The 72,089-nt window shown below is 41.6% G+C and overlaps 1 protein-coding gene across 2 annotated transcripts; it reads right to left on the bottom strand.

Moving 5' to 3' along the window:
• Nucleotides 1–24,990: 24,990 nt before the first annotated feature.
• Nucleotides 24,991–71,364, bottom strand: SH3BGRL2 (SH3 domain binding glutamate rich protein like 2). Of its 2 annotated transcripts, none has more exons than XM_062608257.1 (4): nucleotides 71,055–71,364; nucleotides 49,091–49,276; nucleotides 31,132–31,212; nucleotides 24,991–30,035 (listed from the first exon to the last, which is right to left on the bottom strand). In XM_062608257.1, the coding sequence occupies exons 1-4, from the start codon at nucleotides 71,097–71,099 to the stop codon at nucleotides 30,024–30,026; spliced, it is 324 nt and encodes a 107-aa protein (XP_062464241.1). In that variant the 5' UTR covers nucleotides 71,100–71,364; the 3' UTR covers nucleotides 24,991–30,023. The 2 variants fall into 2 exon arrangements, with proteins under 2 accessions (XP_062464241.1, XP_062464240.1); XM_062608256.1 differs by having other exon boundaries at nucleotides 24,991–30,038; nucleotides 71,055–71,360.
• Nucleotides 71,365–72,089: the final 725 nt, after the last annotated feature.

Below are 72,089 nucleotides of genomic sequence, written 5' to 3'. Positions count from 1 at the left end.
TCCTAAATAATCAAGGATAGGTTTTTCTTTATTAACTGTTAGCCTCAGAGTGGTCTATTTAGATGCAGTTCATTCTGCATGCTCATATATTTTATGCCACTTCTAGGAATATATAGATTAATCCTGTGTTTAAGAGTGCAGCTGGTATCAAAAACAATGAGCACATGAAAAGACCATTGACTTTGACAGAGATTATGTGATTCACATATGATAATCCTGCCCTATTATCATGCTTATCACATGCAAATGGTGAGGTTAACAGATTTCATACCAAGACCCCTAAATCCTCACCCTGGGACTTCTCATTTTCCATTTGATTCACAGACCTTTGAACCATTTTGACATTACTTTTTCATTGTTGATGTAAATCCAGTTGCAACAGATACTTCTTTAATTTACATGGTGTAATAGTTTTGCTGCTTATTTCATCGCTTGTTTCATAATATTTGGTCCAATCTTACACCTATCTGCTACACATTAAAGCTTATCCCCTTCACTGGAGAAGAGCATTCCTGACTTAGCAGCAGAATTCTGATTTATTGAGACTTCCTCTCCCTCTTTTATCAAGATGAGCAAGAGTCAGCTACTACAGAAAAGAGCACTTCTAGTACCTAGTAGATGGTCTGAATTTGTCCAGTATTTCTTTAAATATTTCTGTAAGACAAGTAGGAGGGGGAAGCTTGGTCTCATTAATTGGTACACTGAAATGTTCATGGATAAGCTCCTGAGGGAAGAATTGCAGGATGTGGGTTATTTATAGCAGCATTCACCTGTCTATGCCGAACGGAAAGCGCTTGTGATCAACAACAGTTGACAAATAGAAATTTGAGCAATTACGTGGAGCCAAGGAAACCTGTTCTGTGCCGAATTACAAATCACACCACGGGGACAGGTCTGAGGGAGCAGTTGCACTGGCTAACAGAAGGCCAAAGAACTCTAATTACATAACAATCACATCAAATCCAGGTTTTTATCTCCCCTCAGACCCACATCAATATGAGAAAGGGAAGTTCTTGGAATATTTAACTCAGCATCAAGCATTTAATATGTATTACACGTCCAGGGAGTCTTAAGAACTTAAAACCAGTGCTAATTTGGACAAACTAAACTTGTTTCTGAATCAATGTTATATTCCCTTTCACATGCTGCCTCTTAACTCAGTAACATGTCATCCCAAATCCTTTCCTAGTACAGTGTGTCTGGGCAGGGTTGATTGCTTCAGTCAGATATTGATGTGGGTTATGGTTAAATTGCTTGAGCCTCAGCTACATAGATGATAAGATTTACTGAAAGCACATTTTAGGTCAATGATTATCCATAACTTAGCAGCTGCTTACCGAAGACACCAGCTATACTGCCTTCAGGCTGTCATTCGACAAAGGTTCCCTTTGATGGCTCCCATCTGCTCTGTCTCTCAGCACTCACATCACCTCCTCAGTTTTGCCTTTGCAGACCATAAGGTGACCCTGGTCTGGGTCTTAAATAAATCTTCTTTAATGGATTACACAACAGAGCCTCCTATTGCTGCAGTACCTCTGCTCATTTATGTTTCACCCAGACAAGACCACCACAGGATAAGGAAGTATCTTCTCAGAAAGATGCACTGATTTTTAGAGTTAAGAGGTTGACTTATAAAAAGTCATCAGCTTCAAGGTTAATTGAGGGAGACCAGGAGACCCTTTTGCAATGGTGGGGCACCATACTTTGCCTGTTTCTTTCTTTTGAGTGCCCATGCACCTCAAGTGAAGACTGCAGCCATCAAAACGTGCCGCTGCAGAAACTAACTCCTCCAGGAGCTCTCTTGAAACAGTGTCAAGGAATGGAACTATTTCAAAACAGTTCCTTAGGTCTTATGACAGGAGACAGTGTTACCTATTTCTAGTCCCAAAAGCCTTTGGGTATCTTATTTTTTAAGCTCCTAAAGCTTGCTATGCTTGCTGGGTGGTGATAAAATGGGCAAGGAAAACACAAGTGAAATATTTGGACAGAAGCTTCTGTGAAGCACAGTTGTAATGACAGATGATGGAGGCTGGCAATAAGGTTAAAAATCATGGATTTCAACAAAGTACTGGATTTCTACTTAAACCCAAAGGATTTGTTATAAGAAGTACTTGCAACCTCCAATAGCTTCTTCAAAAACCTCTCTCATAGCCTGACTGCATGCATGGGTATTTTATTAATGATGATGCATGGTCCCTTAGTGTTTAGGGTTACCAGACTCATGAGAAACACTGTAGACAACCCAGAGAAGGTCCTTGCCCCAAAGATTTTGGATGAGCTGTGCGCGGTGGGACAGAAGGTGGCTGCAAGGCTGTGTAAAGTGACACAAAAGCAGAAGACAGGTTCTGCAGCTGCAAAAAAAAGCCACTCCAAACCCTTGCCTTGGAGACATCTTGGTACTGCAGCTGTGACCATGAAAGCAAGCTGAGGCTTTGGGGGAGAATAACGTGGTAGAAGGATGAGAGGATTTTGTGGGCTGAGATTTATTTATTTGAACTTTTCTTTGTTCAGAACTTACCCCAAAGCAATCTAATATCCTGTGGAATAATGGCCCACTCACCTCAGCTCCTTCCGATACATGAGAACATTGAGAACAAAGACAGCATCTTAAAGGATATTTGTTACTGTTGCTGTAATGGAGCTAAAAAATTAACAGGAAAGACATTAGAGATGCTGCTTGATAACATAATTCTTCAAGTTTGCTTTAGTAGCTGTACAAACCAGGGTAGTGAGGTAATTGCAACAGCCAGCGAGTCGGATTCAGTGTCCAAAAAATGGCAATATTTGTTCAGAAAAAATAACTCTAAAACACATTTTGTCAAGTAATTGATTATGAAACGTGTTTTGGTTGTATATAAACTATATTAAAGGAAAAAATTTGAAACACCTGGAAGGGACAAAGCTGTGATTATCTCTAGTGGCAGCTAATGCATACCCTAAGAGAAGACAGGAAAAAATGAGACGGGACATTTTGTGCTATTTTATGTCTCTTTTTCTCAGCAAAACAAACCAATACATATAAATAAGCAGCTGGTCTCCTTCCCCCCCCAGTAAGTAAACAGATTTTTCCAACTATCAGGAAGATGATGTGAAATAATTATGATGTCTGTAATCTAGGAATGAGCAAAACCACCAATTACCATAGCAAGACACTTCAAACGCCATCTTTTGGGAAATCTTACATTTCTAAATAATGTTGTCTAATTAGAATCTGTCTGTCACCGAGCTCTATGCACAAAAAACTAAATATTAAAAGCAATGAAGTGTCTGGACTCCAAATGTGAGAGGACCCATAAAGTGAGGATGTGGATGTGTTTCTGGAAAGCAGAGCATTTTATAATAGTGGCATAGCACCGAGTTCCGCTGATTTCTGGGTTCCTGTTTTCAATTTGAAGTGTCTTTCCCATTATTCCTCATACATACTGTCTTCACAGAGAGATGGCAATTCACTCCATGTCTCTGACAATACCATGCCATAGTCAAACTGGCTGCTATGGGCCAAAGTTAAGTTTTAGCATCTTCCACATCAGAAAGCACCAAGTTTAGATTTCCAGAAATGTGGAGCAGTTGTGCCTCAGTCTCTGCAGTCCAGGGATAAAAGGGCCATATTCACACAGCTCATGCCTAGGTCTAACTCATGTCTAACTCAACTTTCTCAGCAGCCTCCATCAACAATAAGGGTGGAATACAGCAAGAGTGTCTACATCAGTCATTCCTATCGTTAACACCGGCTCTGTTGCAGGTGGTCTGAACATGTCCCTTTGTGACTGCCAGGTATTTCATAGTTACTTCTCTCCTAGTTAATAAAGCAAGATACTTGAAAACAAGAATTAGGATTTCAGCTCTCCATTGGTTTGCTTTTGCTCAGTTGTTTGGGGTCTTGCTCCAGATGACGGGGACGCCATCTCCTCCAACCAATAATCTAATTCGTTGCTGTAGTGCAAGCTGCTGGAGTTACAAGGAAGATGGAGATCTCCCCATTGGTTTCACTGCAGTGCTGATCCCCAGGTTCCAGAAGCTGCAGTCCTAGCCCAATGCCTTGACATGTCAGAAAAGACAAAGAATAATGCACAGCTAGAGCATCTTTTGCTGACTTTAGGTGGGGAAGGATTTTGCCAATCCCCCGCTACTTGAGGAGCTGGGGGGAGGTAGGGGAGGGGGGGTACATACACACTTGAGCAAACCTTACCGCAGTTTCCTTCTCGCCCCTCCTGCCCCACTGTGAGCTCGCCTCGGGCCAGCCCTGGGCAGGCAGCAGTTTGTGTTTGTCACAGTGTGCCTCAGAAGGGCTGGAAGCAAGGCCAGCAGTGCCTCTCCACTGCTGCAGGCATGTTGTGAAGATGTGTTAATTAATGTTTGTGAAGCAGCCGCAACATGGGGCGATGAATGCCACAGGAAAAAGAAGTATTAGGAAATCAGCATTTGAGAACAGGGTTTGGCTAGCGTGTGGTAAATGAGGCCTGGGGCCACACGTTTGACAAAGAGGAAAACACAGCACTGAGCAGCTTGCTCCCAAAGCAGGGCTAGCGCTTCCCCAGCTCCCAGCCACAAAGCAGCCCCGCGGGAAAAGCCAAGCAGGGGCTGGCGATGAACACACTCCAAGGGCCCGGCACGGGCTGCAGCGCCATCCCAGCGGGTGGGTGCTCTTCATGCAGTTCTGTGTGTGTGCGGCTCTGTGTGTGTGAGAGAGATGTTATTGTCCTAGGAGAAGTAAAACCAAGTGTGCTGAACTGAAGCTCTCAACCTCCTGATCCCCATGAGCCAGGGGATGGTGCCAGATGGCGCTGGAAGTCCACAGCAAGGTCTGGTGCTGGGATTTTCTGTATCCTCGCTCACATCAGGGCTTACACAGCCGTAAGCGCTATTGGAAACAAATACGAGAGAAGGTAATTTCAGTCCTTATCCTGTAACTAGTCTTTTGCTTGCTGAAGGGATTGAGTGTAGAAATGTATTTTAGCAGAAAAATGTATTTCTGTGATGAAGAGAGCTTGTGGTGAGTTAATCATGCTAGCAGCATACTTTGTACTATCGCCCAGCAGCGTTAGTCTAACTACCGTAGCATCTCATTAGACTTGGAGCTCTCCCTAGGAAATACTGTTTGCAAGAAGAAGGGGAGAAGGAGAAGTGCTGTGACTGCAGCGAGCCAGATGTCCTGATTTACCTTCCATGGACATTTGGATATATAAATGGTCAAGAAACTGCAATATGAATGCCTCCGAGCTTTATTCATAAGACTAATGTGAAAACCACATTTCAAATCAGCAAGGGGAGGAGGGGGAATGGTCTAATTTAAGTCATGAAAGAACACTGATTTGTTTCCACATGGAGCTAGCACTCGAGGGAATGTTCCTTCCCGCTGGCACCCTAGCACCGGTGAGGAGGGATGTTAATGGCACACAAATATACCTTCTCAGGCAAACAGATTTAAATCCCATGAAGCGGGCTTTCATGAGGAATGCTGAGAGAGCAATAACAAATGATTCTATTAGTATGAATGCAGTCAGCTTGTGTTATTTATAATGTAAATATCATCCGAGTATAAAAATTGCCTCATTGGCAGAACAGAGGTAAAATTTCCATTCATCATGGTTTAAAATAGCCTAATCATAGAATATGTAGTTGGTAACCATAAATGAAAGGTTTTCTTAATATAAAAATGATTAATAATGGGCAGGTATCTGTTACATATTTTCCTATTGATGGAAAACATAAATATTTTGTCTCAAACATAAAAACTCTGATTGTATAAAGAAGTGTTTACATTAATCTACCAAATATTTTCTTTTTATTCCTGCAGGGATTAGGGCCTTTAAAAGGACATAAAGGAAATACGATTACATCTTATCTGCCTGAAGAATAAAACACACTGCAAGAGCCATACATGCACTTAAGTTTTCATGCTGTAATGGACTACAGCCCCAGGGGCTTGAACTGCACCACTCCAAGGTGGGAGACCTGACCTGCAGCTCCAGTCCTCAAACACCAGCACCATTTTCACTGGGGATGCTCATTTTATTTTATCACACAGATGATACTCTTCCAACGTAGTCAGTGGAAGAGTAGCCAGGAAGCGAAAGGAAGAGCTTTTCCAGGTGCAATGCCTTGGAAATACCTGGAACTTTAAGTTTGAAACAATAAAAATATCTCCCTCCCGAAGGCTTGATGAGTGTTTGAATGTAGGGCTGAGCAGCTGACGTAACCCCCAAAGCACAGGTGCCCAACAGCCTGTCCCCAGCCCGTGCCCTTCCATTCCTCCTGCTTCCTACAACAGCCACTCTTCCGATGGGGAGCATGTGTGAGCCACAAGCAGCCTGACGCCACTAAGCTGCACAGGGCTTTATCTTCCCACCTCATCCATGAGAGGATTTTCAAATGAGGCATTGCCCCACCTGCCTTGTCTGCAAGGTCCTACCGACCCAAGGGCTTTTCTCAGAACCTCTTGGCTGAGCCAAACAGAAGATGCAGGTGCTCACCTGGCATTCAAAAGTGTGATTTTATAACCCATGTTTCCTCAGTTCAGTGCTGAAAATACCTGGTCCGCCAGTCACTGGCTAGGGTGGATATTCCCAACTGAGCACACACTGCCATGCATTAGGGACCACTGACACAGAACATGTCCAACTGGAATATAGTGCCAAGCCCAATGCAGTATGATTCGTGTGTCATGATTCAAATTATCCCATGAAAAGTAAATTCATAAGTCATTGCATGTAAAGCAGTTTATGTACTTACTTACCTCATCCTTTCTATATATTGTTTAAATTCTGCTTTGAAAGCAGATGGCTTTCTGCACTCAGCTGGAAGTTACTCCAGAATTTATATCCTATGCAGTTAGAGAGCTTTCACTTCCTACTGTAAGTTTACTCATGACCAGTTTACATCACTTGTTCTTGTGCCCATAGTGTCTATAGCTCAGGTAGCTCTGTCCTTTCTGCTTATCCCGTCCCACCCTTGCAGTGTCCGAATTCAGTAAACACATCCCCTCTCTACCTTATTTGTGTTACGTAAAGCAAGTCAAGCTGCTCCAATGACATGAAGTAAGCATGAGGGGAAAGAGAATCTCATAGCCCTTTTCTGACCCTGCTCCACTTTAACTTTGTCTTTCATGAACATGTGTGCTGGTTTTGGCATCTTAACTAATTATTCTCATAAATGGGCAACAAAGTTTGACAGAAACCATGAGTATCACCCAAACCCAGACTGCTCACATAAATCACTCTGAATTATTTAAATTCCAAATAATGCTCAGGAACAGCGAACTATTATCCCAAATTCATGTCAGAATAAAACAGCCCTTAACACTGCTGTAACAGCTGTAGCATCTGGATGTGAGCAGTGACACCATCCTTAGCCTACTCAACACTTAGGGGGCTTGCTCGTACAAACTGCCATGACTTGTAATTCTGCCTTCTGTGCCACCAGGTCTCCCACTAGTTCACAGGACTCAGCACAGCACAGCAGACAAGAAAGGGAGACTGGTACTGACATGAGTAAAAGTGAGAGAAAAATGCCTGCTCCTCTTTTGGAATACTTTCCTTCCCCTGATCGGTTCTCAGAAGATGTGGGAGGCTGTAACGAAACTCTCCTGACACCAGGCATTGCACCTGCATTTTAGAAACACATCTCACATTCCCCTTGCACCACCAGGATTATGCTGAGCCCCCAAGCCCAACACTCTTCTGTAGGCAGCACAAGGATGCACTTGGTGATGCCACTACATCCTTGAGGGGAAGACAGGACCCTGGAGACACCTGAACCTCCCTCTGCTGCATTAGCTCCCTGTGCTGGTGTGGAAGGACAAGAGGACCCTTGTCCTCCCACAAGAGGGACAGAAGTTGGGAGTTTGTCAGGGATCTGACCTGCAATTCCTAACTCAAAGTTTATCTAAATCTACTTTATTGAGGGGCTCATTATTACCGAAACAAAAAATAGTTCAACTAGTTGGGTTTTTTTCATACAACCATGTCATCCAACACTTCAGATTTTCTACAAGCAGAAGGATAGCTGGGTTTATCTTGGTTGCTAAGTTTACATAATATTTATCATATCAGAATGTACTTAATGAAGAGCTTTATATAAAATGTCCCTACGCAAAAGGCTCCACTTAACCAGGTGTGAAAAGGTTGCTGCCAGAAAGCAAAAAAAGAACATTATAGTGTTTTATAAGGTCAGAGCTGTGACTGCCAGCACCTCCTAGCAGTATGAGGATGTATAGCCAGGCCCTTACTCTTCCATAACCTCTCTGAGATCTAGAAACAGATTGTTCCTCTAACCTATTGGGTAGCCTAGAAAATAGTAAGTACATTGTTGATATGACTTCTGGAGACACTAGAAGGACCACCCTCCAATGCCCAGGGATGCCTCAGCACTTTATAGGTATCTGTGTTGTGCCAGCTACTGTAGGGAGGGGGAGCAGAAAAAAAGAAGGTTTTAAGTATTAGAAGGCTCAGATAAACATGTTCCTGGATATTTTTTCTTATGAGTATAGTCTGAGAGAATAATCTGTACACGTGGGAGTGAGAAAGGCAGCCTATAACCCCTATGCCCTACAACCCTGCAACTACAGATGTAAAGGATATAATTTTAAACACAGCATGAATGAGTATGGTACAAAAAATATTTTTCAGTTTGGCTAAACTTGTTCCGTACGAGGACTCACACAAACACTGCCTAATTTCCAGTAGATAGAGCTTCACGGCAAATATTTGCTCCCCAGATACATGTGCGCACACCTTTGACACCTGCTTTTGGGACACTGACATCTATAGCATCCTTTCTGCTAATAACTCTTATCAGCAGCTCAGGTGTGCTCCTGCCTGAGGCTGAAGAAGCTCCTGAACACCCACTGCCTCACCAGATGGGGAATTCTCTTGGCATTTCACCCCCAAGCCTGGCCCAGAGGCATTTCAGAGCACACCAGCTGCTTCGAGCCCCTGCAGAACCCCACTGGTGCCAGAGGAAACTGCCCTTCCCCATGCCTGGTTCCCCTGCTGAATAAAAAGGGCCTGAAACACCAGACACGTATTGGCTTTTTGATAAACGCTTAAACCAGGAAGAGCTTCCAGTGCTGGCCTGCCCCAGATTACATCCCTGGGTCAATACTGCATGGAGGCATAGATATTATCTCCAGTGATTGTTTAAAGGGGATGTGAAACACACACATTCTCAATGCATCAGCTGCTTGTCTAAGGTATCGTACCCTCTGTCTCCTCCTTACCTAGATGAGTAGCAAACAGTTCATTTGCTAGTCTTCACATAAGAAGCCAAGAAGCTAATGTTTATCAAGCAAACTTGTATATGCTATTTTCCTGCTTTCCAAAGGTGTTCCTGTATGTACTATGATTAATTCTGCTTCTCTGCAATTAGAAAATTAGAGTTTAGTTGTGGAATTTATCCAAATGAAGAGAAAAAAATGGGCTTTGAACTGAGGCTATTGTATTATTGCAACTGAAGTGGAAAAATACTTGGTTTCATTGTGTTGGTAAGGACAGCAAGGTTTGGCTACAAGTCTTCCAGGTAAAAGGAGCCCTACACTCTTCTAAAATTTTCTGATCTTTCTTTTGCTTCTCTCACTAGGGAAAAAAAACAAAAACAAAAAGAAACCTTGGAAATTCAAAAAGCACATCTAAATCACAGTGAAATGAGGCACAGATTTGCTGCACCTTATAGGGTTGGTCAGTGGAAAACAGCTGAAATAGTAGTATTTGGAATAAAAATTGGTGTTGAAATAAGCACTATGGAGTAAACTTTCCTCCTTTTTTAACTACCTCAGAAAAAAGAGACTTTACAAGAAGGGTGCTGTCTTTGAAGAAAATCCAGGCTCCAGCATTGCTATTTCTTTGTGACTTTGCAATGAGAAACCCTCAGAGGAGCACCCAGAGAAACAGTCTGACTGTTTTCCAGCAGTGATAACACATGCTAATAGAGCAGAACTCATGGTGAAATGCTGAGAGCAGGTTGTATCCCCTGTTTTCATGAAAGGTACCTCTCAATCATGCAGCTGACTTACTTTCATGCTGCTTTATCTGTGGCAGTCAACTAAAAATCATGCAAAATGGATTAGACAAAGAGAGAAGCATAGACCCAGCCTCAGAAGTAACTTCTCAAGTTGTTGGGTGAGAAATGGAAGATAGACAAAACTGTAAATGACAACTGGATTTAAAATTTCAAGTTTTAATTATAATTGATGAATTCACTTGGAAAATGGAGAAGACTTTGAGGGAATCATCCTCCAGAGAACAAAGAGAAGAGTGACCCAGCAAGACTACAGGTCTGAGAGGGCTACCAGAAGATAAAGACAAGTGCAGGAGGATGCAAATACTAAATGTCTAAAAGACTCTCACAAAGGGAGGACTAGTAACTCTTTAGAAGAAGAGGTTGAAGGGGAGTAGGGATGGTGGCAAGGACACAAGTTTGGAATGGCCAGAGGTTCATTTAAGCATCATAAATCATAGCAGATGGCTGTACCTGCCTACTGAGAAATGCTCAATCTCCCTATTAGATGCATGTACAGGGGACCTACAAGAAGCTGTGATTTTTAGTGGTGACTGGGCGAGTTGGCATGGAGGGAAGGGTTGAAGTTTGCTACTGGCACAAACAATTTATTCTCTCTCCAAAGGTGAACAGACTAAGAAAAAGCAATGAAGCAATGATTTTAAATTAGGAAGGAAGTTGGAACTCCACTAAAACACTGAATAAATCTTGCCCAAATCTTTACCAAATCCAGCTTAAAAACTCAAGCATTCCTGGGTCCTAACATACATAAATCTGTCCTTGTTTTCCACTTCCCACCATGCTGGTTTCTCATTTCTGTGTTAGATGATAAATAGAGTATGACTTCATTTCACAAAAGCATGATATTTTGTCCTTAGGATAAACTGAGACACTTGGTAGTGTAAAGACTTAACAAAAGTCCTTCAAAACATCATAGACTGTGGCTATTTTGTCACTCTCTGAAGAAGCAGTTGACCTCCAAAATCACCTGGGAATGGAGAAACCAAGAAGGGAAACAAGTGGCCTCAAGCAGGCAAAGACATTTGGGGTGGGAATTTCTCAAGGTAGCATCACAGTGAAAAGAAATGCATCTTGTAGGAAACACCAGGAGGTGGCAATAAACTCCAGAATACCCCAGTAGAGCCACAAAAGTGTGGTGGTCAACTCTGCATGGTCAGGGCAACACAGGGCAACAGACATAGCTGACGGATTCATTCCACCAAACTCCTGCAAGTGTGAAGTTCATACCTTTGTGATAATTTGTGGTCCCTGAAGAAGACTGTAACAAATGCAAATGTAAGAATGTTTAATTTTTTTTTTTTTACTTTATTTACAGGGACAAAACCACTTCAAAACCAGAAAAAAGAGTCCAAGTTGGAAAATGTTTCTGAGGAGAAATTCTAATCCATTTTGATCAACTTCACCAAAAAAGAAAGTACACATGAAGGAAAAAAATCCAACTATCCTGTAATTCCTTCCTTTCATCCTAGGAAGATAAAATGTATATTGAACATACATGATGATAACAGAGCATTGAACCTTTAACATGGTAACAGCTTGCTGCTACAGGAATGTCACAAGGAACGAGGAATTGTCTCAAATACTCACATACAAATATCTGTCCATAGTACGGTGCCAATTTAAAATAAATGCAATGTGGAGCATACTAATAACATTAAATGATTATAGCAAAAAAATCACGCTGAATGACTGAGAAAAAATGTGTAAGATTCTGTTAAGGTTAAATGCAGATGGTCCTTGTGGGAATCAGCACAGATGGAAAGAGGTGTGGTCAGTTAAATCCTGACAGAGCAGAATCCAGTGAGGGATATAAAGTGAATGGCTTCTTCAAGTGTACCCACAGCAAAAGAAAGGTGGGGTACATGTGAGGCTGCTGGTGAATCAGACAGGAGACCTGGTGAAAGAGGACATGGGAAAAGCTAAGGTCAATGAGTTCTTTCTTTAGGCTTTACTGATAAATCCAGCCTTCAGGAACCACAGGTCCCTAAGGCCAGTGGGAAAATCCAGAGCATCCTCCTGTGAGGGAGTTTGAGGTTAGAAAATGTTTAAAGACACTGGATGTGCACAAGTCCATGGGAGCTGATGTGGTGCACCCACAAGTGCTGAGGGCACTGGCCAATGTCTTTGCAAGGCCAGTCTTGACCATCTTTGGAAGGTGATGGCAACTGGGAGAGGTTCCTCATGACTGGAAGAAAACAAATGTTAGTCCTGTCTTCAAGAAGGATGAGAAGGAGGATCCAGAGAAATACAGGGCGGTCAGCTGCATCTCAGTCCCTGGGAAACTGATGCAAAAAGCCAAGGTACTTAATGCCTTCTTTGTCTTTCCCAGTAAAACCAAGCTTTAGAAATCTCTGTGGTTGGATGTGGCTTCCTCCTGGAAGGGAAAAGGAAGTATGGAAGACCTAATATTACACCAAGTAAATGGTCACTATACCATCCACATCTGGTATAAATAAATAGTTAAAGTAAGGGAACAAAAGGAGCATGTATGCAACAGCATCGTATCATACTGCATTTTCAAGATAGAGGCATAATTCTTTCTCCCTCTATCCAGCCACCCTCCTCGACTGGTTCACACACAGATTCATATAAATTTTTAAAATCTAAATATAATGTAATGTATAGAAATCTTTGTGCTTCGGGACATTCAGCGAGCGCCTTGGGAAAGAAATCCCTTCTCTTTATCTGAATTTAGTGTTATTAGTTCTGCTTGAAAATGCACATTGTTTCCTACAATGGTTATTTGCCTTTTTTATTTTGTCAGACTCTCCAAATTAAGTGTAGATCATCATCATCATCATCATCACATCTAAATGCTCATGCAGCCAGGACAGCAACACATCTCTGACTGATGCAGTAGCTATAAATTTGAGTGGGGCCGACACTCCGCCTCTGCACGGCCTGAGACCCTCTGAAATTTGTGTGGACTGAGATGACCCCTGGGCAAGGTCAGCAGGATCTCAGCCTCCTGCTTCCCAACCAGCTTAACCAATAAGCAGATTACAGATGCACTTGGAGAGTTTCTGATTGCTTAACCCAATGAGACCCTTTCTGCATTTTGCACTCCCAGGCCCACACTGATGTTCAAGACTACAGAGATGATTGCGTTCTTCAGAAGATGGTGCTCAGCACTGCACCATTATCTGCCAGAACTGATCATTAATGGGGAACAGTCCCGCATTATTATTTACCAGCCAGCTCATAAATGATGAACACTACTCTGGCACTTTCTAAATGCATGCATGTTTCATCATCATTCATTGTAAAGAGGAAAAGCCAAGTTAACCATGTATCTGTCAACAAATATTTCACCTTAAGTACCAATGTATTACGAAATGCCTGTTAAACACAAAGATGTTTTTTCAGCAACAAAAAGGATGTTCAAAGCCTCATGCAAAATTTCTTTATTTTTAGAATGCCTTTTATCATATTTGTGTTTTTATCATATCTATGTTTTAGAATTGGTGATATCACTATGATTTTTCCAAACTGCAGTTTTACCTATCTGTTTATGAGGATGGAAGCCCTAATGGGAAACTGCAACAGTGTGGCAGATCACACCTTAGTCGTTTCCAGCTCTGTGCCCTCCCACACCACGTCTTACGGCTGTGCAGTTCTGCCTGTTTGGTCTACCTCTTCCTATGGGCAGAGACCCCTCCCACTAGACCAGGTTGCTCAAAGCCCTGTCCAACCTGGCCTGGAACACTGCCAGGGATGGGGCAGCCACAGCTTCTCTGGGCAGTCTGTGCCAGTGCCTCACCACTCTCACAGCGAAGAACTTCCTAATATCTAATCTAAATCTACCCCCTTTCCGTTTAAAGCCCTTATCCTGTCACTACAGGCCCTTGTAAAAAGTCCTTCTCCAGATTTCTTGTAGGCCCCCTTCAGGCACTGGAAGCTGCTGTAAGGTCTCCCCTCAGCCTTTCTTTCTCCAGGCTGAACAACCCCAATTCTCTCAGCCTGTCTCCACCGGAGAGGTGCTCCAGCCATCTGTTTATCGCTTCGTCACATTACTTAACTGATGGGGCTAATGCAATGTTCCTTTGTAAATACCTGAGAAAGATACTTTCTATTTGCAGTTATTTTCCTCTAAGGTGATAAATCATTTATTGTAGTAATTTTAGTAGGAACACAAGCTTTGGGTGACAGATCTTGTCCCTGCAGCTGCTCAGTTACCTCCTCAGCCACTGGCTGTGAATTGAAGACAAACAGGTACAAGAAGCTGAAAACAGGACACTATTATTAGGACAGCCAATGTGAAAAGGTAGAGGAAAATACAGAAGAAACCTGGGCTTCCTTTGAAAAAAGTGCACCAAGAAAAAACAGGCAGTGATGTTTCACTTCCCAGGCGTGGGTGAACAAGACTATTTGTATTTCTATTTCTATCATTTATAAATCACTTTATAAAAGGAGTTAGCCAGTGGGAAAGGAGCCACTTGCTCCGTTGCTTGATCTTCCTAACACCCAAACCAGGTGACATGCCAGTTGAGTAGGAAAGTTTGAGTGAGTGTTGTCCTTTGATGTGGTGTCAATAAAGACCTGATTATGTTCTTGCCTGGTCTCCATTTCATAGGAAGTGTTCTTAAAGGTTATCACTGCTCATGTGAGTGTTATTTCTGCTAAGCATTGTGCCTCTCCTGCTCCTTCCCACTGCTGCGGCTGCATCACCAGTAATCTTAAAAAGGTCATTCTGTATTTTTAGTGATTTACTGTGGTAACAAACTGTAGTCAAGGGTAGTATTTATAGGGGTAGTTAGAAGGAGAGTAATTAAAGTTAATTTTGGGAAGAAAATGGTCCCATTGCTTTGAAAAATAAAAGCAAGTCCATGCAGCTGTAACTGCTTTGGAAGGTTTACTCCCATTTTAAAAGCAGATGTCTCTGATGTCATTTAATGTTGAATAAACCAGAATAGCTGGATGATATTGGAAATATGCTGTAAAGACAGATGTCAGCCAGATTGGTTTAGTTCATATAAAGTATTTACAAACTCCAGAGGGTTATGGCCTCTTTTAGTTAAATAGAGTCTGTAACACACACTGCTTACCATTCATGAAATGCTGTTTGTTAAAAGCAGCTATTTAGGGAATGTTGACATTGTCCCATTCCCTGACTTTCTTGTCCATCTTTCAAGAGCAATTCAAGGATGCCCTGGTTTTTTTTTCATATCCAAAATCAGGCACAACCGTGTTAGTACTTTATTAGCAATAAGTATAATTTCAGTCAAAAATAAATTCAGTCCTTTGCAGAGGGAAGCACACTCATGATGGAGTTTTGGGGTTCCATATTAGCACTCAGAAGCTGGGATCTTTGCTGCCCACAGGTGACTCAATGGCATGTAACAAAAGTCAGTCACTGCATGGTGAAGATCTGTGATTCCAGGTGTTATGCAGAGGTATTTCTGCATCTGTCAGAAGTCTGATTTGCTGCTAAATGTCCTTCCTTAGGCCACTTTCGGATTTAAGGTGTTTATTTGAAGAAGATAATGATACACGGGGTCTAATAATGAACCAACTTTGAGATATAGGTATGCCAGTTGAAATGAACATTGAACATTTTACAAACTTTACAAACATTTGTTGTGATCAATGCAATGTAAACATACAGGTTTGGAGAAAATCCCTTGAGCACAGCTGAGTCTTCCAAAGCTCTTGTAAGACCAAATTTGGCTTTGATTGGCCTTTCATGTTATGCTGAAATGAGTTTTTCTCTCCAAACGATAATCCCTGCTAAATGACTTCAAGCAGACCTTTCCCTCATTTCCCTCAAAATCTTGTCTCCCAGTGCCTGTATTAAAGTTTTGGGTAATTGTAGTAGAACAAGGAAGAAAATGCGTCCCTGGACATCTTGGAGCTGTGACAAATGAGGCATGAGAGGTCATGAGATAGAATATGGAAATTAGATAACTTTCCACAGAAGACAAGCTCTGGGTGGTTTAGATACCCATATGCCTGCTTTCAGGCAGCAGTGCTGAGCCTTCTGTAGATGTCCATTTGCAGTAATGGGAACTTTGATACCTTGCTCACATAAGAACATGCATTTAGATAACCTAAATGGAACTATATCACATCCTATTGTTTATATGTTTTATAAACTGGATAAAATTACACAAAGTCAAAGGATGCCTTCAGTTGTTATGCTGCAATTAATGCCAACAGTATGATGACATTTATTGAGTCATAAAACCAGCCGATGAGGTAGGGACTTAGAGGGTATTTATAGAGTCACAATGGTCTTGATGACTCCATTAACGTTGAAGGGTTACAACCAATATTTAAACAATTGAAAATGGTGCTACTTATGTTTTGTGGCTTCTATTGCCATGGTGTGCTTCAACAGAATTTGTACTTCAGGTGACGTGGGCTCTAAGAAAGCATTGCTACTTTCAAAGTGTACCTGTAACATCTGCTGGTCACTTTGACTGTCCAGCCAAGCCAGCAGGCAGGGACACCACTGCCCACAAGCTTTTGTTTTCAGTGACTGCTTCCTTGAACCCAGCAATAAGGAGGGCTAACTTTACCCCACGGATTTTGGTGAACTTGTGTCACTCGATACAGCTCTGGTTTGACTGCTCAGAAACACGTCTGGCAAAAGCATCACGTTTTAAAAGGGGCCTGTCTAATTTCAGCCTAATTTGCTGTCTGAAAACAGCAGCACTGAAATTCTCAGAGGGGTTTATCCCATTCCTGTGCAAGGAGGAAGAGGCATTTCGTTCCATCTTTCCCCTAGTAGCACAGAGCTCCTGTCAGCCTCAGCAAAAGAGCTGCTTCCCTGGAGAAAGCACTCCTTGGTAAGTAAATATTGCTGTGGAGCACCAGCCCTTGTAAAACCAGCTTAAAGTTGCATTTTTATTTTAAAAATATATGCAACAAATATTTCACTCTGCATATCATCATTGATCTGTAATTCAGCTTCTCTCTGATCTATTTCTAGGCAAAGTAGGGATGAAAATAGCACTTTATATAACCCTGATGAAAGCATCTGTCAAGTAGTGGGAAAGAAATAAGTACGAAAGACTTGTTAATAAAACAGTAAAAATACCCAGAGACACAGCATTACAATGTGGGAGCCTGGTGCTCTAATTAAACCATCTGCTTTTAAAATTGGTGTCCTATAGTGACCAGCTTAAAAGCTGGGGCATCCCTATGTGGCACCAAGCTGAGATTCCTGGACCCGCCTCCATCAGCCTTTCCCTGGGCAGGAAGGCATCATCCTCCACACCAGCTATCTCAGATGGTGTGAAACAGCCCCTAAATCCATCACCTTCATGCAGGAGCACTCCAAAGAGGGCTTCCTGTGCCAGAAGAGTGTTGTCATATGAGGTGGGTGCATTTCTGCCTTGTCCATACATCTCCTTCAGCAGGATCCATGCTGGAACACTATCTGACAGCCAATCATTTTGTAAAGTAACCCTTCTCTTTCCACCCACTGGGAAACTTCCCTTGGTCCAAGGACAGAAGTTACTGGCTGGTTTATAAAGTGAAATGATAAAGATCTGGGGGGTTTGTCCCAGGGAACAACTGGAAGAACTTTGCAAGTTTATAGCTTTGTGAAGAAGTCAATCCCTGTGTCATCCAGCTCTACTAGAACACCATCAGGTGTCCACTGCCTGGTTTATTTTCCAGACATAACACAGCTTTATTGCAGATGAACAGGTTTTCCCACTTCCTTCCCATTGTGGTTGTCTGCTGTTCCTGGCATGGTGTGCAAGGGGAGCAAAAAGGCCACCTCTAACATCACAGGCATGGGGACCATATTTACTGATTACCTCTTGCTACTGGACATTCTTCATCAATAAAATAAAATTAAATTAAAATAAAATAAATTTTAAAAAAATATAATAAGCCACTGAGGTCCACTGCTTGAAAAAGCAAATGGGTAGGACCCCCCCCCCCAGCTGCAAAGGAAGCAGTAATAGGGGTAGCTGAAGGGGGCACTTCTCAGCCAGCATGTAGAGCTGCTGGGAAGCAGTGGCACAGGTTACACCTACTGCATTACCTGCCATCACTGACCTCAGCCCTTTAAATCCATGCTGAAAGCATGGGAAAAGCTAATTAAATGCAACGCTTCATTAAAATCCCTTTAAAAAAATTATTAGCTTTGTGCAAAACAGTTTATTCATCCATTTACTGTTGTGCTCAGTCTGTTTGTGAAGGTATCCTGTTCAGTAAGGCAGGAAAACTAAGGTGTGCAGTAATCTGCTGATCCTGGGAAATTGCCATCGAGTGCCAGTTCAGCACGGTCTAAGCAGGGCAATGAGCTGTTGCACATGTGCTCAGCCACACTGAGAGGAATCACAGGACACCAGGTTGGAAGCAACCTCCAGAATCACCTGATCAGACCTTTCTTGGCAACAACAGTGTAGACTACATGGCCGAGCACTCTGTCCAGCTGAATCTTAAAAGCGTTCAAAGTTGGGGAATCCACCACTTCCCTGTGGAGATTATTCCAATGGCTGATTGTACTCATTGTGAAAATTCTTCCTCTCGTGTCCAGTCAGCATCTCTCCAGGAGTAACTTGTGCCATTACCCCATGGCTTTTCCATGTGACTCCTTGTAAAAAGGAAGTTCCATCTTCTTTGTACCAACCCTTCACTGGAACACGGTGATACGGTCTCCTCTGAGACTATTTAGGATGAACAAACCCAGGTCTCTCAGCCTTTCCTCACATGTCAGGCTTCCCATCCTTCGATCATCTTTGTGGCCCTTCTCTGGACCCTCTTCCTCCTCGCCACTTATTTTTTGTATAGTGGGGACCAAAACTGAACACAGTATTCCAAGTGTGGCCTGACAAGTGCTGAGTAGAGTTGGATAATGCCTTCTTTATCTCTGTTAGTGATGGCCTTGTTGACGCAAAAGCAGCTCCTCGGCTTGAAGTGATTACTGGCCACCTCCTGGGGCCACCTCCTGGGGCAAAAGGAGCCAGCCCAGCCCAAAGAGCTGCAAACAATTCAAACTAATCCCACTAAAGCTTTCTAGAAATGCTATGAATCGCTGCTTCAGCCTCTTCAGTTGTTTTCTACATCTGCAAAAGCTTGGTGCTGGCAGAAAGACACAGAGAAAGTGGCTTGTCTATAACAGCTTTCATCTTCATCCTCATTAGCTGTGCCAGGGAGAGGAGCCTACAGTGAAAATGTCTTTAAAATGAAAGCAAATTTCCCAGGTGCCTCTCTCTCATTTTCTTTAATTTAAAAGCAGGTTTACCTTGCATTAACAGCAGTTTGAGCAACATATTCTTTATAGGCAGGAATAAAGTATTCATAATACAAATGGATGACAACAGGATCCTGTAACACTCCTGGTTGCTCCTCCAACCAGAGGGACCCCATCCAGCTCCCCAGCCCAGCAGAGCTGGGCAGCAGATGTGCCCTGCGGCAGGGCTCATACCGTATAGTGCCCAGCAGCACCTCACAGCCTCCTCATGACACCACGCTCAGCGCCCATGGACCCCGGCATTGGAGCTGTGGGGCTCTGCTGGTGCCTGCCCTCCCTCAGCAAGTCAAGTAAAGCCCATGGCCTCATGGTCGTGGTGGGTGATGGCAGCTGCCTGTGTGCTCCCCATTAGGAAATGTCCATCGCTGCCAGTTGTTCTGGTTGGTCTCAGATTTTTTGTGTTTGCTGGGGAGAAGAAGATGAGAAGGCCCTCGTAGATGATTAATACAGAGTTTAGGTCATATGTAACCCTGAGAGGATGTTGAGCAGGTAAAGAAGATCCTGTAAAGTTACAACGATTAAAATTCTCCCCAGTCTTTAGCTGGGAAAAACTGCTGAAGTGGTCATCATTTCATATTTCATTCTCAGTGATTTTAGAACATATGCAACAGTGTTTTTCTGATTATTATTAACCATAAAAGCAGCTGTCCCATTGGGATTTGGAGACCATAAAGTCCATAGTACTCCTTGGGGCAGTGATGCTCCATGGGGTTTCGGCTAACAGGGTGAGAGGCATTTTCAGCGGGGTGGTGCTTTGTAATGACAATTGATAATCCTGGAAAGAAGATAACCAAGATGTTTGTTACATTTCCCCTTATCAAATACCCCAGAATATCCCCAAATATCTCCATAACCACTCGGCTGGTGACACAAGGCAGGGAGACCAACGTGAAGTTAGGGAGTGTGGCAAAGGCACGGAGGTTGCATCTGAAGACACAGAGGGTGTAAAGAGAAAAGACTGGAAAACACACTGATAAACATGCTGGAAGTCCAGCTAGGACGGTATAACAAGGGAGAGAATTCAGTTGAGAGCAGGTTGGAGCGGGGACCACAAGAGTGATTCTGGGGGCGAACACAGTGATTTCGGCTTGATGTGCAGGAAAGGCAGGCAGCAGGATGCCAAGAGGGGTGATAGCAAGAGCCGGCAAAGGAGCGGGGAGGGGAGAGCCTGAGCCCCATGCACCGACAGCAGGCAGCATGTGGCTGCTGAAGGGCAGGAGGAAGGCCCTGTACATGCTCTGGGAAAAGCAGCCATTGCCCTTATCCTGCTTGCCACAGCACACACAAATAAAGCCGGGACTGCAACAGGCTCCTCACAACAGGGTTTTATGCTAGGGTAACTGCTGTCTGCCATGGAAAGTCATGTTCCTTGTTCAAATCTGTAGGAAATTAGGATTTACCTTTACTGATTTCTTTTAGTATGTATGCCTATACATTAAACTGAAATGAATTTTAGGAAGATACTCATGGCCTTTCCAAGATCTGCATTCCACTCTGCACCTGGTGTAAGTTGGAGGAGCACATCCCCGGCTATTGATTTTTCTGACACCTTTGAATTAATTGAAGGTTAAAGTCTGTCAAGAGAATGTTTAATTCATGCATTTAGCAAGTTCTTTCATCTGCCCACACAATATGCCCAGGAAATATGGTAAATTGGAGCAATAGCTCAGTCAGGATGAAAATGAGAAACTGTTAAATTTCAACACTTCTGCCAAGATGAGAAAGCAAGTATCAGGATCATCTCTAAACCATGAATTCTGCTAGCTGAAATAATTAAAGAGCTCCTTCTGGGCTTGCTTCGTGGAGTTAACCCATACTGTTGTACAGAGGAGATTTCCTCATCCCAGGGCTCTCAGTTGCCCCTGGGCATCAGTGGCACCAGCGGCAGAACTGGACTTTGCACTGGCTCAGCCACTTCTTCCACCTTAGTGTCACCAAGGCAGTAGAGAAAACCACCACGGAAGCACATACGCCAGGTAATTCCTGTGAGGGAGACTTATGAAAGGACAGCAAAAGTAACGGAGGTAAGCTGGACATGAATAAACTTCAACTGGAATTCGGAAGAAAGTTCATTCTTTAGTGCAGGAGCAGCGGGATTTTGAGACAACCTTCCACATGGCAGAGCAAAGCCAGGAAAAAAATCCCACAGGAAAAGAATTTCAACCCAGACCCAGTTTGGTGCTTTTAGCTACAATTGGTGGTTTTATGAAACAGACTCTGTGACGACAGAAATGCACAGGATTTTCCTCCGTAACCCACGAGATCCCCTCTAGGTTAACTATTTAATGCAGACCATGAAATCTCATTGCACAAAAATGCCACCACCCCTGTAAGTTTCTGTAGGTCTAATTGGGTTTGATGGATACCCGTGCTTTGCTTAGAGCAAGAATGCTCCAGAGAACATGAAATGGCCACTTAGGGCCGAAGCATTATAGTCTGGCTGGAGCAGTACTGATGCTACAGCAATTTACCTTAATGACTCAAGAGCGTATCTCACGGCGATGCTGTGTAGCTGTCCTGACCTAAAAGCCCTCTCATGGCTTAAACTCAAATTTATGCCACTCACAGAAGACATCTGAAAGAAAAAAGCGTATCCAACAAATCCAGGAAGAAAACCAGAAGGATTTAAAACTATGACAACCCAGAGATGAAAATGTGTTGAAGGAAAATTACACCAGAGGAGCCAATGATTACAGAGGTCTCATAGCAGGAAGACCATTAGGTCAGGTGTCAGCAGTGAAAGCCATCATCAGCCATTACTTGGGTGCAGCACTGGCCCCTCCACTGGTGTGTGCTCAGGGGGCTACAGACATCTTAGCAAGCAGCTTTGCTGTCTCTGGAGATGTCATATGGCCATGTCACGTTGCAGATGGGTAATGTCACCAAAGGGCTCCATAAGGGCCATTCCCAGCAGAGACAGTCATTTGGCAACAGCTTAAAGAGAACAATATGTGTATGTTGGCAGAGGAAGCCGGGGCAGAAAGAACAGGACGCCTGTCCAGATAGAGCTTTAATTAGACAATTGATAAATGATAAATGTTATGTATTTGAAACACATCAGTATGCTGTTCATGTCATGCTTAGGAGTGATTCATCTTTCTCACTTCTCACATACTAAAGGCTGGTCAGTACATCAACCATCTCTGCCTCTTCACACCTACATTCTTCCCGCCTCCTCGCTTTAAGGATATATAACTGCGAAATTAAGAGAAGCTAAGGAAAACAGAAGGGAAGAGCTGCTAGCAATGCTTCACCCCTGGCTGAAGGCTCCACAAGATGGATTTTGCAGATGGAGGTTCAAGGACAAGCTGGTGTTTATGTGCTGTGAGGCCAGGAGCCTCATGGCAGCTGTACCCACAGCATCTCCAGTGCTGTGTGTGCCATCCGTGCAGTTTTGCCCTTGTGGAAGAGAAGATGGCACATGAACTGGCAGGGAAGGAAGAAAATTGGCTGAAGTTATTTTGGAGATGCAAAAGCCATCAAATCTGGTAATTATCGTTTTCCTACCAGGAAGGCATGAGCTGGAAGTATTTAATGACAAGGAAGGGTGAGCTAGCAGCAGCTGGAGAAGCAGCTTGGGACAGACTGGAGATGCTGTCTTCAGCAAACCTCACCTCCTACAGCACGGTGTTTTCCTCCTGGCCTTGGCCACAGGTCCTTGATCATCCTCTGCAGGTTTCTCTCCTGCCAGCACTGATCTGCTTCCTACTCCTTTGGTCTCACACCTGTGGAACAAATCCCTTCTGCATAGGTGCACCGTCCCTCTGGGAGGCAGAGGGAAAAGCAGTTGAGGCTTTTGTTTGGCAGCCAGGGCTGGAAGTCCTGATATGGTGTCTTCACAGAGAGGTATCTGCAAAAGCGTGCTGATCCTCATTGCTGCTCGTTCAAATGAATGAGGCAAAACCGACAAGTTACTGGTGATTGTTTCCCTTTTGGTTCCCAGCAGAATAACTTGGTCTGCCAAGTTTATTTCTGGAAGGTGCTGTAGTGCAGACATGTAGGCTCAGCTCTTGTTTTACACACTCTGATGTTCATTGATTTCAGTGGAATTGCTCTTGATCCCCGAAGAGGTGCAAAGAAAAGGTAAGTGCATTTACTGTGCAGCATAGCTACGGGAGGTGGTGCCTGGGTCTGAAGGAGGGGTATGATCCTTGGGGCTCAAGAGGCACAGAATCAGTGTGCTGTTTATTCCTGTTATGTGAAAATACCTTCTCTCTCAAGCAGCAGATAGCCTTCTAAACACAATACTGCAGGGCAGTAGCAGACCTTTTCTTTAGGCTGTTAGTTCCTTAATCCTGTGAATTTCTAACGTTTCCCAAATTCATCAGGGGATTGAATTGCATGCAGTGGTCACCTTTAAAGTAATCAGTGGATGGAGGACCTGCAGCCAGAGCTAAGTTTGCCTGTGCCACACCATGCAGCCTGGGGGAGGTTACTTCAGGTGACAGCACGAAAGCACCTTCAGTGACAGTTTGGTTGAAGTTTCTGGAATGAAGAAGTCAGGCCCTTCTGGAACCTAAAAAGCAAATCAAGTTAATGGTCCAGTTGAGAAAAACCTTCTCAAAGCCCAGACTGACTGCTTGGGGTGGGAATGAGAAGGTGTAGTAAGACTGGTAGACACAAATGTGTGCAAACACAGCAATGACTTTTCAAGCATTTTGCTCACTGATGCTCCTCTGGCTCAGGGAAAACACACAGAGCTGGGATGGATGGGAAGATGACAGCTAGTGGCAAAGCATCCTGACCATGTTGCCTCTGCCTGCTGACTGCCCTCAGAGTCCTCTCTGGCAGCCGTGTAGGAGGAATGGCAGCACCACGAGTTTACACACAGAGCACAGGAGGGATGCTACTCAAGCAGTGATACAGAACATCTCTTCACCTTCCTCTCTGGAAATCAAGACATTTCCACCCACCCCTGCAGCAAAATCTGCCTGCTTCTACCCACTGTGACACAGCTGCTACAGCTCCGCTCAGTTCAGAGAACTGCTGCTACTGATCCTACATCAGCTGAGGATCTCATTTCAAGGATTTCAGGCTTGCCTTGCACATCTCCTTTACTCATTCTGTCTTAGAGCAGGTGGCACAGAGCACCTTGCTCCAGGGTGCGGAAGAATGGGTAGAGCTTTGTAAGCAGTGCTCACTCTAGAGATAATGGACAAGTTTCAGACAGGTATTAAAAACCACATATTAGCCTGTTAATCAAGGGAAGTCTGTCATGATGCAAACGTGTACCTTTGGTTAGCCACTTACTGGATAAAACGTATTTAAATACCTTCTACGGATCGGCAAAGTGAGCAGCCAAACCAGAAACTCACATTCCTTTCAGACAAGAAAAAGCAGCGCTCCTGAAGGTTTTAACTCTAGAAGCAAAACTTTCAGGTGTGAAAACATCCTGGGCCCTCTGTCCAAGCCACCCCAAGGTACCTGTCATTTTTTTTTTATCAGCTAACCCCAGTGCAAAAATGGGAGACAATAAAACATCCCTTTTTTGGTTTGGTTTGAGTTGGGTTTTTTCTTTACTACCATTTACCTGGGGAGGACCTAGACCCTAACCTGATAGGCGTCCTACACATTGCAATTCCCACTGAGCCACCAGGATCAAAGCCACTTAGCATCTTAAGAGAATCAGGCTCACCCATCCTAGGAGAGGAGCTCTGCAGTGCTCCCGCCGGCAGTCCGCTGGAACCAGGCTGTCACTAGAGGGAGCTGCAGCAAGAATAAAGACTCGTATTTTGCCCTTCGGCACACACAACACAGTCCACGCGTCTCTTTTGAGTTACAATTTTTATTGGACGAACATGGTTTCAGTATATAACGTGTACACGGCCTAGGATGCAACATGCTCCGTCCCCCACTGAGTTACAAAACATTGATGCCATGAAAGTGAACAGCGACTCTGCATTTGTGACCTCACGGGGTGTGACAAAAAGCCAGGAACAGGAGCTTTGCACACAGGTGGGTCTGCACAGGACAGGGTGAAGCACATTAGGAAGAGGTAAAGAATAGGAAGAAGAGAGTAAGCTGGATCTGCCCTGGCTGAAGGACTGCTATCATGAAGCTGTTCTCCATTTCCCCTCCCAAATTCCTTAGGGAGCAGGAGGATGGTGGCTAGGCCATGATGCAGCTGGAGTCCCATGGGGAGCAGAACTGTGTGGCTGCACACATGCACTGCCAGCCAAGGGCCCCTGTGAGAACCACTGCTCAGGGTGCTGTGGGCCATTCTGCACCATGTCTTCCACTCCTGCCCTCTGTGCAGGGGAAACAGGTGGGGCTCCCTCCTACTCCTCCCACTGCTTGTGCCAGGATCTAGTGAAATCAGTAGACAATTCTGATTAGGCAAGTGCAAATACCTAATGGGATATAGGACTTGCCTGGTGATGCCCACTCTTGCACTCCTGTAAAATGCCACAAGGCACTGCCTACAATCTCATGGTCCTACTTCTGAATCATGGTATTCCCTGAACTGGACTCCCTAAGTAAATGGCCTGATGGGGAGACAGGGTAGGGAAGAGATCCAAGAAAGCCACTGAAAGCTTAGGAGCTCCACTTCATTTCAGCAATAGCACTTGGGCTGCTCAACTCTCAAATCAGATAGATAGTTATTCTAAAGTGTAAACATGGATTTAGGGACTTTACTCCAGGTCCATTTCCCTTGGAAGGTTTGGTTCAAGACAGTTAACAAAAAGGAAAAGGAAAGAAAAATACAAAAAGCCACACTAAGACAAATCCAGAGTCCAGCAGACTCACCAAAAACTGTTTCAGTCTTACAAAGCATGTGTCCTTTGACTCAGGCCTCAAAAACAATGTACTGTGTTATTAAAAAAATAGCAATATAGAAACTACCCCTTTCTTAGTTCAAAGTTTAAGCACATGTAAGAAGACCCTACAGAAACAGTCCTCTTTCTGGCAAGGCACTATCCAGTAGCATGTGGCACAAAAACACCTCTATCAAAGCCACTGATACAGTGAATGTGTGCATGGATGTCAGCCCACACAGCAACTTCAGCTAGGTACAAAGGTTTACAGTTTAATTCACACTACTCTCCCTTTTAAAAACACAGGGTAGTTACAAGTATTAGCTAAAAATTGGGATCATTTGGTTCTCATATGCATATGCAAGTATTTTAAACAGAATAAAGGATTTGTTATTCCTTTCAATAAATGGCTCTGTTTTCCACAGACCTTTTCAGTTACCTGATAGCTACATTTCATTATTACAAAACTGGTTTTAAAAAATCCCACATCATTTTGTGTAACAAACTAGAACTCTACTTGCTTTAATTACAAAAATAAGGCTGTCGCACAACAGACCAAATTCACATTCAAGCAATGTATATACTTTTTTTTTCCTTCTAAACTAGCCACTTTAAATTCAAATGCTCTAAGGGACTTACACTGCCAATCCATGCAAGCAAGCAGGATACCTTTGGAGCTAATGTTGTCCTTCGTACAACCGATTATGCCCACACACGTGCTCTGAAATAAGCTAGGTTTACCTACCTACCTCTCCACTGAACAGGAGGCTTCTATTCTACAATTATCAAGAGGAGTTTTGTGAAACTAATTTAATCCCTGGAGAAATCAGTGTGGTTTTGCCTTTCACATCAGTAAACCTGCGATTTTCCCCACGATTACTCCTGTGTATATGCTTACACACTTACCTAATCTTTCGAAACTGGGACTTCAGGCAGTTCTCAAAGTTTACAATGTATCAAGTACATGATAAATCCAGGATGGCTTCTCTGTAATCAACTGTGTAATTATGTAAAATTATATCTATATTCATTTGAAAATATACATATTTTCTTTTAAGTTTGTTTTTAGGAATAGTTACATTGAACTTGGTGAAGATAACAACAACCAGCTCCACCCCATGTCACACTCCCTTCCTATAACGAGCTTCAAGTCTCATTAAAGTGTGCGACTGGTGACAAGAACATCACAATAACTTACAACAGATAACATAATTCTTTAAAATGCACATGCATACATATATGTATACATATGTACATATATATGTATGTATATGCATGTTATCAGCTCACATTCAGGATTCCTGTAGAGAAGGTGCTGCAGCTAAGATTTTGACTAGTAAACACAACCATGGACTCGAAATATGTGTGTGCTCCATCTAACCCTTTCACTGAGCAGAGGAGGCACCAGAGGATCCAAAGTGAAACTGATATATGGATGGACTCCTTTAACATCTCCTTTTTCAAAGTTTTCTTGCCTTTGTACTAGAGGGAAAAGCCACACAACTGTAAGCAGTTTGTAGCTGAGACAACAAGAACAAGAAGGTAACCTGTTCTTCACTGTAACACCTGGCAGTCATGAACATTGTTCATGTCATGACTGTAGTTGTAAGCTGTTGTCCAGAACCTGAGAGGCTACAGTTCTATTGTTCAGCATCTTCAGCAGGGACCTGGATGATGACCTAGTGGGCACCCTCAGCAAGGCTGTGAATGATACCTGAACCTGGTTGGTGGAGCTGGCAGAGCTTCAGTTCAGTGGCATCCCAATAACCTTGAGGGCTGGGCTAACAGAAACCTCAGGAAGTTTGCTAAAGACAGGTAGAAATTTCTGCCTGGGGGTGAAGAAGCATCAGTATGGGGTCGAGGTGACTGACAGAATAATACTCCTGCTAAAGGGACCTGGGGATTTTAACGAAAGCCAGGTTTATCATAAGCCAGCAATGTACTCACTGCAGAAAGGGGAAAGCATGTAGTGCGCTACTTCAGAAGTGTGGCCTGCAGGCTGAGGAAAGTTGTTATCCCCCTGGCCACATCTGTAATATTGGTTTGGGATCTTCTCCCAGTTCATGAAGGATGTGAACAAACTGGAATGAATAGCCTTCCACCAAAGCACAACAGCCAGGGACCTAAAGCACACAGCCTGTGAGGAGAGGCTGAGGAAGACGGTTTTGTTCGCTCTCATAAGAAGAAGGCTGATGGATAATCTAATAGTAGCTTATGACTAATTTGAGATACAAAAAGGTTGGTGCCAATCTCTTTCTGTGAGTGCCAGAAAACATAGCAAAGGCAACAGCCACAAATTACAGCCTTGGAGCTGAAGCTGGACATTAAAGGAAAGTTTTCAGCAGGAAAGTGCTACAGCACTGGCACAGGTTACCTGGGGGGTTACAAGGTCTTCATAGTTGGATATTTTTAACACTCTGCTAGACAAACCCATATCTGATTCAACCTAGTGTGGTGTTAGCCTGGATTTTGACAGTTCTGGGCCAGATGACCTCCAGCTGTCCCTTCCAACTAACATGTCTCAGATGCCATGATGACTGATTTTAACAGAACATGTTAAACATTTGTTGCACAGGCAGTGTCGCTTTCTGACACTTTTTAAGAGTCTGGCTTCCTTCAAGCCACACAGACTGAGTAATGCTGTGATTGCAAAGAAGCTTTTCCACATAATGGTTGTCTTTTTTTACCCAAAGACATAAGGACATTTATTGGAATGACACTACCCTGTCATTATGAAATCACTTCAGTAAAAGCTACATTACAGCATAGCTGTTATTTTCATAGCCAGACTTGATTCAAAATGCATAATGAAGTTTGACTTTCATCTATAATGTATTCTGGAATGGTTATTGGCAAGTCACAGGCCTAAATGTGCCTATGTGCATCAACGCAGTCCCACTGGAATGATCTCCATGTCCTTTACTTGACTCCTGCTCCTCAACCAAGCTGACCATTGTGGCTTCATCCAGCAGAGCACACACTCAGCTTTCTCACTGTCTTTGAGGCACCTCCACATTTCTACACCCGGGGATACAACCAGGATAACAGCTAGGTGAGTTAGGTGTGCTCTTGTTCCATGATAAAGAGTTTAACCATCCATGGGACTAAGCCCTGGGTTTGAAAGTATCTCCTGACTCTCATGTGGCTAATGGTGGAGCTGTGTGTTATTGAAGGTAAACTCCAGGATTTGGCAAAATTTCATTTTAAGATTGTCTAACTATAGAGCTCCAACTATGGATGTTAAGTTTTCTCAGTTAAGCAATACCTTAATATTATCATTAGCTATGAGATCTCTTCTTCTGAACTACTCAGTATTTTCCATCAAACGTTTTTCTGCACATTTCACCTCCACTTGGAACCATGTCAAAATATTTCACTTTGGCACCTTCTCCATAATAACAACTTTTTGAACAGTCAGTTACAATGTGCATCATTAGACAAATGGAGTTTTCATGAACATGGTTAGCAGCCCATGTCTCTTACAATAAACATGATCTAGCATAAACATCACTATAAATAAATGTAGAGCAAAACCACAGCAGTTATTGGCTTACATGGAGACCTTAAGATTGACAATTTTTACCTTCTAGATCATAACCAGCACAAACATTCTAATAATCACCAGCGTTTTAATTATCATGAGGAGCTAACTTCAACTACAGCAGCTGGAAGAATTAAAAAAGGTGAAAGATCTGACTACATAAGTATATCCATGAACAAAAGAAGCCCTACTCTTCCACTCCTTATTCTCAAACACAGGTGTCTGTTAGAATATCAGTGCTAGCTGCAAAAGCAATCCAAAGACAAAAGTGAAACATCAACAATAAGTATTTTTAAAAAGGAAGATGAGTAGCCCAGCCTTAATCCCGTTTCATATGTGTTATTAAGTCTGCATTATTGGAGAGCACCGTCTCACAGCAAGCAGACTACTACTAATGATCATGTTTGCTCTATCACAGTGATCCATTAGGAAAGATGTTGTGTGCTGAAGAACAGGGTCATTCATCCAGGAAATGTGCTTGTCCATACTTCAGGTAAGTTTTCTATGGTTCTGACTCCTATTTGAAAGAAAAGAGGAAAAGAAAAAGATCATTAATGCTTCTCTCCCATGTCTGTGACCTGTGCATGCCCCTAACCCTGGTCCTAACACAGCAGTTGAGGATTCATCACTGAAGTACTACCAGACTGAATCAGTGATCTGGCCAAGTTTATAATGTCTAGAACAGGTAGGAAGAGAGCTGCATAGAAGCTATTTCTGATTGCAGTAGCACATCAGCTTTTTCCTAGGGCTAGTTCTTCAAGCTACAAAGTGAGGCAGGCTGTCAAAATAACCAGCTTTTGCAGTGCCCTGCTGAGGTTTTCCCCCCACTCCTGTCCCTCATGGAGTCCAGAAATAAATGAATTCCTGGCAGAAAAGGAACTGTATACAGGAGCTACCTTCCAGGCCTGAAGCAGTACTACTACCAAACACAGCGTATCTATAGTAGTCAAGGGAAGAAAAATCTTCCCCTATGTGTCTGACCTACTGTCAAAAGGTGCACCATACAGTCTCTTCAAATAAGCATCCAGGCTTCCATATGGCAATAAAATGTCGTCTATCATACTGCCCTCAACAGAAAGATGCTATCTGGTTTTGTGTCCTGACCTGTATATATGTATTTATTAAAACTGAATTCTTTCCCAAAAAGGTGATGTAACTCCTGACTGCTTCAGCATTTCAGCATTATTTTTTTTTTTAAAGCACATCAATGCCTAATGAATAAATGGCCTGGTTGAGCCATTAAGTCAGGCTGGCCCCATAAAATGATGTTTTGATGGCATGAACTGCAGATATTCCAGTGACTAAGATCCTACTTCTGTCTCCTGTAATAGTTAAGTAAGTTGCTTTCAACTTAGATTGATAATGTGAAGGAGACTATTCATTAAACTTTATCTATCTGCTGCCTCAGGTTAACTCCCCTGTATATGCTTGGTTTCATTCAAAATGCTTTGCTTTTCATGGCAACTGTTTCAATTACCTCATTAGCATGAAGCTGATATGGACAAGGTATAGATCAGGGCAGCTGTACATCAAATACACAGAGTTCTTTTGGTTCAAAGAAAATTCAATCTCACTTTATTTCAAAAACTCCATGAAAAACCTACACCAACCTTTGATGCCAAAGTAGGTTTCAGTCTGAGGAAGGAGAAGACAGTGTTGCTCTCCTTTGATTCAAAAAATCCATCATAATCCTAGAGAGGAAAAAAAAGATGAGTCAACATTTGTATTCATGTTTTCCTGATTATCATACCACACCATGCTTTAGTCTAAAGGGTGATAATGCTAAGGAAAATACTGATACCTACCCATATTCTCCTATGCAAATCTAAAAGCTATTTTAAACTATAAAGGTATCACCAACCACAGTGGCAAAGAAAAGCACAAAAATTCTTTAACTTACACCACCTTTCACTACTTTATTTGATAGGAAAATATAAATGTGGACTTGCATTAAAAGGATATCTATTGTGGTACATTTTAACGGTATTCAAGTGCCTAACAACACAAATAAGTTTCTGACTGTGTTTGCAATTTGCATTTTAGCAAACAAAATACTTCATAACATGCAAACCAAGAAGTCCTAAGGCAGCTGAACTCCTTATTTCTTGTGTGGTGGAACAGAGACTTCATCAGCAACCATATCTCAGCCTTGGACAACCACATAGTTAAATATAAAATGTTACCATAAAGAAACTCCTTGTTTAGAAAGATAAAAACCAAGCTTCATTAACATGATCAAGTTCGTTTTAGATTTCATTTGCTTAACATCAGATTCTGATGTCAAAGTGTTACTATTGCTTTTACTGATTTATTGCATTGGGCACCTGCTACTCTTCTATCATAAGATGAGCTGACAATATTCAGTTTTCAAGGGAAAAAGAGAAAACCGGAGCAGTTTAGTAAACGGATGTGGCATATGGCAAGGAGCCAGGAAGTTTCAGGTCCTCTGAAACCTTTCAGGTTTGGCAAAGATTTCCTGTATGACCACTAGCAAACAATAAAGCACCCAGTTCAGACTCCTTTCCTCCACCACACAACTGCAGAGCTGAAACATTAATCCTTATTTAACCACTTCTGACATGCAAAATACTCTGTAAATGTCAGGAAATTTCAGGTATGTGCTCATCACTACATAGTAATTATCTCTAAATATCTAAGATTAGTAGTGATGCTTAACTTGAAAGCATTCAACAAGAGAAATGCCTTTAAACATTGACTGCGCACCTACATGCTTTCAATACAGGATAGTAACAGGCAGCCCTGGAGCCACAGCAAGCTTTCCATCTGTGTAACAGACATTCCCAATGCACCTCTGACCCACAAAGTTAGCACTTCTTTGGCTCCTAAGCTCTCATCTCATACTTTTTGAGAGCTCATCTCACAGTTACAGTTTCAGGTGCTTTCCCCTCAATTTCTCCCCAGCAGCAGCCGCTTTGCCCACTTGTCACTTTCCACTCCCGCCTTCTCTTGAACATGTAACTTCACAAATTACCCCACAATCACGGGGTTGTTCTAATTGAAAAGCAGAAATCTTTCTCTGACCTGGCTATTCTTGGAAGGCTGTCATAGGATATGCAAAGGTTAGGAACCTTCTATCTTCCATCCAGAGTTTACTTATGCCTAGCCAATAACCACTTGTGGTTACATATTGGCTTCTCAGATCCTAAGCAAGAAGCAAAAATGGTCTGGGCAAGCATTCTGCTTCCCAATATTCCTCTGGGTCTTCACAATGCAGTGTGAATCCCTGATTAGCCCTTCATCCCACTTGCCAGGCACAGTTATAAGATATATCAAATTATATCTTTGCAGAAGGATGGTTGGTATTTTGTGAAATAACTTTGTAAGGAAAGTGTGTGCTTGCAGATGAAGACTTTACTTCTCTTTGTTCTCTTTTTTTTTCTCTCCACCAACATAAAATAAAAGATTGTTTGGACAGCAAAGTCATAGTCAACATAGCAAAGATAATAGACCTCCTGCAAGATCCATAACCATCCTCAAGATGTGCAGAATTTCTCTTAAAACCTTTACAGTGCACTAGCCAAATATGCTTCACTAGCATCTCCAAAATGATACACTGCTATACCAATATGCACACAACTGTTCTAGCAAAGTGATACTTCGCAGCTTCATAATCATTCAAATACCTTCACCCCAGAAAAAGCAGAGCAGCACAGAGGCAGTTTCCCTACCTATCCCTCTATAATAAGAGTATCAGCTCTGAAAGACACAGAGAGGCCAGCAGGAGTGTATGGTGGTCATCAGGCCTCAGAAAAACTAGCTGAAATCAGTAGAAAGAGTAAACCTTCTTAAGATGGCTTTTTGTCGTCATCTTAAAACATGGCAAAGCGCTGTGCTATAGACTAGGGCAATAAATCAGTATTCCAGGACTAAGCTTTCTGTCTACTGATTCTTCCAGCTTTCATACACGTGTATATCTATGTACATATAGAGAGAGAGTGCACACACACTTCTTCTGTGTAGTTTTCAGTTCCATGGTTGTCTCCATGTGTGATACATCATTTCCAATGAATACCATCTACCCATTCCACATTATGGGAAGAGCCAAGTTTATTTGCTTTCACTGACAGGGGGATGAAACATATCAAGGAATAAAACAGTTCTGGTACAAAGGAAGGTAGAATCTCCTGCAGTGATCAGCATCATAGATTGAAAAACAGACTTTGCAGACAGATGCTGCTTATCATTATGAGCACAGAACTACTACCATTACTGTTTAAAATGCTAACATATTAGACACAGTTTTAAGTTTCCTCACTGTTAATTTTAGGTATGATATGTTCTACCTAAGTTTGAAATTAAACATATAATTAAACAGAGGAAATAGTCACTCTTACATCAACTTAAAAAATCATTAACAGTGATGAACTGATGCTAATTTCATAAGTAACATAAATTTATAATTAATAACCAGAAAGTAAATCCACATAAAATAGACAGATGTCACAACTAAGCCATGGCATAAGCTGAAATAGTACTGAAAGCAACCCCAACAGTGCCATGAATTAAAAAAAGACAATGTAAGATTGAGTACCTAGAGGAGTAGTAAGTAATACTGAAGCTCTGCAGAAGGATGTTTGAGTAAGCCCTTAACCTCTATAAACAAGACTTGAAAAACTGTACATATGGTGTTAAACCTGAAAAAGGTCCAGTGTGATTCTGCTAAGCAGATGAAAAGCCATGAAGGACACAAGCTATATAAACTACCACATGTGAAGACGGCACGTGATCTAACTGAGAAATAACCTTAATTTTCTCCACTGGGTTCATCTACAAGTAAATCACACTGTCTCCGGAGTTGGATGTAGGAGAGCAGTGGTTGAGTACAACCAACAGCAAGAAGAACAGCACACACACCTTTAATATCAGGGCAGGATAAATTGCCTCAAGATGCTCATGACAGCCCTGTAAACTATTGGCAGCCAACCTGTGGGTAGGCAGCTATTGTGAGCTTTTCTGCAGCAGCTTGACACAAGACAGACATCATTCTCACATCCGCCAGGAGCACCCTTTCCTCCTATGCACACAGGCAGTTTTCATGAACCCTCAGACACCTCTCTGTCTCAGTGCTTTGTCTGAGGAAGGCTCTTTGGTTTTTTGGGTGAGTGATCTCAACACCATTTTCAAGTTCTGGGGTTGTCCTGACAAATCTTAATCCCAGAAGTTCAATTAGCTCTAAACCACTGCTACTCTAAGTCCATGGGTTTTTCACTCTTTGATAGTAAATTGGAAAGAAAAACAGAGCAGGGAAGGATTCACAGCCTGAAAATAATGTCATAAGAAATAAGGCTGCATTCCTATCTCTGACAAAGACTTTGTGACTCTGCTAATCCACCAATATTTGTTAATACGTGTTTACCTTAACCTCTGCAAAGTAATTTAAAAGACTTTCTAATGCTAAAAAGCTTTCTGAAAGTAACAGTTATCAATTTTTACTCCCAGAAGTACCCGGGACTGATTTAGCACAGGGTTTTTTTTTCACTAATTATCAAACCTGGATTCACTTACTGAAAAAATTGCACAGTGAGCTAAAATGAGGAAGTATATGTTTGAAAGAGCACAAATCCCAGTGGACTGATTCATTTGAAAAGGAGCAGAATATTTATTACCACAACAGATAATCTACTAAAAGCAACTCCCTAAAGTTTTGGAATATCTGCATTGCAAAACATATCAAAATGCTATTGACACTTTCTTACTTTCATAGGGAACAGGGGGGAAAAGCACCATGATTTTAGATAAAGCAGCAGTGAAATTCTGAATAGAAGAATTTTCCTACTAATCATTGCAATAAAAACATATGATCTCAAAATAATCACATGTGGGAAAAAATGTCAGCAAAATGCATAATAGTCCCATAAAAGGTGAAGAAATCACTTTAGTAGGTTAGTTTCTTAAGAGATTTTTGAGAAGCATGATCTCAAGGAACACGATCTCAAGGATTCATCAGCTGTGCCTTGGTATGTGGTAGGAGTTCAAAGTGGGCATCCCTGGCTTTCCTGTTCCAGCCGAGGTAACAGATGTTCCAAAAACATCCTGCCTTTGACCTTACTTTCATAAGGAGAGAAAGTCTGTGCAGAGTTGGATGACATGTAAAGACACTAAATCCATGTGTGAGGACAAGAAAATTCTTGTCTCGCATAAAGAACATCCCACTGCTACCAGCAGTAGATGCAGAGGTTCAAGAAAAATGGTGCAAAGCTCAGTGGAAGCTGAGAGCTTTGTACCCAGTCAAGAACCCAACTTGGTTGCAAGCCAGTGGGTTCCACTTAGAAAAACTCAGTGTGACACTCTGCCTCCCACAGAGGAAGAACACCACCATCTGCTGGTTTTGGCAAGGCAGTGGTTCCCTGTTTCCGCACCAGGTTCTACCACCAGCAGCAAGCTACTACAATCCCTCTGTCACTGTTCCAGGCAGCCAGCAGGCACTTCGGCTTTGCTGGGATCAGCTGAGCAGTGCTGTCTCACCCCTGTGCAAGGAAGTGGCTCCCACTGAGGCCCTGGAGGCACTCAGAAAGCAGCTGTTAACCTAAAAATACATGAGCATGGCAAACTGCCACCCACTGCCCCACTTCAAAAGGCAACTGTGTGCACAAATATCATTTTGACCATATCGTTTTGAATGATGATCCTTGGTGCTTTCCAGAGCTGCTCATTACACATCATTAACATACAAAATTCTGGCAACATCAGTAGCTGATTAAGGCTACTAAAACTAAGGGGACATAGAGAAAGTAGACATAGAGACATCAGTGACACAGAGATATTCAATCCCTCTGGAAAAGCTGAAAAGCCAGAAATCATAGAATCATAGAACCATAGAATAGTTAGGGTTGAAAAGGACCTTAAGATCATCTATGAGGTGATATACCACAAAGACAAAGGTATGAAAGGTTACCGAGAATGAAAAATGCCAGTTAGGAGGAAAAAAAGGTATCTCAGGATGGTGTGATGGGATAGAGAACTGACAGGAGTATAGATAAAGTTAAGCAAAAAGCTATTTTAAGTCAGAGAAGGCTTCTGAACAGGATAACAGGCATCTGACTGCGTCAGGCCCGGCTCCTCACCTTTAAGGTCAATGGCAGCTTGATCACCTACCAAGTAGTGTGAGCAAGATACAGCCCCTCAGTTTTACCACCAGAATGGTTACAGTATTAAAGATACTCTAAAAGCTACCATGGAATGGATCAGCTCTTGCTTTGTTGAAAAGAAACAAAGCTAACTGTACTGGTTTCAACAGCTCACCTACAGACAAGCAAAATGTTGCTGGACTTGCGTGGCATAAAACTCTGCTTTCCCTGCTCCTACTGAGTGACTCCAAACCAGGATAAAGAGGCAGGCTGTAGTTGAAAAGGGTCTTCAGGAGCAAAGTTACCACAGGTAGTAATGGGAGGAAGGCTGTGATGCTCACTGTGGTGGCAGGACACTTGGTACTAGATGCAAAGCTCAGTGGGCCCATGGGAGCACATTGCCAGCGCATAAGAAAGATGCGAAGTGCTTACATGGCTTCACCAGAAGGCTGGAGTTCACAAGAGAGAAAGGCAGTAAGAATTACTAAATACATTAAAGTGATATTTGTTTCAGAAAAATAACCACAGTCAGGGAAAACGCTCAACAAAGTATTTTATAAGCTTGACTTGCTTGGAGTCTTTTCTAGGCACATGCTTATGGCCACTGCTGCTACAAAACTGGGCTAGATGGACCTTCAGTCTCACACATTTATACACTTCTATTATCTTAAGGTGTATCTTACACAAAGTTTTAATATAACCAGCAAAGTTATGTTCTATGTTCACCTAGTACACTGGTAAAAGAAAAAAAAAAAAAAAGAAAGAAAAAAAAAAAGGCAAAAAAGATAGCTTAGATAGCTTTGTTTGCAGAATCTGAATCCTTGCAGTTTATCCTGAAAATAAAAGGTGCCATGGCAGCTTTGCACCTCTTTAAAGTAGATTAATCAAAAACAGGAGAACTCTCTTAATGTCTAAGATATGCAGAAATCCCAACAGCCATCCACTCCCCAAATGCTACAGTAAACTAAGGGCAGCTTAGTCTTTGACATAGTACCCAAGCATTCAGGAAATCTGGACTTAACTCCTCATTACAACACAAATGTCTTACATCCTTCTGGCATTCACGGGGGATTTATGAGAATTCACTCCAGTAGGAAAACTGTTGGTCTTTGGGAATTCTCTTCTCTTTAGAAATCCCACTTCCAGGGTAGCTTCTCCTTTCAGCAACAACTGCCAAGTTCACAAAGTTCCAGTTGGCAGTAGATGTACCCCAAATGTGATGTGGAGGCCTTAAGTGCGCTGTATTCCTGGTGCTGGGAAATGAGATCACTGTACTGGTGTGATGACAGACACTGCCAAATTAATTTATTTGGCCCAGCACTTTGTTAAGCAGGTACACTGAGGCTTGTTTAAACAAACACTGTCACAACTGGAAGAATCTATTTGCTGCACACCAAAGTTGAAATTGGCAGTACTACAGATCAGCATAAATAATTCTTTGTGCTTCAAGGAGCGTAACACCAGTGCGATGGCACTGGGTTAAAGTAAAACATTAACACAAAGTAGATTTTACTTACAATTAGCAATTACACTGTCTACCTATTACTGCAACTGTGATTAGGAGAACATTGTATCTAATAAAGTTTCAAAGACAGTAACTGTGAATAAATTTCCTCTCAGTAAGTTTCTTTAAATGAGCAAGTTGGCTTTGTTGCCGTTTGCTTTTAGTTTGCAACAAGAGAATGAGTGAGCTTGTTAAACAAACCCATATTGCTTACCACACCAAGAAGCAGAAAACCAATCCTTAACACACCAAAAAGCAGAAAAACAAGGAACCCATCCAAATTTAGCTTGCACTGCTTTTCGTACCGATTGTTTAAAATGCACTAATTATTGAACTTTTAATATATTATTATGGTATCTCAATTCTCATAAAAGGGGCAAAGTAATTGCTCTTACAAGTAATGGTGGTGAACTTATAATTTAGAAGCATCAAATCAGCACTTTGCTGCTGAATTAATACTGTATGCCAGTGAAAATGAGCTGTTAGCATCCTTCCTGAAAAAGGGAGTTGAGTGCTCTAAAAGAGATGACATTCATTTACTGATCTGATTAGGATTACAGTGGAAAACTCTTACTCAGCACAGCTCTCCTTGGAGAATGACTGTGTGTGCACATGTGAATCTTTTAAAATATTATATAAATACACAAAAACATGATCTTGTCTGCACATCACAGGACAATTTAAACATGACAGTTTTCAATTACCCAACCTTCTGGTAGGATCTCTGATCATGATTTTTAAAGAGCTTATAGAATTGACTCTACAAAGCAACCTGTTACTCCTCTCCTAAGGGCCAGATGTTTATTTCAGTAATCTCTCTAGTTGTAGGCTTCCAGAAAGGCTTTAATAAAAGGAAGCAGATGCCAGCCACAGCTCTATTCTTTGGACAGTACATGACAAATGCAGGCTGAATGTGATGTCTGCCATTCATTCAGCAATCTTCATGGTACACAGGCATCAACTATCTAAGAACCAATATCCCTCAGCTCTAAGACAGGGAGTCCAAGTGCACAAGGGCTTCCCCTAGCCTTTTAACTTGGACATGTTGTAAGGTAGCTGTAACTTTACAAGGGACATGACAACCACATGTTGGTTGGTTTTCATCTTAAAGTGGTTTACTCATACTAATATTAGGTTTAGGGATTTCCACCTTCCATTTGTTTATTTTATGAATTAGACTCTGACAGAATTATCTTTCAACATTTCCTTTGTTTTCTGTGGATCCTTTGGAGAAGAACAGAAATGAGAAACTACTAAAGAAGAAAGCCACACTAATTGCAATGGTACTGCAATGTATTATACCATCTTTACTTATAAATTGATTATAACTTTGAATATATCTTCAAAATGTTTCTTAGAAGACAATCATATTAGCATGATTACAACAGTGGTACTTTGAATTACTTATTTTATCCTTGTTCTCTGACAACAGTCATGGTCTTCTGTAGATATTGTTCCAAAATACTGCTACATCCATATTGTGTGCCCCCTGAGTATTACTGACACTTAGGAATCTTTCTATCTTTTCCTCATATATCCCATATATCATATTTACCATATTTTAGTAGAATGTACCCCATATAAAATACTTTAACCAAACTAGTTATGACACCTTCAGAAATAAACTATTTTTTTCAAGAAAGTATGGCACAATAGGAAGCTTCCATTCCATGCAAAGAATTAGGATCCCAAACAAACTTGTTAGTAATTTTGTCACACTTAGCGATGATCCCTAAGTTTTGCAGACCATCAATGTCAGAAACATAAAAACCAAAAAGAAAAAAAATTCAGTGTTTTCTATAACATCCCATAAAGGTGACAATTCTAATTTTAGACTGGTCACCTTTAAGTCTTTTAAAGTACATAAACACCCTACATTACTATATTTAGGAAATAGAGAGTCTGCAAACAGAGTAAGGTATCTCCAGAGATGTATCAAATCTTTGTCAGCTATCATCTTTATGTGCTGGGATGGTTTACAAAATACCTTCTGGCTACTTCACTTTGAAACAGCTATTCATGAAGTTTAGAATGCTGAGGAAAGTTCAAATAAAAACTGTGTTGCTCAACGGGCACATACTGTCTCCACTAGCGGGTAAACAGCAGCACTGTAACACATTACTGAATCAGTTCTAACTGCTCTGAGGAGGATAAAATTTTGGGATTATTTTATTTTTACTGAGTTGCTGAGTTTCTATGTTTTTAAGCCCTAACACTGGTCAGGCTCACTAGTCTACACTTTGCCTCTGGTACCACACTCCCCTTTATTAAGCACATATTGCATGGAACTAAATCTCTTTACCTCAGGACAAAGAAAAACAGTGTGCAAAAGCATAGGCACATCTTATAAATTAGAACCATGCAGACCTTGTGAATGGTCTGAACAGTATCTTGCCAACATGGAGGAAACACATGGGAAGGGTTTGCTTGCTAGCACCACCTCTGCTTTCTGTATTTCTTGCTTGAGAAAATGACTTAATCAAGAAGTGCTGCGTAACTAGCCTCAGGCCACTCACATTCAGCCTAGGGTCTGCAGATGCCTGTGAGCCACAAACTACTTCAATACAACTACAAAAGGAAATTAAGAACAATTTCAAGGAAACAGCTTAAACTTGCCATACAGGAAATGATGGGAAAATAATTTTGCTCATGGGAAAAATTATAAATCAAGAAAGTTTTGGCATCATCAATCATTAACGGCTGTTAATGAACTCTGAGTAACTCAGACGAACTTCTATCTAGTGAGATTATTCCTCTTCTAAAGACAGATCCAGACCACCAAGACACTCTGTGAGTCAGGTGAGACATCTCCAAGGGTGCAGGGAACTGAAAGTAGACTGACTGAATACCAAATTAGCCCCACAGCTGCATTAGTTTCTGAAGGAAACACACTACAGAAGGTGTTCTAAAGTGAATTCTGCTAAGTTGCTTGAGAATCGAGAGAGAGAGAGTTCAAGCTCTCTGTATCTGTAGGGACAAGAATAATGATAAACCCCCCATTGCAGGCCAGGGCAGAAACTCTGAGGTAGCCTCTATCCAGATTTCTTAAATCCTCTCTTTCCCCTTCTTTCTCTTATCAGTGTGTGTTGGTACTGATCTGTCATTTGACACATAGGGAAAAGGAAGAATAAAAAATGTGTATGATGTGTAGGATCTTTAAAAACCAACAGAAGAGTCTGATACTTAACAGTGCAAATGAATCAGTGCCACAGTAGCTGCCTGTGTGCTAAATAGTTTCTCAAGAACACTGCACCTCTTTCAGCAGCCTATTTTCTTTCTTGTCTATAGGCCTTCACTTTTTTGATGGAGTTGATACCCATGTATTAAATTTCAGGGAAGAACAATAAATACCACGTATCTCTGTCTCTACTGCTGCCAATAGGCACTCTATCAGGGTTTACCCTAACACTCTAAACCATATGAGCAGCTTCCAAGAAAAAAAAAAAAGAGAGGGAGCAACAGCCTGCTATGCTATGTAAATATTTTCCCTTCAGCTCAATCTCTCACCTAGAAAGACATTTCCTTTTAATTTGGTTGGCCTAAATTTCAGGCAATCTCACATTAGAGGCAGATTTCTGTGTATGAAACTGTCACTGTTTCAAAGTGCTACCTTGAAGAGCTATAAGGTTAAAGTTAGGGTGCAGTTTCACTAAGGAAGCGGAGACTCCCAATCTTCTGAAAGATCCAGGAGTCACTGTAGATTTCAGAGAAAGCAGAAGAGGGAGGTGTGAGGCACAGATCAGATTTCAGACATCATTTTTCCAACATTTCTTGCTTTCTGCTTTAAGAGCTTTCCATGTCCAATGTTCTGGCTACCGCAGATCCTGTTTGGATACATGTGCCTATGGCTCCTCACCTACCATGTGAAGAAGCTAGAGCCCTAGACAGGATTTCCAGATTCCACCACCAAAGCCACATCCCCAAAATTTGGGCATTTCAGGGCCTAGCATCATGCTATATTCCCATTGTGAATCTGGCCCTAATGCACCAATCTGCAGTAATCTCTCCATCTGTCTGGATTTTCCACGGTCTGTATTAAAAAGGTAACAGTAGCTAATAAGTAAGCAAGGGTAAGTAATTATTTATTCATTCTTTTAAGTAGTCTTTAAACTGCAGGACACATAATAGTTAGTACTATTCTGGGTCCTACCAGCCATACTTTAGAAAAATATGAGTAACTTTCATGCAAAACCACTGATCCAGCTGTGTAAAACAAATTCACAATGGGAGGTAAAGCATTTAGAATATTTTCTGTAATGGAAGTAAAGGATTTAGTTAGTGAAAACTTAGCAAACGAACTACAGTCTTCATGTTTTTACTGGGTCCAGCTGCGATGGAGTCAACGTGTTTCACAGCAAGCCCTATGGTACTGTGTTTTGGATATGTGACTAAAATAGTGTTGATAACACACCAATGTTTTGGCTATTGCCAAGCAGTGCTTGCACAGCACCAAGGCCTTCCCTGTTTCTCACTCTGTTCCCCCCTGCCACCTTCAGAGAGCAGGCTGAGAGTGGGTAAGAGGTGGGGGGGAGACACAGCTGGGACAGCTGACCCCAACTGGGCAAGGGGGTGTTCTATACCATATAAAATCATGCTCATAAAAAAACTGGGGAATGTTTGTCTTCCAAGGTAGCCACTGCTTGGAGACTGACTGTGCACCAATCTGGTTTTGGGAGATGGTGAGTGATTGCATTTTCATCACTTGGGTTTTTTCCCCCTTCCTTCACTTTTTAAAATGTCTTTATCTCAACTCATGAATTCTCTTGGTTTTGCTCTTCCTGTTTTCTTCACTGCTTGTGGAGTGGTCCAGAGCAAGCAGCTCTATGGTTGCTGCCTGGGGTTAACCCCCACAGTCCCTTCTGGCTCAGGAACAGGGACTTAAAAAGGTTCAAGATAATGGCAGGTTTGATCAGAGTGTGCTAGACTGATTTACAACTGTTACAGCTGTGTCCCAGTTTTGCCTGGGATAGAGTTAATTTTCTTCCTAGTAGATGGTGAAGTGCTGTGTTTTGGCTTTAGTCTGAGCACAATGCTGTAACACACCCATGTTTTAATTGTTGCTAAGTAGCACTTACCCTGATCAAGGACTTCTTAGTCTCTAGTGCTCTGCCAGTGAGGAGGGGCACAGGAAGCTGGGAGGAAGCAGAGACAGGACACCTGACCCAGATTAGCCAAAGGGGTATTCCATACCACAGCACGTCATGCCCAGTATATATACATGACGGGGGGAGTCACCCAGTGGGCCCAGGTCATTGCTCAGGTCAGGCTGGGTAGCAGTCAGTGGATGGTGAGCAATTGTATTGTGCATCACTTGTTTGTTTTTTTATTGAGCTTTCATTATTAAATATAGTATAATAATCAATTATAATTAATAGTTCTTATATTTTATGTTATTTCAATTATTAAACTGTTCTTATCTCACCCCATTGTTTTTACCTCTTTTTTCTGATTCTCCTCCCCATCCTACTGTAGGGGGGCAGTGGGAGCAAGCACATAACTGCATGGTACTTAGTTGCCAGCTGGGGTTAAACCACAACAACCTGTTCAGCTGTTATTTGGCAAGCTGTTACTTTGTGTTGCTGGTCATGATGCTGACTCATTTGTTCTTGATGCCAATTTGGTTTTTCCCTCAGTTGCTCTATTGCTTGCTCCTTTTCTTTCTGTACATCAGACTTGAGAGTTCTTTAATGGCTGTTCTCAGCTTTTGCTGTTTGCTGTGCTGCTTACCACTTTCTTTTGCTTTGCCTGGGAGAGCCATGATAAAAGCATCGGCCTTGAGCCTAGCCTGGTATTTGGCCCCTGCACTGCCGCAATCCCAGCACCCTGGGAACCACCTTGTGGAGACAATTAGCAATTACACCTTTCTCCTCCAGGACCCACTTTGTGGAAGAAGCGAAGAATGGCATCTTCTTCTCCAGGACAGAGGTTTCCACCCTTGCTGCAATGGCCCTTCAGTTTCTTGAACATCCCAATTTACCCAGAAAGTTGTATTGGTGTTTGCACAAACACTGATTTTGGCTTTTCATAAGGCTGGCCAACCAGCTGAGAATGCCACACAGGAATGTTCCCTGAGGCAAACAATTCCTGGGTGGCAAGGAGTGTGGGAGAATTTGGGCAGATGTGTAGAGCAGTTTTCACCTCCAGTGGTTTGGGACTTCAGTCCAGAAGACATGGAATCCTGTTGAACTGGCAGATCACTTGAAGGAAGGATGCCTTGCACATACCATAAACACACAACTTCCAGCACTGTCCTGGGGCCTGTGGTAAGCCTATGGCTATGCTTAAAGGAATAAGAGTTTTTGGATCTGACAACAAACAGACACTGTGAGGGTCTTTGGATCTGAAGACACAGAAACAGACACCGGATAAATCAGATATCCAACCTTCAATTACAACAGTTGTTCCTGCAGTTAAGAAGAAAAAACAGAAGCACAGGTTGACCCAGTTAGTAAAGGAGATAGAAGCTTCTCCTGAGGGAGAGCAGGAAGAAGAAATCACGGACTGGCCAGAAGGCAGACATTTTGAAGCATTGCCTAAGGAGGTGACTCATGCTAAATAGGCCTCAGATTACTAGAAAATGAAAAACAATATGCTCTATTTACTGATGAGTTCTGACATATTGTGGGAAAGCACCTGAAGTAGAAAGATGCTGTGTGGAGTCCCACAAGACAAGACACGGAAATTGTCACAGGCAAAGGTGAATTGAGTCTGCTTGCAGAAGTGAAGGCCACCCAGCTGACCATAGACATTGCCCAAAGAGAAAAGTGGCCAGTACTCTATTTATACACTGCCTCATTGATGGTGACAAACACCCTGTGGGGGTAGCTGAAACAACAAAAGCAAAGTAACTCACAACACAAAGGTAAGCCCACCTGGGCTGCTGCACTGTGGCAAGACATTGCTGCCCAGGTAAAGAAACTTGTAAAAGTACTTCATGTAGATACTCACTTCCCCAAGAACCATGCCACCAAAGAACATGGAAACAAGGAGCAGATAGACCAGGTTGCCAGAAATGAAAAGACAAAGGTGGAGCTTGAACCTAAGGACTGGGAAACTAAGGGCCAGTTATTGATAGTTCAGTGGGCCCATGACACATTGGGATACCTAGGAAGAGATGCAATATACAGATGGGCTCATGACTGAGGGGTGGAACTGACCATCAAAGCCATTGAACAGGTTATCCATCAATCCAAAACATGTGCCATGAACAACCAAGACAAGTAGGTATAGCCACTGCTGTGGAGAACAGCTGCTGGGAGGGAGTGTGGGTTGCTCTTCCCTCAGGAAAAAGCAAACCCATTTGTGGGGTTCCTTTGCTCAAGGGCACTTGGTGATAAATGAGGAAGATAGGGAAACACAGTGTGCACCTCAAGGAGATTTAACCCTGGGAGAAAATAATCCATAATTTGAGTTGTATGTCATAGCTGTGTGACAAAGTACAACAGCAGGAGCCACTAAAACTAACTGAGGATGAGCCTTCTAAGGAACCAGGCAAGACACAACTGGCTTTAATGCAACCCAACACACTCAACCTAAAACATCCAATCCAACCCAATGCAACCCAACACACCAGCTCCTTCCTATTAAGGCTCTGCTTGTCCATTTTTTTTTAAATTTTTTTTGTTTTATCTTATCCAAATTATCTCCACTTTTCTTTATGCAAAGTGCATGAGTTCCCTCTTGGAAAGTGCACTAGCTGCTAACATTTCCTTACTCTTACACAGCACTAACTAGAGCAAGGTAACTAGTAATTTCAGATTTACACTACTGTAAGTTACATGAGCATGTTCATGTGTCTGAGTCATCTGATACGTGTACTCTCTTCTCATACACTTAGAATGTTATAGCACTGTCACTAAGATGAAACAAAAGACTGTAAAATCATTAAAGTATGTAAATCATGATAGTGTCAGTGCTATGACATAGTGCTGGATTATCAGTAAAATGATTTGTGTTCTTGTGTGCTCACAGCTCTTCTCTTGTTCTCAGGAAATAAAAATGGTTCTTGCTGAGTACTGTATTTCAAAATCCATTCACAGAAATCATTACTGAAAAATTGTGGACTGCATCTCAGAAGACTGAGAAAAGGAGATAGATTAATTATCATATTGGAGATTACATTGACTCAGAAAAAATCCAAGGTCTTGTTCACACTTCAAAATATAGAATCTGTCTGCTGGTACCAGAGGATCCCTCCCCCTGTGTGGTACAAGGTGTTTTGTGAACCAGTAAGCATTGGTCATCTTTTTGTACCTCTCCCCTCTTACACCAGCTATTACATGCTCAGATGGCTGACGCCAATCAATTTTGCATACTTACTGACAACACTGCAGAAAAACTTCCTCTTTATTGCAGTCACATTCCAAAAAGTGATTATTTCAAATGGTAATGTCTTAGTCAGAAAAACATATTCTGTGATAATACCCCTGCATGCATTTCTGATGTTTCCTAGTAAAGGGAATATTGGGAGAGTTAAAAGAAAAAACAAAACAAAAAACCTATTAATGCTTTACTATACTGAAAACAGTATAGCTATGAACATGACATTGAGCCACTGCTCATATGCTTCTGAACATGTTCATGTTATTTCTATATTGAAATAACATGAACAAAAAAAAAAGTGTACTTATTTTGCTTCGCCTTGTTTAGCCTTCATACATTAGGAGGAACAGCAGTGGATCTGAACAGTCTGCACTGTCAATCAGTCTGTATTGTCAGTAGCAATGTATGAGATGGAATAAGTACATAGGCAGTTTCCTGGTGAGACTTCAGAACTGGCAGGCAGAAAAAACAGACAGCGTGTCTTGATAGAACAAACTGGATTAGAAATTGCAGGACACAAATCAGGAATGATAAGCTAGAATTTTCCCTAACTCAACTAACAGAAAACTCAATGGTTATTTTTTTCACTTTAAGTTATTTAATAGTGATTTATTTTTTTTTAGATAAAGTTTTCCTAGTTTGTGAAGATAAACATATGAAAACACTAACTGTGGAAATGATAGAGACAAGATGTACAATGTCTGCTGACTTCATCTAATTGTGTTATTTTAACCCCCTTTCCAGCACTGACCTCCTTTGCCTCCTGACTAATGTTTTGCCTCTACTTTATTACCCAAGAACTTCATTAACTAATGTAGCAGTCTAATTGATGAATGTTGGAGATCCTGCACATACTTCTTCCTTTATACCAGAAAACACAGTTTCTTTCAAAGCATGTTTGCTCTTTATAGACGTCCATGCAGCCAGTGAGGTCTAATAATAGGATTAACTCTGCTCAACCAAAAAGGCTATCAGCTGAGCAGAGAGATTAAGGAGATCGCCACACATGTTGCATGACATCTTTCTTGCTAATTCCAAACAGCAATTTCTAGGACTAGTTAAAACATACTATGAAGACAAGCTGAAAAGGTAAGAGACAACAGCTTAAAACATTGTATTTCCCAGGCAAACTAAAATCACACAGAACAATGTAAATACTGTTATTTGTAAGTAAGGGGCAGCTCCATAAGTGAGGGTCAAAACCCCTTCCATGTCCCAGATACGTCTCTTTAATTGACATTTCTTACCTGGAAGTAGGAAGATATGAGTTATACTGACGAGGTAAACAAGGCCAATATAAAGCATATGGGAGGGATGTTAAATACCTCACTTCAAGAAGCCAGTTAGCTGCTACACCATACCCAATCTGTTTGTTGCAGAGGATCCCAAATCACTTCTTACATGCTTCCTACACTAAACTAACAATTGCACTGCATTTGAGAGGTTCTTAGCAGATGCGAACGATCCGTCAGACAGAAACAGCTTTGTTACAGCTCTGTTGAGTCTGGCAGGGACAAAGTTAAAACCAGCTTGGATGTATCTTCATCACATTGTAGTCAGAAACCCACATTTACTCTGTTACAGCTATTATAATTACAGAGACCCTCTTTCCTGTTTCATTCTCCCACTGAATTCTCAAACCTGACTCAGTCACTTACTGATGCAGCCAGGGCAGCTCATCAAACCTCCCTGACTCTAACAGGTACCTCAAACCTGCCTCCTAAAGGATGTAGGTCACGTGGTTGAAGTATGAAAAGATGCAGCAAGGCAAAGAGGACCCACCTGTGGTTTTTTTACAACATTTTGTTCAAAGGTGAGTAGAAGTTCTGAGAAGAGTCTCCCAGGCTACAACACTGCCCGAGACTCATACTGTGTAAGCAGCATAGTAAAACATCCATATGGTGCCATTCTTAACATACCAAAGGCTACCCCTCCAGCTTGCACTGGATGGAGAAGTTATTGCAGTTTACAACATCAGAGAAACCAGCCCATCCATCAATCTGTTGTCAGATTCACAGGCTCTCATGCTTAGCAGTTTTTCAGCAGAGGAAGACAAGTCTCAAGCTGCTTTGCTTTGGGGAAAAATAAAGCTATTCTACAATTCAAACAGCAAATAGTTTTCATTTATCCTAGAGACTCTGCATAAAGGCTCTGTGAGCGTAAATGAAATTTACACTATGATGCATCTAAGAAGAAGGTTAATTACAATGACAGTATAACTCAATCTAGCCAGTGTTCCCATTTACTGTTCCAAAGATTGCCTTCTGAATCTTCATGCTTGGACTAGACCCAAGTAGCAAGAAAACCATAAATCTCCCACTTAGAGTATTCTCACAAGGGACTTTACCATCAGCAGATGGTACACAAAGCATGTGACATTACAAATTTGCACATTTGTGGAGGGAATCCATTACCTGAAGACAACCTTAGTATTTACAGATGCATGATCTGTATTTTCACTGTATGATCATTACTTGATTATATTGCCACAAACTGTCACCATTAATTCAGATGCTACAAGAGATAACTCACCGGCAAGACCCAGCTTTTCAAATGGCTGTATACTAATATATCATCTAATCATGGTTAGTATATCGTACTAATAAATGGTGTATACTAATATATCATCCAGTGACAACCACAATAGCTACTTACTCCACAGTACCGATCATCACTGAATATCTGTGGTGGTAGTGGATTGCCTTGTGCAGGCTGCCTATCCTCAGGAATATTTTTATACATCCATTGTCTTTTCTCCTCCGACATTGTGATATCCACTTCTTCAAACTCTATGCGGTTGGCTTCCAGAAACCTCACCACATCTTGTTGCCTCTTCTTTATCTAGACAGAAAGAAGGAAGAAAGGAAAAAAAACAATATTCAGGGCAAGCCCACCATAGCCCAGACATGCTTACAAACCTGAAGACATTCCTCCTCTCCCGTCCCACTTTCATGGGATGGGAAGTCACAAACTCAGAAAGACAAAGGAGAAAATACTTTTCTTCAGTTTTAAGTTTATAGAAGTTGAATACTGCTGTTTCTTTACAAGTTGGCAAAGGTTATACTTCTTCACCTCATTTCTAGAAGGTCTCTCTTTATTTCAACTGCAGGAATTTCAGCCTTTACCTTCTAAAGATGCTCCAAAAAAAAAAAAAAAAAAAAGTATATAACTCCTACTTCCAAAGTAAGAGTTAAAAGAGGCAGCTGTTTTTCCAGGTCATTAGGTGCTATGTTTTCCTAAATACACAGGCACCTAGAAATGCAAGGTAAGCAACATGGCAAGTCCCAGGAGAATCTACTCCTCTAAGTGTTCATTGAGGTAAACATGTCAGTACATCTGAAAAAAGAACACCCAGGCCACACACATTTTTGTTTTCCTAGACACCTCAGCAGTTCCCTGAGCAGGGCTTGTTGAATCTCTAATTAAGAGTGTCTGTCTGCATTATACACAGGCCTAAAAATAAGCATGAACTCATCTCCTGAAAATTTACTTCTTTGCAAAAAAAAACCAAAACACATGAGGTTTGTACTGTGGGGGTTCTGCCCCTCAAATTGATTATCATCTTCATAGAAAACCCTAACAGAGGCAGAACAGTGGCAGTTTTTAGCCACTGTTAAGTGTTAAGCTAAGATCAACCCTTAAGAGCTAGCAGGCTTCAAGCAGATGCACCCAGGTGAAGACTACTTCTGCCTCAAATCGGACTTTATATCAAGATAGCAACATTTCAAATGAAAGTCTGTAGGGGCTGAGGAAAGCTACCTGGGCTCAACTAGCTAGATCTGCTCTGCATTCTTTTCAGCCCACACTGTATTTTTTGCATCTACTTAACAAAATTAATTCTTTCAGAAAGGAACTATAAATTATATGCTATATTTCTTACAGCTATAATCAAGGGTATTATTTGAAGAAAAAAGATACAGCTTTAATAATTTTACAGTATTCCTGGAGTGTCAGAATCACGCAGTTGCTGACTGGCATAAAGCCCAGGTGGATGAATCATGCCTGTGGGCATCATATGACCTAGATACTATTTGGAAATCAGAGGATTTTTAAAGTGTGTGTGCTAGTTGTTCTTGTCACACAGCCCAGTCTGTCTATCTAAATGTACAAAAAGTTATGTACAGAAGTACATAACTTTTGGAGGTAATGCTGATGAAATCACTGTTTCCTTGAAATAAGAAGGTAGCCATCCCAAGAAACTGCAAAGCTCTTACATGATCCCTGTCCTTCTGAAGAAGTGGGCTGCATAGGAAGTTTATGTCTCAGTGTCTTATTCTTTTTCCTTTTATTTATAAACTGGTGGGGTTTTTTAGGCATACGTGAAAGGATCACTTTTCCACATAGAAGGCAGCTTCTAAAATACTGTGCAAATAATGCATTATCAATAACAGCAAAATGACTGCATCATCATAGCTGCCAGCATTGAAGACAACATACCTTTTATTATCTCCCCAAAAATTGCAGAGACAAATTCTGTTGTCAGTGTAGAAAATATTTTCCACTGCCTTTCACCAAAAAAGCTGCAAGAAAGGCCCAAAAGAGACAGAGATTTTCTTAACACAAATATTAAGTATTTGTTCAAACAGAAATGAAGTATCTAAAATGACGTGTGGGAGAAGACATTTCCTTATAGTGTAATACTGCTAAGACCAGCATGAATTCCCTCCTGCCCTGGTCAGAGCAACTAGCAAACTACACAGTGCCTGGGCCAGCCCTCTGGCCCTGAGGCCAAATAGCATCATCTGGCCAAGTCTATTAAACCTGCAGCCTCTTGGAGTGGCTGCATGCAAACTGGGAATGAACCCTGGCACACTGTGTCATCTAAATCATGGCCACAAACTGTTTGTGAGGCTGTAAATTAGCCTTGGCCAAAGCTGCCTGTGCTGGCAATCATTCTTCTAACAGTTTCATAGTACCAGAGTGTGCCATTGCTCAGACCCAGGCCATGTACCAGTGCATATATATCTACACATACCCATTTCCATCTGCTGTCTTCCATTAATCTGTACCCTGGGCACAAGTTTAACTTAGATTTAATCAGATCCTTAATATTTCACTGTTCACACCATAAGAATTCTCCCACAACTCCATGTTTCCTAGTATTTCCTTTTTTATAAAACTAATTAAGATGTTGAAGTGGAATAAATTGTGGGTTTGGCTTTGTTTTAGCCAGAAGCCTTGCAATTCTCCATATGACATCTGCATGAGTTATCAGCTGTGGATGTGCCAGCTGCACAAATTTAAACAAAATGCCCTAAAAATTTTTAGCCAAAAATGTAGCATCTCCTCCTCCCAAAATGGTTTGATTCAAGCCTGTAAACTGAAACAACAGCATTAGTTACATTTAAAATCCTATTAAATTATGCCTTGTTGTTTAAGATGGATGATCGGAGCATCTGCCACAACAGAAGCCAGCTGACTATTCCCCAAGCAAACCACAGGACCTTTGTCTTCCCCTGCAACTGGATCTGTGCCGCAGGAGTGCGTCAGCCTCACAATCCTGACTGCAGCTCTCATCTGTGGTTACTCTGAGCTCTAAGAGCCTCCAGCATTAAACCACATGAAACACTGAGCAAAGACAACATGGCATAAAGAGCAGCATCAGTTCTGCCTTCCCCACTAGCCTATGCAGAGGACCTGGGCTCCTCTCAAGTGCCCAGTGGAGAAAAATATATCCTCATTGGACAAATAATGGAGGTGGATACTTCAGTCCCCTTTATGAAACTCAGCCTTGTACCTTGCTGCTTCTGAGGTTTCCAGAGAGGGATGCAACTGACAGGAACCTGAACAGAGTATTCATATAATCAGAGGTACCTTGTTCAGGAAAACTTGGTTCATGGCTATTCATACGCCACTTTTGGAAAGCATCTGTATTATTATAGGATAAACCGCTTCATCATCAAAATATTTTGGGTTTAAAATTTGAAGACACTGTGAGATACACCATCAAAATATATATCCATCGTGAAGTTTCAGAGGAAAATCTTTACATAATATGATTCTAATATATCTTTAATACAGTGAAGAAAACTCTGAGAAAGCTAACAGTCCACTATTATAATTCAGTGTTTGACTCCCATATTTTTAGCAGGGTAATTGTTTTCTGAATGCCATTTCTTTGGGTTTGGTTTTACTCTTAATATCTATTTCTATTCATAAAATTAAGACAGGAAAAATGCTCAGAGACATCTTCATTTTATCCCTGTTAGGATTAAAAAGCACCAAAGTAGTATGTCCATTTTGATATACAAACCTGCTCAAGTATGCTAATCACTTATTCAGTAGTCCAGTTTATAAAGAAAGTCTATTGTAGCTAAAGCAAACTTTCTTTCTGCCTTAGTTTTCATTTCTTTATACTGATTTCCAACAGGTAACAGAAGGATACACTTCAGACTCCTTTGGAGAAATATTTCAAAGACCTACTCAGGTCTGGCCAGCTGGGACCACTGGGACTACCTGTTCTCACCTCCAGCATCCCTGAATTAATTCCTCTTAGAAGTAAAGAGTTTATTTGGATTTTCCCCCAGGCTCCATTCCTGAACTGACAATAACACAGAATCTGATAGTCTTTGTAAATTGTTCCCATAGTTAATTAACTGTCTCCACTCTAAAATATTTGCTTGCTTCTGTGGAGAATTCACCTCACTTCTACTGAAAGCTCTTCTGTAACAAGATTTCTGTTTCCTATACAACTAATATGGGGGAGAAATGGATCCCCCAGCTAATCTGAACAGTGATCTCCACTAACAAGATAAACACTATTGCTCATTTCACAGCAGAATGACAAAATGAGGACCATCATAAAACATGATCAGACTGGAGCAGAAGTTCAGCAAAATCAGACCACATCCTCTATCAAAAAGTCCCTGGAAGTTTCTTACCACTTCCAACAGGTCACAATTTCTTTTTTTTTTTTTTTCCTCTCTATGTTTCCCGAACCTGCTTTCAGAAGATGCTCTGTACTAGAAAGGCTTGCCTACTGATAGCTACTGAACCAGAGCATATCATGTGGTCTCTCTGTTGCTAAATGGCATCAACATTTCATTATTCTATACTATCTGAAGCAAGATATACAACAGACTGCAAAAATATCTCTAGTCCAGGATTTATCTAACTCAGATAGGATAAAAGAATATTATTTCTACTGTACTACAGTAGAAGCAAGATGACCCAAGCAGCAGTACTACTAGGAACTGTGAAACAGCCATGATTAAAGAGAACATCTCTGCCTTATTTCATTAGCCCAGTTAATATAAACAGGACAAAGCAGACACATTCTCAGTTTCAAACTCTTCACAGTGTCAGCAGGCATGTTGCCAAGTGTCTGGTGCCCACACAGTGTATGCAGGAGGTTGGACTTCTCTGGACTCTAACCCCTACCTTGTGGTGATAAAGCATTCTCTTGGCTTCAGTCCTCTTGCTTGCAAGTGGAGGGACTGACAGCAGGTACCTTTCAGTGCATTGGCTGGTGAGTGATATCTGTAACACTCAAAGTCCTATAAACTCTTCATCCTGGAACCAAAGGCACCAAACAGCCCACTCATTTCAGACAGATCCCAAGAATAAATAGCCTGCTTTCTAATACAAAATCTCACCCCAAAACGTATCCAAACCACACATGCTGAGAACAAGGCCTTATGATGAATATCTTCCAAGCTAGCTTGTCAGACCACAAACACATTTTAGAAGCCTGACATTTAAAGAAAAAAGCAAATACAGGATCCATGCCTAAGTCCACCTCAAAGACTTGTTTCACAGACTGGCATATGCCTATCTAGACCTGTGCCTCTAAAGACAGAGATGGTCCTTCAATTTCCCTTCCTTCCTTTTCAATCTCGTTACTCTTTCCTCACACCTACCCTTACTCCAGAACTACAGCAGCCACGTTATGAGCTCACTGACTCAGCTGAAAAACTGAATGTATTGCTTTTGGCAGGGGCACCTTTAGGGTGCAGTTTGATGATACAGCTAAACAGATCTCACTGCTGCTGGCTTTCACTAGGATGACACAATATTCGTCCTGCCAAGCAGCTCCTGCAGCTTTCCCAGCACAAGCATAATGCAGGAACCAAGGGAACAAGGGAAGAAGCACCAGTATTGTCAGCACCACAATCTTATCAGTTTATATCAGTAGCAAAACTGCATCCTAAGAAAATGGCTCAGCAGAAGCTGAAGCATGATCAGCTTTGAAATATGAACTGCATAAACAGCATTGCTGTTACATAAACACGAGCTCCAGCTCACTCCCACAGTGGAACTCCCAAACGGAAGCCTCTGCCTTTGCACGTCATGCAAACATAACCAAAGGGACTGTTTCAGTGTAAAATGCAGATGTAGTATAGTTACTGCAGAGAATTAGTAATCTTAATTTCTCATACAGATGAGGCTTGACACATATTTCCAGATATTAAGGAGACACTATGAACTAATAAAGAGATGTAAGCCCTAACCACATCAAATGAACAGAACCATAAACAGCTTTTACTGCAAACCTACACATCCCTTCCCTAGAAAAGCAAGGAGGAGGCAGTGCCCCTTACAAACACACTAAGCAGCATCTCCATTCTTTTCTTCTGTTTCCAGAGTTTTTGCTCTCATACACAAACAATCTCACACTTTCACAAGGTTGACATGCAAATCCTCATGGTCTTGTTACACTTGCAACCTGTAGTGACAAAGACTTTTTGCCAAATTACTCTTTCTTTGCCTGGCTTAGGGAGGAAGAACACAACTGACCCCTGGCAATTTCTATTCCAGAGGGATGAAAGCACTGTGACACACCTTTACAAAGATTCATATGTTTAACTCATTCCTCTTGGCACAGAAAAATACAACTCAGTTATGTACACAGGGAAAAAGGAGATGAGAAGCAGTGATGAGGTGAAGGAGGGCAATAACAAAGAAACATTGAAAATAAGAAAAAAAAATCAGCATTGCATAATTATTCCCAACATTCCCAAATGGCTACCAGTCATAGCAAATACTGCATTACATGTGATACAACAACAAAAGTCTCCTCAGAACAGATCTCCAAATATCAAACCCATCTTCAATGCTTTGTCCTCAAGAAAATGTTCCAATATCCTAAAAACTGACCACAGAACTTTCCAATCTGAAGAGAAACAAACTGTCTCTGAGCAGTGGCCACATGCAGACTGCACTGCCCTGGTGTCCTGCCAGTCGCAATATTCTGCTTGCATACAGAGATATAATTAAGGACACGCCATATGAAATACTGGATTGAACTGAGAGGGCAATCTGTTCAGTTTTGTGTAAAATAAGTTTGCAGGTCCTCGGGAGCTGCTACGACACTGCTTAGCCAGGCAATATGCACACCTTTACCTCTAGGCAATATATGTATGGTATCTTTGAAAGACTCCACTAGTTAAGAAATTTAACTAAAATTTGAGCCAGGTTTGTTTTTTAAGACTCCTAATCACAAGCAGTTAGTAAAGGAAAACATTATTTTATTTTTCTATAAAGCTACAAAAGACAATAAACTGCCCCATGCCCAATGCCTGCTAACCTCTTATTTTCTCTGTCAGATGTTGCACTATGCTAAAATTAATTTAAATCTATTTCTGTGAATTTATTTCTCTTACAAGCTGAAAGGAAAAGTTTCTTATTTAAGATAATTTGTAAGAAACTGTTGTTCTTTGTACGAGTAACAAGTTAACATTCAAAACCAGGAATGAGTCTTTAGTAACTACAAACACATGTAGCATTTGTGTATATATAATCTATTTATAGATATATCTATCACCGCACAAAACAAGAGATGCTACGAAGTAAAGCTCAGGGCTTTACTTGGCAGTATTTCAGTAAGCATAAAGGGAAAAGGAGAGGCAGAAATGGAACAAACAAAAAAAAGGGAAAGAACAAGAAAGAGAAGATTCCACAGGAATATCAGCTACAGGCAGTGCCATGCAGGGCACCTTTGAGCTGCATGAAGCTGGAAGCCTCTGAAGTCACTCCCAAGCCTACTTCTTTTGATTTCATCTGTATTTCAGTAAACAAGGCTTGCCAATGATGTACACAAATGAAGTAAGCACGCCCATGGTAATGTTCTTGCAGTAGAAACAATGCGTCCTACAGTGTTGAAAATCCACTTAGATGTGAGTCTCTGACAGAGTAGAGATGCTAAGAGACCCAAATGCTGGCTCACTACTTCCCATCAAAAGAATAAGAATCCCACTGAAGCTGGATCTTTCTTCCAGTTATTGATGTGAATTTGTATTCTGTTGCATCAATATGAAACCAAAACACTGGTACTGCTTGTAGAAATAAAAAAATAGCTAAAACAACGTGAAACTCGGAGACTGCAACAGGAACTGAACCAGAACTTGGAAGTCCCACTGAATGTAGAGGCAGGCAGCTCCAAATCAGAGAGACCTTGGCAGATGAGCAGCCAGAAGAGTCCATGCAGGCTGTGAAATGTAGTGAGAGGATTCCCAGCCTAACCTGGCAAGCAGCAGATGACTGCCAGATTTAAGGTCAGGATGTACTGCTGGTTGTTCTAGTAGGGAAGCTTGCAAAACTTACTGCTAGTTTGGATCATAGCCTACAGGAAGAGCTCAACTCTCTGGAATTATACTATCCTGAAAACTTTTACATTTCTATTTGACAAAAATGCATGCTTGAAATTATATTTGTGCTATACAGATACAGCATCTTTCCTAGTCATAGATATTTTCTTGTGAGGACACTGGGAATGTGTACTGGCTCTTCTTCTGCTGGTACTTTATTTTGGTTTTAAAGATGTCTCAGCCAACAGTGAGCCAAGAAGTTTCAAAATTATTACAATTATGTGCTAGGACTTTTTTTTTTTTTTGTTCTTAAAACCAAGTTTGGGATCCTAGTGGCTAGCACAAAAGACAACAGAAACTCTGAGCAGCCTGGAAGATCTCAGGGATTCATAAAGTGTGGTGTCAGCTATCAAAAACTTCTGATGGAACCACCCCACCAGGCTAGAATAATTCATTCCAAAAGACTAATAATTCAAAGCCTAGCTGGCAGCTAACTTTTTCAACAGATAGATGTTTTTGTTTACAATTTACCCTACGTTTCAGTAATTTGAGAGAGTGGTTAAAAAGAAAGCATTATTTTCATGCATTTTTCCAGCAGAAACTTCTCAAAGATGCCAGAGAATAATTTAAATTTCCTATTTAGCATTCTACATTTAACTCCTGCTCGTACTATTCCCTTTTGTTAAAGTGGCATATTTATAGCAACTATTTTGCATCATGAAAGAAACCCTTTCAACAAGCAACATCTACCTTCCTTTTCAAAATGTATACTACACATAAATACAAGTATGATAACTGCAGCCTTTATTAATTCAGCTACTCTTCAGTACCTCCTAATTAAATGCAATGTTCTCTGATCTCCACGTTATATTATGTTTATTCATACATTTATTCCTTTTGATTTCTCTAAGTTATTTGATTCTGAAGAATATTTTTTCTTTCCCAGTAAAGTCTCAGTTCAGCAAGGCAGCTGAGAACTGTCAAGTTCTGAACCACTGGAAACTCAGTAGTCAGTCCTGCAGAGATGAACAGAAAGCTGATCTTTGAATCTCACAGTTCTCTCTGCAGAGTTAGGAGGGGGGAATATTTTGGTGTGTTGCACATTGAAGTCCAATACTGCGACAGCTGAAAATATGCAGGAATTTAGAAATACCACTTTGTGAATGTGAAGCAAGCTTGGTTGGTAGAAATTACGATTTTGTGGAGGGATGAAAAATAGGATAACTATGGTTTCTTTCTTTTTTGAAACGTGTTAAATACTCGGTAATTGTTTAAAGTTCACTGAAATAGCACTGAAGAGAGTAATTTTATAACAAGGTTTTGGAAAGTAAGCAAATGCCATAATACTCCTATGAGTCAGCCGTGTGCTCTGGCATCCCAGAGGGCAAACTGCATCTTGGGGTGCATCAAGCACAGCACAACCAGACAGTCAAAAAGGGGATTATCCCACTGTGTTCAGCACTGATGCAGGCTCGCCTTGAGTTCTGGTCCCCACAATTTAAGCATGTGAAGGTCCCTGAATGCATCCAGAGGAGGGCAACAAAGCTGGTGACAGGGCTGTAAGGAATGTCCAGCGAGGAGCAGCTGAGGAATCTGGATTGTCTAGTTTACAGAAAACAAGGCTGAGAGGCGACCTCACTGCTCTATACAGTTTCATGAGGATGGAAAGTGAGGTGGTGAGCTCTTCTACCTGGTATCCAGTGATAGGACACATGATAGCTGTTCAGACTTGACATGAGAAAGCATTTCTTTACCAAGATGGTTGCCAAACACTGGAACAGGCTTCCTAGAGGGGCGGTCGATGCCCCAAGCCTGTCAGTGTTAAAGAGGCATATGCGCAATGCCCGTAATATCATGCTTTCACCTTTGGTGAGCCCTGAAGTGATCAGGCAGTTGGACTAGATGATTGTTGTAGGTTCCCTCCAACTGAAATATTCTATTCTATTCTAAGTTCTGCAAAGAAAAAAGTTTAAAAGCGAAAAATCTCCCTAGCAAGAAATTCACACACATTCCCTATTATGTAACATGTTTATCACCTAAACTTTTAAGATGAAAACACACAACTGTCTTTATTTTTTTTGTGACATGGTGAGTCAGCAGAGCACTGAAAGTGTTGTGAACTGGTTCTATGTACTTATCAGTCACATTGTTCTATCACACTGAATAAAGTATCTCCAGCTGAATTTTCTTGTACTTACTGCAAATGAGATAAAAAAGCAAATCTCTTGGTAGTAAAAAAATAGGTCATGTTTCTTCCTTCTCATTAGCTTTGAGCATCAAAGCCCAGTGGCACTGGAATATTTATCTATTAGAATGGATAAAACCACCTAGCAGCCCGTGAGACTGAATCAGTAATTAGCCTTGTTTCTTCTGGGTGGGTCTCTGTTCCATTGGCACAAGATGTAAGTCCTTCTGCTCATCTCCTACCCTACCCATGAGGCTGCACCCTCCATATTTTGTCACTATGGACTCACAGCTCAACACCCAGTTACACCTGACTGTGGATCCAGCTATTTCTGAAACAAGAGCTAGTTGATGAATTATGGAATCATGTAATAGTTAGGGTTGGAACCCCCTGTGCAATAAACAGGAACATCTTCAACTAGATCAGGTTTCTCAGAGCCCCAGCCCACCTGACCTTGAATGTTTCCAGGGATGGGGCATCTACCACCACTCTGGGCAACCTGCGCCAGTGTTTCACCAGCCTTATTGTATAAAATTTATTCCTTCTGTCTAACCTAAATCTACACTCTTCCTGTTTAAAGCCATTCCCCTTGTCCTATCCCTACATGTCCTTGTAAAGATTCTTTCTCTAGTTTTCTTGTAGGTCCCCTTTAGGTACTGGAAGGCTCCTCTAAGGCCTCCCTGGAGCCTTATCATCTCCAGTGTGGAGAAGAATGTTATGAAGAATGAAGAGTGTGGCACTGTAAAAAGTCACCTGCAGCAGCCTCCTTGCAGCATGGTAACATTTTTAAGAGACATTAAGGAAAGCTTCAAGGCTGCAGTACAGCCTAGCCCAACAGTGGCAAACTGGGCTTCATGGAGAACTCTGATCTTATATAAACATGCAGGCATATCCATATTTCTCCCATAAAGCTACTAAGATCTCTCCATACATTTGAGAGAATTATAAGACCTCTTGGACACGTGGAAAAACACATAGCCTTCCCCTAAAAAGGACTATGCTTGCATTTATTTGTTTTCTGATCCTGAAGTATCGGAGATATGATTCCAGTAGAATTTGAAAAACAAATTTGTGAACTAAAGCTCTCAATACTTTCACTATTTTCTCATGACAGCTACAATCCGCACAGCACAGCTGTGTCATTCTGCCAACCACAGATACACACACCCTGATAATGCACTTTAAAATAACAGCAGTAACAGCAGCACAAGTCATTCAGAATTTGTTGTGATCAGTTTTACAGATATTTACAGGTTTTCCCAGCAGTATATGGAACAGCAACAGAAAAATGCATCTGAGGCTCTAGACAAATGTCATTATTTCAGATAAAATTGGACTATATTACTGCAAAGTTCTATCAGTACAGTTTTATAAAGCTAGGATGATGGATTTTGTTGATATAATTCTCTAAACCAGGGCTGACTGCCACTGCTATTATTCAGATCAATAACAAAATTACCTTTGACTCAACTGAGAGCAGGATGAAGCTTCTAACTTTATTAACAGATGTCAATGTTATTTCTCTTCCAACAAATGCAACTATATCCATGTAGTTTGTGTGTTCTTGCAGCTCCATATGTGCAAATTATCACTTCTTTGGTATTTCTGCAGCTCAATTTCTTAGTGACTGGCTGCATCCCCAAACACAACAGCATTCTCATTTTATCCCATAAACTGCAGACACATCTCCTGTAAGGTCAACAGGAGTCACCTCCACAAAGCCAAAGGTATTGCTGAATATCATGCTGAATAATCTCATAGATTTTCAGACTCCCCTGGGGTATGATGCTGGGAATCTTTACCAGAAAAATACACCTTGCTGCAAGCAAACCATTTTTACCACATAGGAGGGGATTGCTCGCACATAGGGGCCTTCACGGCAGCTCTCTTCTCTGATCAAAGACTAGTTTTCTAACTCCTTTCTAATTTTAGCTTCCTAGCAGGATCCTACTGAAGAATGTGACGCTGTCTAAATCCTTCAAATGCCACTCCTGTCTCTGCTTCTATATAAACATATTAGATCGCTCAATTAGAGATACTCCAGGAGATATCTTATGAGATGTAGATCCAGATCAAAGGTTTAATGCATACTTGAATTGCGTTTCTTTAGATTAAAGAGGGATAATTTCATGAACCCTGCAGCAATGTAATGAGAGGTTTCAGTTGCTGAAGCTTTACTGTTCATCAGATCAAAGGAAGCTTTCTTTCAAATGAAGACAACAAAAAGTTCACTTGCCTTTCTTGGGAAAACACAGACCCCAATTCCATGATTAAGAAACCAGTCATTAACTGACTTGTAATGTTACTATTAAATTGCTCTAAATAATTATTCATAAAGATTTTCATAGCACAGAAAATACCCAATATTATCCTCTGCAGCATAGGAAAATATCAGGAAACAAAACAACTTTGTGAAAGTTGTGACAGAATTTCCACCATTAAATTCTGATGATTTTTTCTTTTGAGTCATGTTCTTTTGCTTCAGCTGAGATCTATCCAGTGAATTCAGAGGACCTGTGTTACAGAGCAGACTGGTGAAAAGGACATTATCTTTATTTCTCTTTTGAGAATGCAAAAATCAGTGGTTTATTTTCACCAGGTGATAATTAGATTCTACTGGTGATTCTGAGGTTAAGAAACATATATGTACACTATATATACTACATAAATATATATATAAATATATGTACCATCTACATATGTATATTCAAACAAAAGGCATATGCAAATGTCACTCCCAGGCATTAACTTATGCAAGTTTATTTCTTGCAGTAAAATGAGAAACATCTCGCACATTGTCTTACCAGGAATGGTGGGGATTAGTTATCCAGAGGTAAAAGAGCAAAACCAGCAACAAATCCTGAAACTCTTAACTGTTAATGCAAGTTCTATCCTACCCAAATGAGACAGGCAACAACAGAAGGGCATGCTGTTATTGGTTAATTAATGTGAGTCACTGAACATCCTGCATCTCCTAAGAGCTTCTCTTCATAAAACAGCTAGCAAGACAGTTACTCCCTTTTCTCTGTGGCAAATTCAATTACCTTATACTTAAGTACAATATTAAATTTAGACTAAATAAGCTGTTTACTGTTGTAAAATCCAGCTGTTTTTCCTCTTTTCCCACTGAGATAGAAATAACTTGTTTTAAGAAGGTCCCTCATCACTATAGCTCTTATCACCCCAAAAGAAGGATAGCCACAGGCTTTAGACTCAGCCCCTCCCGAGCTGTGAGAAATAACTTACAACACACCTGAATGGAAGGACTGCCACAGCCTTGAACAGAAGAATCAAAAGATTTTACCCCAAAATACTTCACAGATAGAGGCCTAAACCCCAAGAAAGACAAGAAAGCAGATTTTGTATCCACTTTCCCTTGCTAGGGACAAACTATGTTAAATGAGTTGCCTGCATAATGTTTATTCCAGTCACCCCTTCTTCCCAGTCAAAGCATCTGAAGTTCACTAACAACTTTGAGTCATTCCCTGATCAGGTCAAATTCTGCTCACCTACATGAGTCCCACTGAAGTGAATATGATGTTTGTTTTCAGAAATGAGAGTCAACAGTGACTCAGGTTTCTGAACTGACTCCATCTGCCCATCCAGCAAGTGCTGGCTAAGCAATGTACCAACCCCAAGAGGGAGGATTATGGAAACAACCTCATGGCTACAGAGGAAGTCAGAAGCTCTTCCAAGCTTTTGGAGCTAACTGCAGACTGTTTTCATTGACAGTCACAGCTAAGAAACACTACCATGACTTCCACATTTCCATTCACCTCACCAAGAATGAGGTGAGGACCTGCAAAATGTTAACTAACTTCTGTAAAACTTATCAAAACATTAAGCTGGTAAAAACCACTGGCATACTGGAATATGCTCATGGGTTTGGATACAGTAGATTTCCACCAAGAACAGATCACAAGGACTACAGCATTTCTGTGTTTATTACTCTTATCAAGCTTTCACACTGCAAGAAAAACAAAGATTGCGGTATTTTCTTCTGGATAGACTCCCTTAGGAGGCCAGCACTTGAGGCTGCAGGTGATGAAACTGCTGCTCTTTGTGTACTTGCTAATAAAATGATACACTCTGGGTTACCAGCTTAGTGACAATTCTTTACCTCCAAGTTGCATTCAGATTGCTACAGACAAAAGCAATCCTGATTTTATTATATAAAGAGCTTCCTTAAAAGATGAATTTTTTCCACAAATACTGATTTCTTCTACATTTCCTTCTTTGGATAAACAGAAGTATAAACAGCCTGAAATAATTAAACTGGAAAATTGATTGTACATAAGAGTACCAGAGTGAATCTAACAGACATCAACTGAAACATGTTGCATTATAGACTTAATTTTTTATTTTAATTAATCAAAATCAAAAGCATTCATATAGCAAGTGAAATGGACTTATTCAGCAGTATACTTCACCTTTGACAAGACTATTAGAAGCAGAATACTCAATATATCAGTTAAAATATTGAAATTTTTTAAAGCTCTTACAAGTACTAAGAAAGGTAATTTGAGTAAATATTGTCCCATACTTTGGCAGGTTTTATGGGGCTTTGACTATCAGGTAACTGACTAGTGCAATTTCACATTTACTGGTATGTCTTCATTGTTTTTTTAATTTTATCTATAGGTCCTTAAATTTAAGACATGGGGAAGTATTCAGGAGCAGAAGAGAGAAACGTTATTTGTTTCTAGCCTATCTGTCCACCAGAATTGTGGAGATTCAGGAAATTCAGCTCTCTTGCCCAGAGTTTGGCCTGGAAGTCATGCAACTGGTACTTCCTTGCTAAGGTTTGCCCAGGAACAGAGGCTTAGGCATCCAGTACAACACTTCTACCAGCATTCTAGCTATTTCATTTTAGATAGAACCTTATATCCCAAGATTCATTTCTCCTTACTGCTAATGAAGACATGTTATGTTTGCAGACAGTACTCAAGTGATTCCAAGTTGGTGTCAGCAGCAGTATTGTACTGCTTACATGCATGAACAGATTTAGAATAACACACATTATTAAAGTCCTGAACTCATTCACATCGGAGACAACATTTAGGTATAATAGTGGAAGCCACCTGGCCTGGATAAAAGCCCAGTCAGTCAATAAAGACGTTTCCACCAATTTCTGCAAGCTTTACTATACTAGATATTACATCTCAGTAAATTATGGCAGACCACAGGACTCACATTAGTCAGGCAGTGATTTCAATTCAGCATCTTCTTTTTCTCTTTTTTTGCCCAAATAAGACTTCTTGGGAAAAAAAAAAAAAGTAATAACAATCTAGAGATGAAGTGAGTATCTGACCTCGGTTTACAGAAACATTGCTGACCAGACTTTGGGAAAGCAGTTCTGTGATGCCCAGATGTAATGGCATTGAGTCATTGTCATTTAGCTGAGCAGCCTTTGTAGTGATAAAAAAACAGATGCCAAGCCTGCAATAGGCTGCATATGGAAAACATGCTGCTTTCAGTTTGAATTTACCAGGTTAAAGTTGCTGGTACCAAGATCTCCAGTTCAGTAGCACTGAAGCAAGCAGCTAAAGTGACCAAATGTGTTACAGCACGAGAGCTGCCTGCCTTGCCCCTCTGCTGGAGTCTCTCTGCAGGATCAGTGTTGGCAGAGAATAATGTGACAATGGCAACCAGAAATGTGGCAGTTTATATGTTTATATAATTTATATGTTGGTGTACTAGTGCCAGACAACAAAACGGGGACAACCAAAGAATGACATATTCTTTATTCCCCGCCTAACCCCCTGGGTTGTACCCTCTAGAAAACAGACAGGTGAGTTACGTGCCCAAATTAATTTTCCTTTCACAAACCGATGTGGAAAATAAAAGTAATCCAAAGGCAATTTGTACTAATAAATTGCATGCAAGTTAGATATAGATATTTTTTTTTTCACTGATGTCATCAAATTCAGCTTTCTGTGATCTCCAGTGATCACTGACACTATGACTAGGGTTAGGAAAAAAAGGATTTCTAGGCTTTGATGGTATGGATGGAAGATTAAGGAGAATAGGTCACCATCAGTGAAGTATGTCTATTGAATGGAATGGCTTTGCACTTCGACACTGTTGTAATCTATAGAAAAACAGAGGGGCTAAATCTTGAATGAAAATGTCATTATATAGTTATTAGAGACATTGAATCATGTACAAAGCAGACCAGCACATGGAGAGTCAAAATGCACACTTTAACACATGCTCAGGAGCCCAGTCAGAACAATAACTCCTTTGAAGTTCTATTACAGCTATGATTGTAATCAAAGGTCAGTAACCGTCCTACTGCTCATGATACCATGTAGTCTAAAGTGTGCTTTTCAAGGTAGCATTATTTCTGACATAATCTACCTGCCAAGAAGAAATGTAAATATTTGGAAAGCACTAGAGCACACAAGTGTGTGTTAGTTAGGTACTGAATACCATGCAAATATGGTCTAAATTCCACCTACATCCTTGTGACTAGGGCTCTCACCCAGCTCCCTCCTGAACACATTCCTTAAGCTACCTCAACTGCTGTTCTATGGCTCTTATTCCCCTCCATCACAAGGATGTGACTAGAATTAAGATTTTTTTTGGAATACAGACTTGAGAGCTAGATCCTCAGAGGGTTCTTAGGGTGAAAAACAGCTGAAGACTTTAGTGCTGACCTCCTTGCCTCATAGAATTCACAGTTGCTAGTAGGGCTCTCCAGCTCCGTCTGACACTTGAACCCTGCAAAACAGGCCTGACAGAAACCAGCAAAGATGAGTATGAGTCACCTGACCTGACAATCAGAAACTTGAGTAAGGATGACAGAACTGATTCTGGCAAAGGGACTACATCCAGAAAATCCCCAGATCTCTCCTACAGGCATCTCCCATAGGCATCTCATACAGGCATCTCACAGATCTCTCATATAGACAATATAATTGCTCATGTCTGAGACACAGATACATGACATGTCCTGTTACTGGGTGAGGGTCCAACTATCTCCATCTAGTACCACTATCTCCATACTATCTCCAACAGTACCACTGCTGTTGTTACAGCACTACTCTGTAGGTGCACAATCAAAAGCAACACCGTCTTCACCAAGTGAAGGGACACAGTATTATCTTCATGTGAGATTCATAAAATGGGCTTTTAGGATCCAATCCAACAGGTGTATCCTCAGCATGCTGGCAGATGGTAGACAATACTGGGGTCGTGCATTTAAAATACTATTATTTCCCACATGCATATTGCAGGATCTTCTAACTGTAATGATTATTGTCATGTTTCTGAAAAGCTAACTTTCCTGCTGCTCTGATCTGATCTTACAAACTTCTAATATTAAAAAAAAAAAACCACATTACAATGTTTATAATTTACAAAGCTTAATATTTTATATCATAGGTAGCTGAATTTCCACCGATTGCATGCAACAAGTTGTAAATCCCTCCACATGACCACCATAACTAATACAGTTTTCACAAAAGGGTGCAGAGAGGCAAAACAACCTGTTAGCTGGCAGCTATTCTAAAAGTGACATATTTTAAGTTAATTTATTCCACACCTCCCAGCAAGACACACATTCTTCCTGAGAAGTGCTAAGAGAAACATAGCATTGTTGAGTTACAATGACATTGTACAAACAAGGGTGGAGTTGAAATTCATGATTATCACTAGGAGACAAGCTTAGCCTTAAGTATGCAAGCATTGTATTTGTCTTCATTACATTATCCAGCAACACCTGAACCAAACAAACATGACTGTAATTATTCTGACATTTTGATGTTTTATGCTGTAATTGAAAGTCATTCCAGGAAGCAAAAATTCCAACTCATTTGACTTCCATAACATGCTTAAATAAAAACAGAGTTTATGTTTAGTCTCATAAAACAAATATTTGCCATAGAAAACAATTTATCTGCACCTATCTTATCAAGCTTCCTCATAAAAAAAATATAATTCCCTTCTGTAGCAACAGTCAAACTCCAAGTTTTGGTCATTTAAATAGTCTATTCTTTTCAGGCTGGTACTCTCACTAGTCAGAGTAGATTCTACCTGCTGTTCCATTACTGCAGTAACTAACCTCCCTTTATTATCCGTTCTGCTTAACAGATGATGCTCCAAGGCAATAAATCATTACCACAGAGGAGAAAGCACAAGCAAGACAGTTGTTTCAAGTTTCTCCATTATTTGAAAGCTCTTCAATTATATTCTCCTTACCTGATCTTCAGTCCTCTGACTGTAAGAGGACTGAAGTCTACTCTGGTTTGACATTTCTAGATAACTGTAGGAATTCCGGGCATAGGGTTACTTAGCTCATGCTACCTGTTTCCTGTCACAGGTAGAGCTGCTTTAAAACACTGAAAAAAAACATTTAACTGAGTCAAGGCATAGCACAGTAGCACAAGTGTAAATCTGTATTGATAGACTGAAAATGTGAAACCGATCAAATTAAGAGTTACCTTGGAATGATTTGTTGAAAAATGAGGGCATAAACTATTTCCTGAAAACAGTGAAGCACGGCTAAGGGAGAAGAGTGAAAGGTAATTTTAAAGTAGCCTTTCTTCTCAGCACAAAAGAACACAGATTGTCCTTATCAGGGAGGAGTTGCAAAGCTTGTCTCCACAGTCCCACAAAGAAGCGCTTGGAATTCGAGACACAGCTTACCAACGACCAGTAGAAATTCAGGTCAGAAAAAGTATGAGACAGTAAGGCTTGTAGAAACGTGCCTGCCTGCCCATGCAGAGGCTTCCCATTGTGATTCAATTGGATCTGCCTAATACATGCTTAAAACAACACGAGGATATTCAGAAATGTGCACATACATAAAATACCTCTATCTTCCCTTCCCACAAGAAGGTCTCAAGAACTTGTCTACAGCATCTTTATGGGTAAACTCACATTACAGCTTCCCTAAACACTGAAGGTGAATGTTTTCATTCCAGCAACAATTAGGTTTTGAGACCTGTGAGCTCTTTAAAGCTCATGAGGCATTTATATTCACAACTTTTATTTTAAAAAACAACAGAAATAGTAAGTACCATTAACCTCTCAAGGGTCTAAGAAACTTCAGAAGTGAGGAAGGTGCTGCAGGGAGAAGTCCAAGACCAAATGATGGGAAGGTTCACAATATTCTTGGCTCCTTCTCATCCAGTCCAATTATTTCCTTTCTATTCCCCAGAATGACACCCAAAATGTTTTATGCACTGAACTCTTAGAATTATGTATGACTATTATGCATATTCATCTTCCTTAGCATGGAATAAATTACACCAAGTATAGGGATCAGTAACTATTTTAAATGTTTCCAACAAAAGTTATATTTATGCGAATTGAAGCCTGCGCTGACTACACAACCAGTGTATTTCTCAGCAATGTTTCAGCCAAATGTCTATCATTTGACTTGGGCATTCTGAAGATTTCCAAAGGAGTCATATTTGCCAAACCAAAAGCTTGCTCTAGAGACTAGATGGACTTTTCATTTTAAAGTACAGAGTAATTCGACATAAGTATTTCTAGTAACATTAGGAAAGTGAATCGAGTCACCATGGCACTGCTTTTAGTTTACAAGCAAATCCTACATATAGAAAGTTTTGGTCAATTACAGAAGGTCAGACACTAATCTCAGCCACATCCACTCACAAGCAGTTAGCTTACAATTTGACTCAAGCTGACCTAGAGGTGTAAATTAAACCATGGATTTTGACACTCTTTTTAGCAGGAGACAGAGTAGGATCTATAAGGGACACACATTTCTCTAGACAGGGAAATCATCCTGTCCCATGAATTGCACAGGATCCCAAAAAGTAGCTGATGTAGTTGTGCTGAAGGCTGGAGAAGATGACAAGGAATTACATGACTCACTTTTTGTTGCATTTTACTAGAATGTAGCTCGAGGAGGATGACAGTAAGTTTACAACTTCCATTTTTTAGAGATGTATGATACAGTAACCACCTTTTTCTCCAGATGAGTATAGCCAGCTGATAGTGCTTTTTTCTTTGTCTTTTTTTTTTTTAATCATTCAGCTTTGATGTACACACACCCCATGCAAACCCAAAATCAAAAATCCTTGATGATGTGACACTGAGAACAACGGGAACTCAGCCCATACTGAAAGCTCATGAATGCTGCAATGAAACAGATAAATCAAAACTGACACAAAAAAGATGTCACAGCTTTGGCCCGGTGTGACAGTACCTTCAGTCACTAAACTATCTATTATTCTCTGGCTAGGTAGTACTCGGACATACTGCTGCCTAGATGAAGTTGACTATCACCATATGCAAATTGTTAGCCATACTATATGCCATATTTGTGTTGTCCAACCCAGAAAAAAAGACAGCAAATGAACTGATGTGCAAATTAAACTGCTTCTCATCCTCAAATTTGGTTTGTTGGGTTAACAGATAGTGAAGAGGGTTATACTGCTGCTCTTAATCGGACATGTATCTTGCAGGCAGAAAGAGGGGAAAGAGTGCAGAAAAAACCTCCCATCAATAAGCTATTTAGAGACTGGAGATATGGGTGAGCTAATAATGTGGCCTTTTTCCTCCCCTTCAATAAAAACAAAATATAAAACTATGCATTATTGTTCAAGCTCTGAGGCATGAAACAGAAACTAAACCTAACAATACTGCGCTACCACAGTGTGAAACAATTGCCCATGCAGGAAAGAAGATGTTTCTATTATGGATGTTTGATGAACATGGATTATAGAGTTCTGAAGACACTCTGTGTTTACTCAGTTGGCTACTGAAATGGATAATTAGTTTTTATTAGCTGTAATGCAGCCACTAAGCATTTTGAACACTTCATGCCAAAACATATCAGAACACATACCTGTCACCACGCCACTGAACTGAAAACTAGTATTGTGCAGTAAAAAGCTGAAGGAAGTAAAGACACAATAAACCTTCAGACTGGAAAATATAGTGCTACATCCTTCCGCAACGCAAAAGTGCCACTGCCTTCATTGCTGAAGCATAAAGAATAGCAATTATATCCAAATCCTTCTGATGTTTACCATAAAAGGACAAATTCAGTAGAATGCTTACACTTAGATTGCCTTCACAGAAATCAGAACTGTCACTTTATATAAAACATATGGATGTTCACAGCTCACATGCAGAAGTAATTCAACAAAAGAAAGCTGTAAGAACTTCAATTAATCAGAGGATGCAGGGATGCCTTTCAAAACCGAGTTTGGAAGCAGCTGTACCTTTCCCAAAGTATTTCTTAGTGCAGAGAAGTGCTAGGGGTGAAGTCTGTCCCTCGGCTCTCCTTCTGTTTATTTTTGAACCTGCAGTAGTTGGCACGCACAGAGGTACCGCACCTGCCTGCGCCGAGGCGCTGAACCCCGCTCCTGAGCGGGCAAGTTTAGCCCTGTTTCATCACCTTTAAGACCCTTTAAACACACCCAGTGTTTGCCCCCCACAAAGAGGTTTCAGAGGGGCTTGCTTTGCCAAAGGCAGTTTACGAACAAGTTAATCTCTGGCTGCCTTTCGGGGCAGGGGGGAGCAGTCATTTCCACCACCACTGCACACGCAACCCCGGCAAATTCAGACCCGCGTTTCACAACAGCCGACTGCCTGCATCCCAGGTCCTCGCAGCCGTGCAGGGCGAGCTCTAGGAGCCGAGGGCAGGCTCGCCAGCCGCAGGGACGGCGAGCGCCGGCTGGCAACCACCACCAGCACCGCAACCACCACCAGCACCGCAACCACCACCAGCACCGCAACCACCACCAGCACCGCAACCACCACCAGCACCGCAACCACCACCAGCACCGCAACCACCACCAGCACCGCAACCACCACCTCCACAACCCCCACCGACCGGCTTCGCCCCGGCCCCTGGGGCTCAGCCCCGGCTGCGGCGGCCCCGCGCCCCTCTCATCTCCCTTCTTCCCCGCCGCTCGCCCCCACTCACAGCCACAGAGCCCGAGGAGGAGGCGACGAAGACGCGGATCACCATCTTCACCTCATGAGCCGCGCCACCGGACGGGACGGGGCAGCGAGGCTGCGGGGACACCGCTCCCCCACAGGGATCGGGACGGGGAGGAGGAGGAGGCCGCTGCGCTCCACCCCACTGCCCCCGAGGGCGGCCGCTGTCCGCAGCACCCCGTCCCCAGCGGCGGCAGCCCCTCTCAGGCGAGCCGGGTCCGGGTCCGGGTCCGGCTCCTCACTGACAGGAGGCAGGCGATAACGGCGAGAGGCGGGAAAGGTGGTGGCGGCGCGCAGGGGCCGACGGGCGCTGTAGTTCTTCCCGGGCGGGGCGCAGCCCGCCGCGCCGCCCTGCCCCACCGGCACGGCGCCGGCAAGACGGCAGCTGCGTGCTTCGAGCCGGGCTGCTCAGTGCTACCGCAGCGTTTGGGAGGCGGCGGAGGGGCTTGTGCGCCCTCCAGGTGCGCTGCCCGCAGGTCGAGGTGACCCCAACGCACGATGAGCAACGTCCACTGAGTCGTGCCCTCCCCCGTTAGGGCTGCTCCCCCCTCACAGCTCGGGCCGCCTGGCTGTTCCCAGCGCTCCTACCCTATGTGCAGCCACTACCTCTACTCCGCCATGCTTGGGTCTGGACCCCCTGGCTGCCACTTACGGGGGAGAAGGGGTGGAAAACGTTGTCGTTCCGGAAAGGCTACATAGGTATATTCCTGTCAGGGCAGGTGAAAGGGACAATGCAAGGGATGTTAGGCCACTGCGCAAGAGGGCTCTTCTGCACCATACATCTCAAAGGAGTCAAACAGCGCTATTTGCACTCCCTGGTATAGAAGTACAGCTGTCAATATTGACAGCTGTGGAACAGATGTTATTAATCAACAGGATAAGCAGACAACCCCAAATAACCCTTCCCCAGTCAGCTCATCTGCAAGTGACCAAAGAGAATCCGTACATCCTCATCAGCTTTGGGGGCCTGTCTTTATTTAAAGACTCAGAACCACATAGCTGGCAGCCTTATATGTGCTAC

The sequence above is a fragment of the Pezoporus occidentalis genome, unplaced genomic scaffold, assembly GCF_034315485.1.
Source record: "Pezoporus occidentalis ecotype Australia unplaced genomic scaffold, CSIRO_AGI_Poc_V1 ctg13, whole genome shotgun sequence".
NCBI classification, from domain to species: Eukaryota; Metazoa; Chordata; class Aves; order Psittaciformes; family Psittacidae; genus Pezoporus; species Pezoporus occidentalis.
This window is presented reverse-complemented; position numbering and strand designations above follow the sequence as displayed.

Coding starts and splice junctions, on each gene's coding strand:
- SH3BGRL2 (XM_062608256.1), bottom strand. CDS start 71,099: ATGGTGATCCGCGTCTTCGTCGCCTCCTCCTCGGGCTCTGTGGCT. Junction 49,277..71,054: donor CCTCCTCGGGCTCTGTGGCT/GTGAGTGGGGGC, acceptor CTTTCTGTCTAG/ATAAAGAAGAGGCAACAAGA. Junction 31,213..49,090: donor GTGATGATCGGTACTGTGGA/GTAAGTAGCTAT, acceptor TTTCCTCTCTAG/GATTATGATGGATTTTTTGA.